The sequence below is a fragment of the Lupinus angustifolius genome, chromosome LG20 (assembly GCF_001865875.1).
Source record: "Lupinus angustifolius cultivar Tanjil chromosome LG20, LupAngTanjil_v1.0, whole genome shotgun sequence".
NCBI classification, from domain to species: domain Eukaryota; kingdom Viridiplantae; phylum Streptophyta; class Magnoliopsida; order Fabales; family Fabaceae; genus Lupinus; species Lupinus angustifolius.
The window spans coordinates 3520524-3588406 of record NC_032028.1 but is presented as its reverse complement, the minus strand read 5'-3'; the positions used below and the strand labels follow the sequence as shown (position 1 = coordinate 3588406).

Genomic DNA, 67883 nt, shown 5'->3' with positions numbered 1-67883 from the left:
TGACAATTGTTTATGAGAACAATTGATGAGTTTGGTTATATTACTCATGTAAATTGTATAGTTGTTTACGAGAACAACTAATGAGTTATAATGTAATATGTTATATATATATGAACTGTTTTTCATATCTGATTGTAATATTCTGAGTAAGTCCACGCCGTCAATGAATTTACGTTCATTAGATGTCTTACTCTCTCTATTTCTCTTCTTTTCTATTGCTTGCTTTTCGGACGTATGCTCGTCAGGTAGACAGCTTTGCTCGGATTTGGAGCTACCCGTCCGTGATGTTCCAGGAGGGGGCATGAGGAATTGAGGAAGAGGCAGTACCCTAGCTAGGAGTTGCTTATCATTTTGTGACTTTTGAAACGAGGACGGCTTCAGCTAGTTCATGTCTTTGTTTAATGTCTGTTGGCGATGATTAGTATTTCCGCCCTTTCTTCTTGGATTTTGTATACGTTAGTGGCGATGTAGTTTCCGCCTTTGTTGACCTTATATGTATGACTAATTATGACTTAACCATTTATATGAATTGTGTTATTCAGGAAATTGTGAATCAGGTTAAGTTATCATTCGATAACGATAAGTTGATTTTCCGCATTTGAGTTACTTAAAGTGATGTCCCGGAAAAGGAAGGTTTTAAAAGGAAACAATTTTATACATCCCCATTTCAAAAAAAAAAAAATTTCACTCATTTTTCCGCAATGTTTTTGAGAAGTATTTTTCGGGGCGTTACAGTACGTATCCAGACCCGCTATTCCTTTATATATATACATAGGAGTGGATCCACTTATTTCAAGAGTAAAGTTTAAACAATTTACTTCATATCTTAGACATCAATTCTAGAGAAATCTAGTGGTTTGAATTAGTGGGTATATCTATACCATCAGATTTCTCTAAAATTGATACTTAATATGTGAATTTCTCTCTATATATTGTTAATTCATAATGTTATATTGTTAATTTCAAATATAATTGATATGTTGTTGAACAATGATGTTGCATTTTTAAATAGTGATGTGATGCTAAGTTGTTAATTGTAAGGTGTAATATGATATTATGTTGATTGAACAATTCTTATTAAATCAATTATACGTCACAACAAATAATCAATTTAAAATGTGTTTAAAACTTTAACTAATTTTTTTATAATTTGTTCTCTTGTTAATTACCTAAATAACATATAAGAATGTAATAAACAAATACACAATTACATAAATTATTGGAAATTACTTTTAATATTTTTTAAATGTGGGTATTTGTAGATACACTAGGTACCCAAGGACCCGTGTGTAGCATACTCAATAAGTATTAACATGGATATGAGGTGAGTCTGCATCTAAAAATGAAGCAACAGGGTGGGTCTGGATAATGAACTACCTGTACCCAACCAGACCCTTTGTCATTCCTAATTGTCATCACTCTCTTCTCATTTTCTACCTAACCAAACAAAAGAGAAAGAGAAGGAAAAAATATTTTTTCTATTCATTTTCTCTCATTCTTCTCTTATACAAAACATCATAAAAACCTATTATATTTATTATCTTTCCTTTTCTCACTTTTTATTTTCTATTAACCAAATAAAGCATAAGGAAACCCTTTATTAGAGCAAACCATTAATTGTGCTTTTTGGAAAACCCATATGTACTATCATTAGTTATTGGGGGAGATATTGCATGAAAATTTTATTTATTAGTTCAAAATATTTGTTTTTTTCTTAGACGTTTTTAATGAATAAGGTGGACTAAGTAGGACATTTGATCTTAATCATTAAAGTGTTATATTTTAATTTTTCATTACACTCGAAGGATATGCAATGCTAAAATGTTTAAACCACTAGATTGTCGTATGTAATTTAAAAATGGAGTGACGTAAGATTATTTTTAAAATTTATTTAATTTTATTATTATTTTAATTTTTTATATTTTTCAATTATATAATGAGCAATCCACAAATTCCTCCTACCCAAAAATGATATTTCATGTCCATTTTACAATTACATATGTTTATCGTCCTAAATACTAATTTAGGTGTGCAATAGACATAAACATGCAAGTTGGTCCAAATTCCAAATATTATTGGGTATTGTAATATGCAACGTATAATATTGGAATCAAAACAAAGACTGGTTACTGATATTTGTCCAGCAATGCTACCTGTAAACAAATATTCAACATCATCACCCTTACACTTTTTTTATTAATTGAAAAATAAAATAGTGCCACGTATTCTCATATATTTTTATTTTTTATTTTCCAGAAAAAAGGTGCAAAAAGATGTTAGTATTGAACTTGATATATATATCTGTCATTGACAAATAATCTTAGACATTTTTATTGCATTTTGAGGTGGACTTAGAATAATAACTGTTATTGACTTATAATCTTGCACATTTTTCTTGTATTTTGAGATGGACTTAGATTGATAACAAAGATGTTTTTGTAGGTCACGTTATATTTTTATTTTAATATAAATTCATTATCATGTTTCCGACCATGTACGTGGAAAATTTATTTTAAATTATTTTTAATCTGTCCGTACAACCGTGCAATTATTTTAATTACTGTAGCTATAATAATACTAACAACATAATTTATTTTCAAATCCAAAGAAAGACTATTATGTCATTCATTTTGTGTGCAATTGTTTTTAACAGTGCTATAAATATTGTTTCTATTATTATATCAGTTAGAGTATTAATATAATTATATAATGATTCATTAATTAAATCCGATATGAATTGAGTTATATATATTTTTTAAATATAATGAATTTGTAAAAAAAAAATATGATTATTTGTATCATATAAAAAGCTGTATATTCTTTCAAGTTGCTTATGATTGTTGAAAATGTCATCGAACTGGGTTAGACGGGGATACTGGTTTTTAAACCCACTAGCCCAACTAACTTTAAAAAAAAAACATGAGGTAGAATGAAGTTGTAGAATGGAGAGATGACAAATTTTTTTTATCCATCAGCCTAGTAGAAATACTTATAATAATAGTTTACTAGTAAGAATGAGTTTTTTGATATCTAACATATGTACTCACAAATTTATAAATTAAATTTTTAATTAAATTTTTATATATATTATAGTTTTTTATTATTTTAATATTATATATCTTATATTTTTTATTTTATAATAAATTACACATATTTAATTATCATCATAAATTTATCATATAAGTATTACATTATTTATACAATAATTATTTTTACATATTAAATATTATAAAATATATAATTAAAATTAAAACTTATTTAATAACTACAAATAATGTGAGTTTGGAAGTAGAAAAGCAGTACGTCGGCGCTAATTGCCCGGAACTGACTTACACAAACACAGGAAAGTGTTTAGAAAACCACTGTCACCACTAGTGTCAAAATGGGGAGTATATCTGTTGTCCCATAAAGTGTGTCACTACATGTACTACTGTTTGTAATTTGTTGAAAAAATATATTTAAACTAAAATTTTAATAATTAATTATTTTTATGACCAATGATATACCATAACATATTGACTGGTATAAGCTGTTTTCTCACAAGTATATTGCCATTTACATGTCACTCACTTTCTCATCTCGTGGAGAAACATGGTGGTGGGTGACTTTTTTAATATATTTTGCCATATAGCATTAGGAACAGGAAATACAAGAGAGAAAAGAATTACCAAAAAAGTTGATATTCTCCTAGTTGATCACTATTTGTAAGTAATCAGGCGCATGAGTTAGTGGTCACTATTGGTAAAATGAACAAACGGAAATAATTGGAAAAGGGGAAATAAAATTAAAAAATAAAAGTAATTCATTTTTTCTCACACTACTTTATTCATTTCTTTGTTATTTTAATGTTGTTTTGGAAATTTCCTTTTATACTTATTGAGAGTGAAGTCTACCTATATTAATTCCATTTATTAAGCATTTATAAGTGTTTTATTACTTTTATAATATATTATATACTTGTATAATATTATGACATTGTTCGATCGAATGGTTTAATTGGTTATAAGCTATTTGTGATTTCTTCCAGATTAATTTTTGACTTATATATCATAACATTGTGAATAACTACAAGTTTTGAGATTAGTATCTTTGATATACAATTTTGAAAAAAATATGAAAATTCTCATATGCAAATTAAGTTTGAATTATACAATGTTGAATGATTTTGACTAAATTTTTTGCTTCCAACTTTAACCAATTTAATTTGTGTTTGATATAATTATTATATCACATGAGTATGATATTGATTGAATGATAAAATATAATATAATATTTATAATAATATTTTTTAATTATTATAATTATATAATAACACCAACAATATAATTTATTTTCAAATATAAATAATGACTCGATAACTTAGAGCGTCAGCAAACCAGATTTCCTATTAGACCAACATATAATTTTTAGAAAGTTTACATTTTTATTTTTATAATTGCAACCTTGCTACCATACATCATTGATGATAAGTATAATTGGTACAAACATCTCCTCTGTGAACTTGTTCTTGTAGAAATATATTATTTTCCTAAAAATGTTGATGGGTTGATGAACAAAATGAAATCAACTCTTCCATTCTAAGAACATATTTAAGAATAACTATTGTGGTTTTTCTTAAGATTGTATTTAGTGTTTTGTTCTATTGTCCAGGAGAAATAAAATGCAATATTGATGTTCAAATTGAGAACATTCACCACATAACAAAGTTACCTCTCATTTCATAAGTTTCATTCAAGTTTCATTCATGTGTAAGATTTTAATCAAGATAGCCCTTAAAAAGAAAACAAGCATGTATCACATTAATCAACAACTGCTAGTTGATGTGATCTTAGTTTGCTAATTGAATTTAGAGATATTAAAATTATAAAATACAAATGTTTTTTTTCTTCTTAAAGTGTGAAGTTATTAACTATTAGTTAATATATACAATTTCTGATTTATTTCATAAAAAGTGTAGGAGGATTATAGGTGGAAATGATTGTGATCCAAACCCACAAACTTGGTGGATTCAATCCAAATCACATTTGATGGTTTGATTCAACGGGTTGAATTATATTTTTTAAGAAAGTGTGTAGCTTTATGCCTTTATGACGATAAAACAATATTTATATATATTAACCGCTACAAATTCTTAAATAAAATAATAAATGTAGAATAATTTGTAATAAGTGTAATATCTATACATTGTCATTGTAAAGATTTATAGATAGTCAATGTATCATTCATTTTTTTTGGATTACTTTTTTTAAATCAATAATAATTAAAAATAAATAATAAATAATTCAATAATAATATAAAAATTTCTTAAACTGTATTTTTTTTTTCTCTTCACAATATTGTCTAATAATACAAAGATACTAAACTCCATCCACATTGTGGCAACAACTTCCAGGACCATGTCAAAAGAGTAATTATATATGCTTTTATTATGTTCTCAAACTCTCACAAGAGAATGATGTGTCACTTACTAATCATTAAGAAGTATAATATTAATTTATAATACACAATTCAATTTTATGAGTATTAAATCTATCTATCAACAGTGTAAAATATATATAATATTAGTGTATTATTCACCGTTAATTTAAATTATTTTTTTTAAATTCTACAGTAATTAAAAATGAATAATGAATAATATAATGACAATATAAAAAACTTATAGAGTATATATTTTTATCTCGTGATTATTAGGAGAATTAGTACAAGGAATTATTAGAAAATTTTATCATTTTTCATGTCAAAAACATTTGTCACCTCGTAAAGGCCGTGCGTTTTATGTAGCATGGTCCCACCCTGAGATGGCTGAAGGAGGAGTACCATAGAAGAAAACCAAACAAAAAGTGCTCCTTAAATTGTAGGTTTTCCTGCACAAGTGCCTTCACTGAAGTTTTGCTCGTTGGTTTCTTGGTTCATTTTGGATATAAGATCGAATTGCCACCTCATCTCCTCGTTAGGCAGTCTTTGTTCTAAAGTATCTCCCATGATAAATTATATTCTTCTACCAATAAAAGTATTATATGTGTCATACTTAATTATTTTTTATAAAAAAATATTTTTAAAATTAAACAAAATAGTATATATGTAACATTTTTACTGACAAAATGAAATAAATTATCTTATATGTGGAAACACTTTATTTTCTTTATAAAATGTGACAAAGTAGTCGATCCTTAACACTTACCAGCCCGTTCATGGAAACAAGCCAGTTTTTATTAAGATAGGCCCAATCCATTGTCTTGTCACAGCCCAAATAAATTTAGTGGGTGGGATAGTTTCAACTTTTATTTTCATATAACTAGAAAACATATGCACAATGCACCCAAAAAATCATATGCATTTATGTGAGCATCAATTAGAAAACATCACACCTTCTTAGCCCAACTAATTTCAAAATGTAAATAAAGAGTAAATATCAATTTCAATTTCTCATGTTTTCCGATCTTATTAGTTTAGTTCTTCAAAAATTGAAAAACTAAAATGATTTAAAAAAATTCAAAATGTGAATCAATTAATCATTTTTAGCATGTTTATAACATCTGATCATAACTAATTTGACTATAAAAATGAATAATTTGATACCATTTAAAAAATTTGGGGACAATTTTGAGTTTTTCAAATTCTAAGGACAAAACTAATAATGTAAAAAAGATAAGGGACAAATGTATATTTACTCATAAGTAAATAATAACCAAAACAGTGCATTTCATTAAAAGATAAAATACTTTAACAACTACAAAGTTTAAATTACTATAAAACAAATATAATTATATCAAAAATACAAAATAGCATATTAATGCAAAGTAACAATACATATGTAAAAGGAAAAACACATTCATTTAGAGTATTGTTTTCGTTTTTTCAAAAAGGCTTACACTATTTAACCATTGTCTATGTGGGTCTTGACACTTCAAGCCCTCTTCCCAAAATAGGCGGAAACTTAAAACATGTTAGGCAAAATTAATAATAACTAATTTAAAGTGCAAGTAAGTATCCATAATTTAATTTGAAGAAAATATAATACATATGTCTATTTTTATTCAAAGAAAAAACATAAAAAATAATGCACTTCATTTTAGCAATGAAACTGTACTAAGGATTTTGGAAGAATAAATAAATAGTACAAAAATTGTATCACGGACATGCATGCATTTAATTTTTATACAATATGGCGATATATAAGAATTTAAAAAGAGAAAAAGATGTATGTACTGACAATGTATGAGTTTTATACACTGTCATTGTATCATTATCATTGATTTTTTTATTATTGTTGACTTTTCAAAAAAGTTATTCAAATGAACGGTAGATAACGAAATGCATATGTATAAATTTGTACACTATCAGTATATATATTTTACACTAATTTAAAAAACTGAATAATGTATCATAAATACCTAATAAATACTTGTTTTAGGAGAGAAGGTTACTATCCCTAGTCACGTACTCTTGGGTTCCTCCTTTCACACAATAATGATCTTTACCTTCAAATATATATAATTAATCACTAAATGCATTTGTTTAACGGTGTAAGGTCTTACTAGATCCTCAAAATTAAGAATTTAATTTATAAGAACAACACATATTAGAAGGGGTAGTCACGAACCTCAAAAAAAGTTAATTCCTTATCTAAAAAATTGAGCATATATTATTAATAGTACCAAAAAAAATATATATAATCATTACATCTATATATGTATAAAACTTATTGATATAAATCTAGTTTTTTAATTCCTCGGATGATACGTTTTGTTGGTAATTCTTCAAGAACACAATTTATATAATTAAAAAACTAGAAATTGTTCATTTAGTACTATAAAAACTGAATTAACCTCCTTTAATATACATTTCGCTAATGAACATCAATTTAAGTAATTAAATATGATAAGAAGTTTTAATAAATCAGTAAATCAACATCATAACATAAGAAGATTATTATAGAAATATTACTATCTCATACTATGATGGAATTGTCAATTGTGTTGTGCTGATGGGTCGCATTAATTTTTGCTAGTAGTATATAATAAAATTTAAAATTAATGCAATGAAGATTTTCACCTGTGAGTTATTAATTTCTTCAAGCCACATAAAATATCTGTTGGCTTTTTGCTATCAGATTTTATATAGCATGCGACAAGTTACCTCATTTCCCTCCCGAAGTTCGAGAAAAACCAAAACTCACCGAAAGGAAAGATACAGTGTCATAATTACATCATCAATAACTAGATATGAAAATAAACTAAAATCCAGAGCAGCACCAGGTATTGAAATTAAAGCAGATGAATAAAACCAAAGAAGCATTATTTTCTTACTCGAGTCAGTTGAGTATGGAAGCTATGTTAATAATGGGGACAAAAGAGTTATAACAGGCTGATACTCTGCAACATCCATTTGTGACAAAGTGTCAATGTCATGAATGCACCATATCTGTACAGCGAAAGCAACTTCTCAAGACGCTACTCTAACATTTATATAGGTGTCTCCATTATATTATAATTATTACATCGGTGAATCACTACAACTTTTGTAAAAGTTTATATAATGTCCATTCAGTATCCACTGTCCATTTTATTTATTTAGAAGTGTGATTAATGTTTAAAAATGAATAATATATGATATAATAATAACATATAAAACTTATATACTATCCATCTATATTTTTCTTCTCATAATTACAATAATAACATTATTTATGTATTAATTATGGGGTGAAAAAATGGATATATACAGTTGGAAAAGTACTGATGGAAAAGGGTTTGACTACCGACTAGTTGTGCCCACATGAATATAAATGAATTAGGCTTTCTTTTTTCCTCACATAAATTTGATTCTTGATTTTTATGATTTTATTACCAACTTTAGAAGTAATATTTTGGATTATTGATGCTAAGGTACTTGAACTTTGGAAACTGTTACGTGATGTGAAATTTATAATAATTTTTTATTTTAAGTCATTAATTAATACTTTATTAGTGACGGAGACCATTGTCCTTTTTATAAAGTCACTTTACCTTTTTATACAAAAATTATTATTTTTTCAAATCACCTTACTAAAAGTTTTGACTATCTTTTATTTTTCGTTCTAGTCAACAAAACAAATTAATTAAGGATCAATATTAAATAAGGGCAAGATTATAATTTTCTGGCATTAAAAAAGTAAATTCTTTTATTTGAGGTACACAATTATTTAAAAAATGTCTTATAATAAAGACTATATGAAATAAAATATCATCACAAAAGTACAATATTTATTATAATGAGTTCAATTTTTGAAGACGATTGATTATATGATTTATATCCCAAGGGTTAATTTCTTTCCATGGCACGGGAGGATACTATGTAAACACTATATTGATTAAACATGAAAGAAACAAAAATATATTGATGAAATATGAAACAAACATAAATAAAATTGAAAAAAATGGATGTACTAATACTATAAGAGATTTTTACAATAATGTAAAACCAATATCGTACATGCCGGTTCGATCGGAAAATTGGTAAACCGGACCCCTAACTAGTATAATACAGATGTATGTTGAACCGAGCAAATATTAAAACCGGTCAAAACTGGTGAACCAGTCGGTATTTGACTAAACTGACCGGTTTATACACATATTTTGTTTAAAAAAACTTAAAAACTCATTACAAGGTGACTCATCTTTCCAATCCTTCTTAAATACTTTAAGACACATGCTTCCAATACATACTTAGATTACACATTTTGGTTTCTAACATTCGTGTAATCTCAGTGAAATTTGTGTAATCTTAAAGTACTGTCTGAAGATAGGATTTGATGCAAAAATATAATCTCGATATGAGACAATTTTGACTCATCGATATTAAATATTAAAACTCTAAATTTATTTGTTTTGTAGAGTGAGTTGTGAACTTGCGTCATTTATTTATATTTTACAATACAGTTGTTAAGGTGATACTTTTGGATTGATATATGTTTTATAATTTAGACTTTGAATTTGTCGAAGACTTAAAGTTAATTGTTTACGTGAATTTTGGATAAATTATGAATATGAATTATAAATTTGAGTATCTACCTATTTAATTTTTATAGGTTTATACATATTAATATAAGTAGATATGTGTGATTTAACCGACATATGGTTTAATTACTGAACCACCGATTCAACCATTGTACCATTATACCAATATTTTGATCAATTTAATAACTAATATGGTTTTAACAGCACTAAATATTTTACACTGATATTATATCATTTATTGTTCATTTTTAATAATGACTCACTGCATATAAATTTTACAAATTAGTATATTATTACCCAAAATAAAAAGTATATGGTATTTCCAAGAATCATTTATAGCGAGTTCACTTTTTCCTAAATTCATTGTTCCACCGCTTGTAGTGTCTCGCTCGGCCTCGACCTTGTTCCAATGCTATATTTGGTAAGTCCGAGTTACTAAAAATATTCATGATATTTATCGACACCAATGGCTGTAAAATGAGTTCAATTTAATTTAAGCGGATAAGTAAATATGTATTTACTAATAATCTGATAAATGAATGTATATAAATATCAAGTCATTAAATAATTTTCGAATTATTTTTTTACTTCCTCGTGTCCTTTTTAAGATCGTCACTCTTAACAAACAAACCTTTAAATACCTATAATATACTTTAAAATAGGTTTATAAGTCGGTCAGAATTTTTAAATAGATCATGACTGAACCTTACAATTTTTTTAAATAAGTAAATATTTAGAATATATATATATATATATATTAAGCTACTAAATCATTCAATAATTTTGAAACTATATATATAAATTTTAATATCTTAAGATATGAAACCAAGAAAGTATTATATGATAATACTAGTAACTAATAATGGTCAAAGTATGTACGTGCACTTTTTTAGTTGGAAGGGTCTGGCATATTATGAGCTGCTTGAATCTCTGTCAAGGTTCCGTTCGGTTTAGGTTTCAACTTTTGAAGTTTGGTATAATTTTTAGTTTTAGATTATATTTATATTCATTTATGATAGATGAAATGATAATCTGAAAAAATCAACTCAATATGTTGAAAAGGTTAAAATATACTTTTATTTTATTCTTGATTTATAAGTTCTTAAAAACTAAGCATTCATTTGTTTTTAACTTAATAAGAACATTCTTACTTTGCTTTCTACCGTGATCATTCTTATTTCCTGTTTTTTATTCTTAAATAAGAGTAATTATTAGTTGTTCTTAACCAAGAAAAAGTGAGGAGAAAAATAAATGTTGTGGAAAAAATAGATGTTGAGAATAAAAATGTATGTAAATTAAATAAGAAAGAAATTTCAGTTCAATATCGTAAAGCTTCTTATGGAATCAAACTTAATTTATTTGTAAAAAAAACTTATAAACAAAATAGCAATAAATGTCAATAATGAGACTACATATATGATCCTCTTCATTTATGAGACTCTTGACCTCACCATCCGTTTCTTTTGCGTTGCATATTGATCCGGGTTTCCTAAGCCCTTTTCACTTTGGATGAAAATCAAATGCTTTTATCCAATATCGTAAAAGTATGCATTTCACATGTTTAATTTCAATAAAATTTTAATATTTAATAAAAACAATATATATGTTTCTTATTATACAATTTTTTTTAAATAAATATCACAATTTCATTAGATTAAGACATAATTAAAGGAGAAACAACCGAATTACATCCTCCAATTTGAAGCTCTAAATATAATGCGTAATCATTTAATATAAAGTCATCTAATAAGATAATACAATAACTATTTTCATACACATTAATTGTTAAAACAGAATATATGACTTAGTGATAAATCATATTTCATTAGCTAATAATTATGTGTTAATTTTCCATAACAATATTTTAGTAAAAGTTAAGTTACTTTCCTTCAAAAAAAAACAGTTTTCATAACAATACTGAATAGTACAGTAAATAGTAAAGATTCGGAGACCAGATATTTTGAGGTTCCAGATTTTTATTATTTTTAATTAACTAATTTTAAAACTTGTAAATTTTTACTTCCCCTCACATTCACTTATTTAGTGAGAGGATATTTGAGGAACGGTTAAACATGATAATCCTCCTCTAATACATGGGTTGGAGTAACTTTACAACTATTCCTCTCCTTCTACTAAAGCCTCTGAGTGAGAAAGGAGAATCATTGCCAGTGTTACCCGACAAAAGCATCACACTTAGAATCAATCTATCTTATATATAAGACAGAAAACAATTACCTTTTACATAATTGAAATAAAAACAATAAAATGGCTTCTAATTATAGTGTTTGATTTGCTAATTAGGGAACCTTCTTGTAATACAATAAATATTATTTTATTTGCCAAATAAAAATGTTATATAAAATGGAATTAAAACTTTCCTATTTATAAAAGAATATAAAATTGAATTACACTTATGTAAACTTAAAATACATGATTTAATCCTCTTCACTTTGCAAAGAGTGTAAATACCAACGTTCTTTATGGTGAATGTACGTCAAGAGAGATGAATGCAGAACTTTCCACCCAAGTCTTCCTAGCAATGAGGCATAAATAACAACGAAGTTCTCAGATGGGAGAGGTGAATTGTTGTTTTTAATTTTGCTTCAAAGGATAAAAATATATACAAGTATCATATATTATAAAATAAAATCTAAAATTGACATTGTTTTTGTAATTTTTTTACATCATTTCTATTGGAGAATCCTTACTATGAAGTATCATACCCGTGAAATTTCCGTGCTTATAATTTGACAATGAGGCACCATACCAATATTAACATATATTGTACAAGATATTATAAGTTTAATTTAAGAATTTTTCTATAAAATATAAGTCTATGAGTACTGTTGTTAACATAGGAGAGTAATTAGAAAGTCAACATTAAATTTCTAATCAAAATTTTAAGATAATAATTATATAGAATATATGTTAACAATTCATCTCTTATACTCTAATGTGATGTGTGTTACACTAAAATATATTCAATTCATAGCCTTATATGATTATTAAATGTTTTAGTTGGAATGACCAAAATATAATTGTTTTATGTCTCACCTAAATATTTCTCCAACAAATAAAACATATCAAATATCAAACATCAAACCATGTCTTACATATAAGAGGAATCTTAATTAGACTCACTCTACTCAAACACACCAGTCACATATAATGTACTTTTATCATTATTAATTCTTTAACAATAGTATGTGTATTAAAAGTTTCCTAGAATGTGAAGTTCATCATTTATCATTCAATTTTAATAGTAGATAATATATTAACTATATATAAATATTTACATTAACAATGTATAAATAATAGATTTTTGTTTCTAATTAATGAGAAAAAATATCTACAAATAATATAAGAATTTATAACTATGTAACAAAGTATTTTTTATCATTTATATTTAATTATTATGTTTATAAAATATAAATAATAGATGAATAATTTATTGACTATATATATATTTTTTTAGCATAAGCAATAATATCCCATCATTTATGGGTAAATATATCATTTTTTTTGAGGTATGTGAATCCCAAATCTAAGATGATATTATTACACTTTTAATTAATTTGTTTTTGAAAGACCTGATATGGTAAGTGTTAATTGTACACATATAGTCATAATTAAAAATTCCCAAAAAAAATGTTCCAACTCATAGTATTCTATTTCCTAATTATCACTGAGTATAAAAAAATATATACTAATTTAATAGTCATATTTCAAATGAATTTAGTCACTGTATTAATTATTTGTATTCAAAGGAATGAATTCAAAGGAATGAAAGGATAATAAATTGTTCAATAATGTTTATGAAGCATATTAAAAAGTAAAAACTGTCCTCTTTTTACGATTTTTTTTTCCTATCTATGTGAATATACCATTATCCTTATTTTCCTTCTATTAGTAAACAAGGTGCAGCGTGAAGCTTTATAAAACCGCTATCTTTCTCACAACAAAAACCCACAAATAGATAGACTCATTCATCTTCCAAACTCCACAGCAATGGAGACACACACCTCATCATTCTCAAGCCTACGCGCCTACCTTAGTGCCCTTTCACACACTCCCACTCGCTTCGCTCGTCGAGCTATTTCCGTTTCCACCTCTTACGAGGAAATGGGTCGGGTTCGGTCAGGTTCAGATATGCGAAAAACACTAAGCTGGTACGATCTCGTTGGTTTTGGTATCGGCGGGATGGTCGGTGCCGGAGTTTTTGTCACCACCGGTCGCGCTACTCGGCTCTTAGCTGGACCAGCTGTTGTTCTATCATACGCCATTGCTGGCCTCTGCGCTCTTCTTTCTGCGTTTTGCTACACGGAGTTTGCCGTCGATATGCCCGTAGCCGGCGGCGCGTTTAGCTACCTCCGCGTAACTTTCGGTTTGTTACTTTACCACTTTGTTTTTAATTTTATTTTCTCTCTCATTTGGAGAACCTTCTGCTGACGTGGATTTTTCAGGTGAGTTTGCGGCGTTTTTGGCCGGCGCGAATCTCATAATGGACTACGTGATGTCGAATGCTGCCGTTGCAAGAGGCTTCACTGCATATTTCGGCACCGTAATCGGCGTCTCCTCCGCCAAATGGAGACTCACCGTGCCTCATCTTCCCAACGGCTTCAATCAAATAGACATCGTAGCCGTCGCTGTCGTTTTACTCGTCACAGTCGTCATTTGCTACAGGTTCCTTCATTTTCTCACCCTCACAATATAACTACACAGAATCTTCATTTTCATTTCTCAAATTTTAACAATTTCGTTTTTCTATTTCAGCACTCGAGAGAGTTCGGTTATGAATATGATTCTAACAGCATTACACATACTTTTCATAGCATTTATTATAGTGATTGGGTTTACGAGAGGGAGTTGGAAGAATTTTACAGAACCAGCTAATCCAGAAAATGCTTCTGGATTCTTTCCATACGGGGCTTCGGGCGTGTTCAACGGTGCTGCAATGGTGTATTTAAGCTATATCGGATACGATGCCGTTTCGACGTTAGCTGAAGAAGTTAGGAACCCTGTAAGAGATATTCCCATAGGAGTGTCCGGTTCCGTAATTATTGTTACAATTCTGTATTGCTTGATGGCAACTTCAATGTCCAAGCTTCTCCCTTACGACATGGTAAATTGAAATTGATTTATGAATTTATTACCTTTGTTAGCATAACTTGTTAGCATAAGTTCTACCAAAGAATGAAAATGATGTGGTTTTTTATTGGATGCACACAGATCGATACTGAAGCGCCGTTTTCAGCAGCGTTTAGTGGGAAATCAGATGGTTGGGGATGGGTGTCGCGAGTGATAGGGGTGGGGGCCAGTTTTGGGATATTGACTTCGCTGTTGGTGGCTATGCTGGGTCAGGCTCGTTATATGTGTGTCATCGGACGGTCCAGTGTGGTCCCACCTTGGTTTGCTAAGGTCCACCCTAAGACTAACACCCCTGTCAACGCTTCCGCTTTTCTTGGTACGGTTACTCTCCTCCTCGACCTTTTTTATTTATTAAATATATATATTAAACTTTTATATTATCATTATATAAACCATCACACTCTTAATTAATAATATATATCTGCCGGCTGTATCTCTTTTCATACATCTCTTATCTACTCTTTTCATACATCTCTTATCTATGTATCACTCTTTCTTCTTTTAATTCATTTGTTGATATGGATTGTTGGTTTTATGGGAAATTGAAGGGACCCACTTTTTTTCTACCATTTATTGATCTTTAGGTGAGGTGTGACTTAGGAAGTAAGGTTGTTAGCCATCTTTGTTGGTTTGTGATGGGATTAATCTTTCCTCATTAATGTGAATGGTTGTCACTTTGAGCTTATCCTATTTGCATTTGGTGGTCATGGTAAATGCATATATTTTCAAGATTTTGGAGTCTCTTGACTTGATGTGATCCTACTTGATGGTTACCACTGCTTGGATTTGGATCTATCTTATAGTTGTGGGAACCTACTTTCCCTACATTATAGTTTAGTTGGCTTGGTTGATATATAAGAAATAGTTTTACACGGAGGATCCTTAAGTCAATCAAACACTACCAAATAACATAAAAAAGTTACTTTAGCATTTTGTGATTTTTCTATTTAAGTAGATGACAATTTTTCATTAAATTATGACAAAATGGGATATACAAAAGTAGGACAGATGATCCCTGTTTTTTTTCAAACTAATCATCACTGCTTATGGGTATGATCAGTTTTGAATTGCTGAAACATAATTATATTGATTCTAACCTTTTGTTTTTTTCTAAAATATTTTGTTTTTAGAAATTCACGATTTAGTTATATATTATTTTTTATATTCTCCTTTTTACATTCTATTTCTCTTTCTCAACTAAAGAAAATAGATAAAGAATTAATATTATATAAAAATAGTGAAAATATATCAAACATTATGTAATCATTTAATTATCTTTTAACCTATGTACATAACATTAACATGAGTCTCTAATAAATGTAATAATATATTTAACATAAAAGAATTTAATCATCATAGAAAAATTATAAAGATAATATTATAATATAATAACATAAAAATGTCTAAATGTATATTTAATATAATTAAATTTATTTATTATAGAAATAAATGTTTTATTGAAAATATTATATTAATATTAACCATTTAACATAGACAAATATGTAAAAGGACAAAGATGAATCTTTTCACGATTAATCACAGCTATTTCTTATTGCATTATAGGCTCTGTTTTGTCCACACTTGGATTTTTTTCTTCTGAAAATGATAAATGAATGTTAGCCCAACAATATTACTTAGCACTCTCTCAAATTTGTATATATATATATATAATAAAGGAAGTAATAAAATAATAAAATTTGATAACTTCTCTTACCATAAATTAAATTATCTGCTTTTATATCATTCATTTACTTTTTATTTTCAAACATCTTTAAAATTTTTTACCATGATAACTTGTATCGTCATAGTTTAATTGTGAAAATATTTGTAAAGAAAGAAGGTTCTAGCATTTCTATTTTTCCTTTATTTTATATCATCCACAGCTTTTTACACAGGTGATTGTGACAATAGACTTGTTGAAGAAGTAGTAATATTTTTATATGTAAGTGAAACTGGCTTACGTATTCCAAAACAGTGCTTGGGTGAAAGGGTTATCTCATAGCACATGGGTGTCACATCTTTATCCCTAAACGTGTTTTTTGACTTTTTTCTAAAGTCTGGTCCTCCCTTTCCCTCCCCGTGTAAGGTATGTGCCTTTACCATCCCTTACCTGGATTAGCTTGAAACCACATTATTCATTCAGTATTGGCATCTTGACTAGATAATAAAGATAGAAAAACTATGATAACTTATTTGCGGGTAGCTGTGTGGCTTAGAATGGAAAAATGTGTATCACTCAACTGGTGGAAGATATTCAGTGGTTATTATTGATTCGACCCACTATTGTATTAGTTAATATATACCTCTTGATGGGAATTGGAATCAGAATCATTGACTCATCATGGTACCTATCTTTTATGCTTTGTGGTGCATTTTAATTACTCACAACTCTTGTCTTCAAATTCCTTTTCCTATCCTCTAGACTAATGAGTGGTAGATTGAATATATGATTTTGCATTTCTGGGGTCACAGTTTTTCTCACATCAGCATATAATCTATTTTTCAGGTATCTTCACTGCAGCACTTGCCCTTTTCACTGACCTTGAAGTTCTTCTAAATCTAGTGTCCATTGGAACCCTCTTTGTCTTTTACATGGTGGCAAATGCTGTGATTTATAGACGTTATGTTGCTATTGGGACAACCAAACCATGGCCTACATTATCCTTTCTCTGCTCATTTTCCTTCACCTCAATCATTTTCACGCTCATTTGGAAATTTGTACCCAATGGAAGTGCTAAAGCAGGGTTGCTAAGTGCTTGTGGTGTGATTGCCATTGCAATATTACAACTTTTTCATTGCATGGTCCCTCAAGCAAGAAAGCCAGAATTCTGGGGTGTCCCACTAATGCCTTGGATACCTTCTACATCTATTTTCTTGAATGTGTTTTTGTTGGGATCATTGGATGGGCCATCATATGTTCGATTTGGTTTCTTTTCGGCTGTGGCAGTGCTTGTCTATCTCTTGTACAGCGTTCATGCTAGCTATGATGCTGAAAGAGATGGTTCTATTGGTCAAAAGAATAGTGAAATTCATGTGGAATCAAAAGAAGAAAGTGTGGAGGACCGAAGTTTTAAAGTCTGATTGTCTTTATTTATGTTTTGAATTTTATTAGATTAGGATGGATTCAACCTTTTTGGATGGTTGATGGTCACTTAACAAGGTAGTGGGGAGGGACAATCATGTGGAATACATATTTAATTCTAATATGGAATATAAATAGGTTGCAACTTTTGTAGAAGTGGCGAATTGTATAGTTCAAAGGCGGCTTAAGTTGTAACCCATTTTGTGAATTTTATGGATTATGTTATCACCCTCCATTAGAAATATGCTGGTTTAATCTTTCTTTATCTATAAACTTTGACTTCCAAGCTAAACTTAAAGAAAGTGTATAAGATGAAAATGACTTGCCAAATGAACCCATTTGGAGCTTAAGCTTTATCTGAGGTGTAACTTTTCTGATAAGGTTAGTATACTAGTTTGACCCTTGAAGCTTTTTGTTATCTTGGTGAGAAGCATTAGATAGATATGTAAATTGCATCATTGTAAAAGAAACTGAGTTAAGTGGCATCTAACGTCATTTGGAATTTATATGAAAGGACTATTGTGCTATGGCCTAATGCTCAATAATAATTGCTCTTATTTGTTGGGGGAAAAAGGCAATAATTACTATTGTGCTATTATTCATCACTCATATGTGGTTGACTATTCTTTATTAAAAGTAATATACATTAATGCTGAATGTATTAACTCTTAACTTTGTACACATATTAAACCCTTTTTAGTGTTGATATTAACTTATCGTGTTTATAAAATATAATAATTATTGAAAGGTTATTTAACAAGAGAGAAATTGTCACGTGAAGCATGCCAAGTGCCAACAGGGATTCATTGCACAATACTTTGTTGTAAATAAGAGCGTATGAAATATTAATTTTATGAAAAAGGCCAAAAAATAAGATTATTAAGTTGGTGCTTTCAGGTTTTGGATATATTTGTATTTGAACTTTCCGCATCACTAATGATGTGACTCTTTCCACTATAGTGTTGACATTTTCAATAAACTCTGTTTGTGCTCTAAACCAGTATCCAGCAAAATCAACACAATAGACAAGAAAGTAAGTTGCATGATGAATACTTAATCAATTTCGGCCTATGAAATAAACTTATAAATATGAATTTCTCACCCCACTTGATATGAAAATCAACACGTGGTACAAAAATGATACTTTATTTATTAATGATTAATTTATATGTTATATTACTTTCGTATCATGTATGATGATTTTTAAGATAATTTTTTGGGAGAATATATCATTACTATCAGTAGTATGTTGCTTCTTCCATCTTGTGTTAAAAATAGTAAGTTCCAACTTGAAAGTAGCGATTAAGTAGTAAACTTATAATGAATGTTGAATTAAAAATAGAAAGGAAGAAAAGTGCAAACCAAATCATCAAGCTCATGCCGTATCTTACTTTGCTACTAGTTGGATGAGAGTAGTCTATAGTATACAAAGTAGACATAGGGACAAAAAAACTATGGGCCAATATGTTGGCACCATGTTATCTTTTGCATCCAAATGAACCCTCTTTGTCTGCTGCACTATCTTTTGTTTTCTTCTCAGGCCTTGTCCCATTTCGTGCTTTTTGTCCTAATTATTTTCAACTGAATATTTAAATTCGTGCCTAAAAAACTCTGTTTCTCATGTCTCAATTTAGTTTTGAAAATGAAGTAAAAGTCTTAATTTAGTCTTCAAAAATCTTAAATATTATGAACTTAATTTTTTTAGGATAAACTTTAGGAATACATTAGCTTTTTTGTCAAAAAACTATTTGGATCATCAAGGTTTTCAAGAAAAAACCTGAAATATTTCATTTCTAAAAGATTAAATTGGGAGGTGTATTTTTTCTTAAAGGACAACTTGGTATTTACTTTTATTATTTTAGTAAAGGGACACTTTTTTTCGAAGTATATATGACTCTTTTTTTATTCATAGAAAAATAAATTAATTATTTATCCTTTAAAAGTTAAAAACGTGGGAAATATTAGTCCTTTTGTCATCTTCCTACTGTTTTGTTTAGGGGTCAACGTGGGTCATCAATGATTTCGTCAAGTTGCTACACCATTTTTTTTTGAAGACTAATAATTTATTCGTTCAATTTTTAAAACATTCCTAGTATTTTTTCTCCATGATACAATTTGTGCTTTACTCTAATTTTTGTTTTCTTCCCCCATCCACCCTCAATTTCTCTATGGTTATGTATAATATTGGCGAGTGGAAATGTGGAATCTTTTAATTTGAAGCTGCATTTACGCTTGCTATTCCATTACAATCATAAAATGTAAAGGGACAAAGGAAAAGATTCCAAGTGAGGATTTACGTTAATTAAACTCTGCATAGAAAGATTAGATGACAAGATATCAAAAAGAGTAATCCACATCAATATTCCATTCATGTTGGAAGAGGGTTGATTTTATGCGCCAAAACTTCTAACGGGAAGTGTTAGCTTTGTGTGCATGCAAAGATTCATATCTTTGTTTTCTTGTTCGTTATCTTTTTTCAAATGGCATGTTAATGTTATTTTATTTTAAGTGATAACTTCATATATTAAATAACTTTTCTCCTAGTAAAGTTACAATTACGTGCATATTGGATTATACCCGAGTTTGGATCATTAGAAATATATAAACCCTTTTTCCTTTCTTCGCCAAAGTATATATGTAATAGTAAAAAGGTGTGGATGGGATGACAATAGTCCTCATTTAACTAGTAGATATGCTTGTTGAATTTTTTGGACCACTTCGGATGCGTAGTATTCAAAGCAACTGGAACAGTCAATGGATAAAATTATAAATAGATTCCTAATTCCCATTGCAATTGGTTGTTTCCACTACTTGGAATCTTAGTCAAAAGGCAAGGAATAATTTGAGAAGTTCAATGCCGAAAGACATTCCTTTTTTATAATTAGTAAAATGAAAGAAAGCAAAGATGGTATTGCATTTCCTTGTATGTGCTATTGTCCATGAGATGGAGCACTTATTTAAATGTCTTGATATTTTTATCCAACACCTTATGCTTAAGTAACTTATTTATTTCAAGTCCCTATTAATGATGTGATTTGGGTATATGTAAATTTAATGGAGAGAACTATATTAAATATCAAAGAAAAAACAACATTTATATCTTTTATGTAAAGTGAGATTACACTTTGATCCTTAAAACTAAAAGAAAAACGTATGTCCCTCTCAATTAATAGGGAGAAGTCTCCCTCGGTCTTCTTGTGTTCAATATCCTACATTCCTACTAGAAACTTCAATTGAACAAGATATCTTTTGTGCTCTCATGCAACATGTGAAGACACACTTTTCAAAAGATCTTATCAAGGAACCAAAGAAAATATTGAGTGAAGAGATATATTATTCATCCTAACCGCAACTTCGACCTTATTTGTCTTATTATTTACTTACTTATGGCATTTGTGTAAAGTGCATCCCAAAAAGAAAGGTATATGTGAGAAATAAAGATATTAAGGTTGAGATAAAGAGAAAGGGAAAGATATATCTTGTTATGGGTGAACATGGGTTATAGCATCTCATATCTGTTTCACTATTTTAGTTAAAATAAGGTTTATTGTATGAAGACTTTACAATAGGATTCAAAACAACTTGCGCATTACTATGAGAATTCAAACTATAATATTTATAGGTGGGAGTTGAAAACTTAATGGAAAAGAAGATTGGAGTAGCTCATTTGTTACTTCTATTTCTACTTTAAAGGGGTGTGAGGTCCACACACCACACACTTTACATTTGTATTTTTGTGTATAATGATGTGTTTGCAGATATCTTACCCTTGTTTTATTTGTCAGGTTAGCATGAAATCAAGTAACTATATATGCACTTTACCAAGAAAACAAAATGTAACTATCATGCCCTTTGTGGATCTAAGTGAGTGCATAAACTATGTTGCTCATTGGCTGACTTTATATTTTCCAATATATGAAGTAGAAGAGATGAATGTCAATAATGACTTATGAGGTGGTATAAAAGTTCTCTTGATACACCATTTTTTTCCGGATGAACAGTACATCATTATTTTATAATAATGTTTCATGATGAAAAAAAATTAAAAGATAGATATATGTGACTTTTTTAAGTGATGATATGACTAATTAACTATTCACTAAGTTTTAATGTTAATCATTAATATATGATTATATTATTTAGATTTATGGTACTCATAATTTTTATATTATAACTGTTATTTTTAACAGTTCCCCATATATTTATATAGCTACATTTAAATTCTATCCTATTCATAATTTTTTTGAATTAACCATTATGATTTGAGTGGGTCGCATCGTAATATCATATTGAAAATTATTCCAGCCAAAATATTTGCATACATGCCATTATCCATGCTTCTGTTGCATCCATTATTCATTATTTATTCTCAATCATTTAGAAAAAATAATACAAATGAATGGTGGATGATGTAGGAAATCTATATAAATTTTTACGATGTCAATATATAAGTCTTTACACCATCAGTTGTAAGAATTTTATACATTATCGTGATCCATTGTATTGATACCTTTTGATATTTTTAACATCTTGATTATACATCTTCTATCTCCATCTATTTTCATTTATTTACTTTCTACATCTATTTCATTTTTAATTTATTCACATGTGAGCTAACACAAATGCTTCCCAGTAATTCCAATGGAAAATGTGGGTTTGGCAGTAGAATTATGAAGACTAGTAATACTTGTGAATCCTTGTTGATGAAGCATGTTGGAAGGAGTCACCTACGAAGCCACGCTTTAATTCTTAATGAAGCTCTTCCAAAATCTGCCACAGTAAGCAACAGAACCAGTAATCCAATCATCATACAACATCAACTTGTTTCATACAGATAAAAAAAACTTGTTTCATAGGTTTGTATGGGCACTATTATGTAAAATTATGATGAGTGCAAAAGTATGGGCACCAGTAATACATGAGAAGTTTCATTATCAAGTAAACCTACCGTTCTGACAAATTTATAGGTTCTTCTTCTGGTGACATACTCTGTTGTCCCTCTTCAAAACAGGACTAGAAATTCCATTCATGCTCGACGCTTCTGCATCATCAAAATCAAGTTGCTTGGGCTAACACTGGTGAATGTAGACCCTAAACAAGAATGATCTCTTTCAATTGAATCAGCAACAACTTTGGGAACAGTGGTATCAGATCTGTCCTCAACATTATCAGCGGGATTGGTGCGAGATAGTACATTTTCTTGGGCATAAAAAAGACTTTCTCTGTCAGCTCTTTCAAAGTATAATGCTGTGCATTGTAAAGACCCACCCTCTAAATTGGAAGAACTCAATGGCTTCAATGATGCTTCAGGTCAGGTGGGCACTTAGTCACAGCTCTTGAGTCTAGAAACATCAATTGGTGCAACATTTTCCTGCTCTGGAGAATCCATGGCAATTTCTGCATCTAAATTGGAATCTTTTTACTAAACAGTTTGGGAGCAGGTAGCACCTTGCCCACAGATATTGGAGCTGAGAGACTTTGATATTACTTAACTGTGATTCAGTGACTTTGAGTCTCTGGTTATGTCTACCTCTCCATAACCCATTTTAATTGAAAAATATTTTGCTTTTGCGGAACAAAAGTCAGGATCCTGTGAATCTTAGAAAATAAATGATTGGGAGATTGCATTGATTTTCTGATGGATTTTATGGAACCATCAGATATTATTGGAGATCAAAAGCTACCATGATGCATTTTGCACATTTTACACATGTGATTAATATCTTAGTTAGTTTGTTAAGTTGTTACTTGTATCACAAGTTATCTTTGTATTGTGTATATAAGCACATGACTTGTAATCCTTTAAGCAATAAATGAAGATTCACAATATTCATTTTATGCTTCCGCGTTATTTTCGCATCAAAACATCATCACCCTGGAAACCCGCAGGAACTTCTAAGCAATCCTATTCTATCATGACTGTTACTTTCTTGATTTTTTGTTGCAGACATCACCACCTTTGATTGAATTCCTCATAGTTCCGTTGTTGTGATCAGAGGCATTGCTTAAACCTGTTAATTCAACCTGAGCAAGTGGTGTCGTAAAATCATGAACTTCAACTCCTTTTGCCTCTGCCGGAGGTGCTGTCAAGCTTCAACAATTCACTATCATATCTGTACTGGTTAGAACTTTTAGATTTTGTTGATCCCTTATGATAAGCACGGCTTCTAGCTTCCTTCCTTTGATACTCTCCTTTATTTGCTTCCTAAACTTCACAACTTCCATTTGTAAAACAAGGTCGATCAACTGGCTCCAATGGCTCATTCGAATCATTGAAGATTTGAAGGGGATCATCTTCCTTCACAACAAAAGAACTGGCAACATTCAAAAGGTTCAATTTTTGGGCTAAGGTTTTAGATCTTATTATGCGAGTAGAGTGATTAGACTTGTCAATATTTTGAGTCATACAGTCACCTCTTCTCATTTCACAACTTTGGATGTTGGAATTAAAATCTTACTCTCGTTTCTCAATATGACCTGCTTGTAAAGTTGAAGAACCAAGACCTGTAACTGTATCAGCGTGAGCACCAGCATTATTATCACCTCCTGGCATATTTTGTTGCGTTTTCACTATCACGTAGCTGCAGAGCCTTTTGCCTTGGCTTTGATCTTTGCAACTTTGCCAGTGAGAGGAGAGATGGATCAAGGTAACTGTGTGAGACTCTAGGTTGTAACTTATATTGCGGTTTATTTTCTAAGGGGCACAAGTGTAACGAGAACTAAGTACAATGATAACATGAACCTCTAACTAGATTAGATTGAACTAAATTTTGAAACAAAAGTCATGTCCAGTATAATTAAATCATACCTCGTCTCAAGAGATGTTGGTGTGATTTTCTCTATACCTTAACCCGACATGCGAGTAGGGGTTATAACATGATTAAGGTTTAAATAGTGGAAATGGAGAGTAAACCTAACATGTGAATCAATCTCCATTTCAATAATGGAAAATTAACTAACATTATGAAAGAACTCTACGTCAAATCGTGCATAGTATGAGAAAATGAGAGAGATTAGTGAGTGCCATTGGGCAGGGAGTGAAGTGGAGAGATACAGAGCCATGGAGGCGGGTGATTCCAATGAGAATGATGCCATTGTTGCCGACTATGATCCATCATTCGCTTCATCCCAACAAGATCCCACATTACACTCATGCATCCAAAACAAAATAAAATGAAGTATTTGTTTCTTTACAAATGAAAATCATACTTATTCCATAGATAACTAAACTTTTTTTTAACTATTAGTATTTGGCTCTAGTTGAATTTGAATCTCAACTCTTTATCTCTAATCTTTAAACCCCTTCACCCTACATACCTAAATGATATCCAATCAATTATGACTATTAGCAAAATTATATCTACATATCAAATGTCTATTTTCTATTCTTTTATGATGGGTAAAACCAAAAATAAAAATTATCCCAACATTTCATGAGAATTTGAATTCAAATATTTAAATAGTGTGAATTCAAATGAGATCATTCTTCCTCGTAAAAGAATGTAAATTCAAATTAGCATCTCTCTTTATGAACATGTTTTGAGACACATACAAATAAATTATTTATCTTCATCTCATAAGAGAAACTAAAAATAATATGGTTTACAATTGGAAGATCAAATAATCAATAACATGTATTTGGATAAATGATAAAAGACACATAAAGTTTATTCACCATATACTTATGAATATATTGAGATACACTCTTGGCCTTTATATTTGGTCTTGATAACATAAATAATAGTATATAATGATAATGTTTTTCATCATCTTTTGCTATCTAAAGTTAAAATTCGATCACCTATTTGAGGCTGAATGGAATGAACAATCATGGTTTTATAGTTTGTGCTTTTGTGGATTTACTTATTAGTATGGCAGCTCCTAATTCTTGTTCTGATTCAACTAATTATTCATCTACTGTATCTGCTTCTTCTTCTTCTCCTTAGTATTACAGTTATTTCAACCTTTTTTGTACATTATAGATCAAGATAAAATTTAGTGAGAATGAATGAAGACTCGATCATGTATGTTTAGTCTTTATTTTGCTAGTCTTTATTTTGCTACCGATTGTCTTGATCATACAGATCAATGTTGCCATGTATGTGCTGTGTGTATTACTTAGTAGAGTGATAGTTATTAAAGATATATGATAGGTTATTTTGGAAGATGATAGTTGGTTAGAAAGTTAGGAGTTAACAAGTTAGGTTTATGTTAGTTACTTGTTTTACAAGCTTTCATTTCTTCTTTTCTCTTGTATAAATAAGTCATATTGACTCGGTTCTTATTCAATTCATTCAATTTTGTAATGAGAATTCAATTTAATGACAATAATGAGAGATGTTACATTTCAATGAAGACTTTGATTCTCCTTTCTTTCATTTTCTTGCTTCTTCAAGCTTTTCTTTCTCTTTCATTAATTTATCACATTTCTTGTTTCATCAAGAAGATCTCTCTTATCTATGGCTCTTACCATATTTTAACATGGTATCAGAGCGTAATTATTCAATAACTTTCACTTTGAAGGCATCAGAGTTGTGAAATATTGTTCTATGGAGTCTCCTCAATTTGCCTTATCTATAGACACGATGAAAGTTTTCTTCTTCTTCTTGGTTCATCCAAGAACCAAAGAACCATTCAAACTCCATCAATTCACTCATCACCACTGCCAAAACTCCACAAAACCATCAAGAAAACTACCAAGGATGCTCATTATTCTTTCACAATTTCATCTCCAATAGAGAGATGCAGCTGCCGATGCTCAAGCTTCTGAATTTCAGTGACCACTATATATGGCTCGAAATTCTTCATCATCACCTTCTTCATCAACCTTCAAATTCAGGTCAAAGGAGTTTGTTTTTGGCCAAGAATTCTTTTCAAGTACGTAAGCTAGCTTCTTGATATCCTCAAGGTCTTCAAGAATGGAGTATAATGATCAATTTATCCTATACAAAATTACATTATTTTCTTATTCCTCATCATTTACCCCTCTTTCTTATTCATCATCGAAACATCTCATTAAGATCAAGATTCTAATATGTTTTTTCTCTTTCATCATCAATGGTTGGTTCGCTTCTGTCCATGATGGTTAAGCTCAGATATAAATTCTGTCAGGATGGTTAAGCATTGGATTAGTAGTTTCTGTCCATAGTGGTTAAGCAAAGATATGGATGGTTAAGCATTTGATGATATAGTTCCTATCATGGGTGGCTAAGCCTTATTATTACTTCAAATCAATTCCAAGCTGGAAAGTGAAATTTTTTGTTCACCAGCTTGATGAGATATTAAAGATATATGATATGTTATTTTGGAAGATGATAGTTGGTTACAAAGTTAGGAATTAACAAGTTAGGTTTATGTTACTTGCTTTACAAGCTTTCTTTTCTTCTTTTCTCTTGTATAAATAAGTCATATTGACTCACTTCTTATCTAATCAATTCAATTCATTCAATTTTGTAATGAGAATTCAATTCAATGACAATAATGAGAGATTACATTTCAATGAAGACTTTAATTCTCTTTTCTTTCTATTTCTTACTTCTTCAAGCTTTTCTTTCTCTTTTCATTAATTTCTCATCTTTCTTGTTTATTTCATCAAGAAAATCTCTCTTATTCACATTTGTTACCCTATTTTACTAGAGTGATACTAGTAATAGTTAATGGTGAGATAAATTAAACGATAATTGTGAAAACAAAACAAGAAAATATGAGAAGTGGCTATATTAGTAAACTGCAGTAAGTAATATAAATGCTTTTGTTCTAATAAACTGATAATCGGGAATACATGGAATTTTAAATTTCATAATTTTTTTCCTGGAAGTGTCACTAAATTTGTTAACTTCAAATGGGGCACTAGTGTCTAGTTTCATAATTCAAATAAATCTATTATTCTCCAACCATATTACCTACTCTTTCCCAAGATATTAAAAAAAATTAAAATAGACTAATACCCTGAGTTTCAGTACATTATATAAATTACTATCTCATTTTTACCTATACAAACCACTTTTATATATATAAATACATTATACTAACTACACATGCACGAAATAAGTTTGATATTTTAAACAAAAAAGGTGATAATTGTAATTAAGTTAAACAAAATATGATATATTGTGAACACAAATTTAGATAGTATAAGATTCAATATCTATTTATTATTTTTGGTTTCGTTAAAAATGCATTATATAATTAAGGAGATATTGTTTAATTCATTTTTATATTATATTGTACGTACAAAAAAATAATAAATAGATATGGACTTGTATACTATTTGAACTTATCTCCATAATATACCATATTTTATTTAAATTAATTAAGTTATCATTATTTTTGTTTAAAAGATTACATCCATCTCTCACACATGAGTAGTTGGTGTAATATATATGTATATAAATTAATGGGTTTTGTAGGTGTAAAAATGAAGGAATAATTTATATAATTTTACTAAAATTCAGAATATATGTATGTAGTTTACTCTAAAAAAATAAAGAAAAAATCAAGTTTGGGAATGTTAATACATACTATAAGCTTTAAAAAAGAGAGTAAAAATATCTTGCATGAAAATTGATATTTTCACTTTTTGAAAAATATTGGACTTAGCTTTTCAATACCAATTTTGCATTTTTTTATATTGCGTAGAGAATTAACACAACGGTACACAATTCACCATTAATTACAAATGAATAATACTAAATAGATTTTTATAATTTTTTTCCAGTCGTTGTGGTGATAGACTGATAGATCATGTATTCTTTTTTTAATACTTTAATATGTGTATTTTTAATTACTCAATGACAGACAAATACAGAATCTTAAAGTTTTTTTTTCTTCAAGATTTTGGGAAAGAGGAGGTGCATTTCATTAGTGTGATTGTTGTCATTATGATTTATGATTAGAAGTTTAATACGCGTTCTCCTCTCTTCATTCACAGTGATCAAGTTCTTTACTCTCCTCCTTTATAAGGAAAAAAAGAAGAAGAGATTTTTACCTAAATTCAGTTTGCATAAAAAAAATAAAACGACCCGAAAAAACAAAAAACTTAGGCGTTTCCAACTATAATTTTCTTCAAAAAAGCATGCATTCTGCCACCAGATATAGTATATTAGTAGTGGTGAAACGGAATTCATTTTTGTGTGATAAATTCATACAAGTGACTCGATGTGCATGTGTTGTGTATAGGCTGTTTTAAAAGTATCCAACTCATGGCTAAAAGTCACAAATATGAAAAGAATCATGATCTTATTATATACGCATCACATTCACATCCACGTGCACATATTATGACTTTTTCCATTTTGGATTTTTTATTTAGGGTTATTGGGTTAAAGATGTTTTTGTGCCCTTCCCTTTATTCATTTTTATTCTAAAAGAGAGTAAACTACCGGTTTTCTTTTAAAGTAAATAACTTTTTATCTTGTGAAAGAAACTCATACAACTTTTAATTTTAGAAAGAGTGTAATTCTTCTGTATTATTAATATAAAGATTTGAATATAGTTATTATATTATCATTACATTTGTATTATTTTTTTTAAAAATTGATAATGATTAAAAATTAAATAATGAACTGATAATCTATAAAACTTTTATATAGAAAATACATACATTTTTTCCTCTTTCCACAAAGAAGCACTTTAACCTCTAACACAAAATGTCTAACCTTTTTTAGTTGATTAAAAATGTTATGCAGGAATTCACATCTTCCCCAGTAATTTGACACATTATAAAAATTTATGGGAAAAATATATATACACCGACAGTGTAAAGGTTTTTTACATTGTCACTATATCATCCACCATTGATTTTTAGTTATTATTAAATTTTTATTTGTATTGCAAATGAATGGTGGATGATGCTAACTGTGTATAAATCTTTACACTTTCAGTGCATACATTTTAAAGTCAAAATTTATATAGATTGATCACAAATAATAAATGCATCAGGAAACATATAAAATCATAAAACTATATGTAAATGAATATCAGTCAGTAGTTGAAAAACTATATATATTGCGGTGATCACTGATCAGTCAGTAGTTTCATTAACTGTTATTAAACCCGGACCGGTTAATGATTCGGTCCGGGTACTGGGTCAATGAGTCACTGGTTCAATCACTGGGTCAATGGTTGGACCGGTTAATTCGGTTTACATTAAAATTTTAAAAATTAATGATATTGTATAACAATATTTAATAATTATATACTCAAAATTTAAAAATAGTGTATCTAATTAAAAAACAAATAAAGAAAATTTTAATACTATAAAATGACACAAGCAAGTTGAAAACATTATCAAATAATATATAAATTATACTTTAACTACAACAAAAATGTAAAATAAATTTAAAATTTAATTAAACAACAAAGATTTGGTTATAACGTAAGATAACAAGTGACAAACATAATTACATATAAATTAAAAATATTTGACTTTTTCACCTCATCAATTTGGTTATTTTTTTTTTAATTTTGATTGACTTGGCCGGTCTAACCGGTTTGATCATCCAAATCATCAATTTTACGCTTAAACTAACTGAGTCAAACCAATTTTGATACAAAATCGGTTAAATGAGAGACTCGAACCAGTTAGATGATCGATTCATGGTTGAACCGGTCTAACCGGCAAGTTCGAGCCGAGTTTTATAACACTGGTTTCATACATGATATAGAATGCATAATGCATTATTCCAACTTTCAAGATTATGACATTCAAAATTTTAAAGATAATGACAATATTTAAATAAAAAATGATTTCTTTAAACTATGAAAACTATACATAAATCTTTATCTCATCTTAAAATCAATAAAGAAATAATATAGAATAACAAATAATATAAGGGGAGTTAATTTACTAATGAATAAAGCTAAGGGATTTACTCCTCTACATTTTTTGCTACAACCAATCAGAATCCTTAAAAAACAAAATTATAATTCGGTCTACCAACTACAATCAAATAACCCATGTAGACATTATTATAAGACAATGTGATACCTTAATATATTTTTTTAAGGAGAATAAAATATTTACGAGATAACTTATCTTCTCTCACAAGTAAAAATATGACATATGTACTATTTTGTTTTGTTTTAAAAATATTCTTATAAAAAATGATTAAATAAGACACATGTCATAATTTTAATTATTGTAAAGATATATTTATCTCCCTATACCAAAATATATTTTATTCTTTTTTCTTAGGACAAATTAGTCCTAAACATTTAAATTAAGTTTGATGTGCAGGAAATAGTTAATAACTAATTTGTTTCACACTTAAAGGAAAATTCAATTACTTTATATTTGTCACAAACTTGAATTTTAAATATTTTTTATGGGACAAATTTGATTGAGCAAAAATTCCTGGGATTCAAGGTTTTAGTCTAAAAGTTAAAGGCAACAACTATTTTACTCTACATTTTTTGTATAATATTGCAAACTTCTTTTACTATTTGTGTTCCGAATGAAAAGCTAGCGCTGAATTACACATTGAGACCCAGCAATACTTGTTTTCCCCCTTTTATAACTGGCTACTTTTCTTCCTCATGAAATATAAGGAAAATAAAGTTTAAAATGTATTTCATAAAGATTTATAATTACATTATCTATCGTTGATTTGTATTATGAAAAATTAATGATAATTGAATATGAATAATAAATAATATAACAACATTATATAAAAATCTTATATTATGAATGTATAAACATTTAGATGCGGATACATTCTCACCTATGGAGAAAGAAATTGAACAGAAGATGCAATCTTGTTCATTAGTATCTAACCCCAGATCTTTTTAACAATCATAAAGTTATACGTATAACTGATAAAAAGGCTTTTTCTAAAAGCGAAAGTGTGGGATTCGTGGGAATAAGAACATACAATGTTCCGGCAAAGAATCTTAATGAAATCCACAAGATAAGGAAAAACGAAAGAAAATAAAATAAAAAAGCTAATTTTATTGCTGAAGAAAATTAAAGGAGATAACTTGACACAAGAATTTTGGTTAAGGAAGAAGAGTAGCAATGCTTTTTCTTTGTCAACAATTTTCCATTAAGATTGAATTGAAATTTTAGCTGCAATGCCAAGAGGACTAGGAAGCAAGAAAGGCAAGGAATGTGAGTGATAGAGAGAGTCTGCAATCCAAGCTAGAATTTATGTCATCCATTCCTCTGTTCTAATTCACAATCTCTTTCTTCCACTTGAAATAAACGTTTTTCTTCTCTCTCCGGAATAATTATTACAGTGGTCATTAAATTATAGTTATGAAACCCAAGCACAACTTAGAGTTTGTATTAGGTTTAATCAGTTTAAATAATTAAATTATCCGATTTGACCGGATGATTTCATATATAATTAATAATTTTTTCTATAGATATATATAGTTATACATAAATGTAAAACTTTCTATAATTAATAATTATGTATAATTATATTCAAGTAATATTTCTTCATCTTTTTTTGTACTTTTAAGTGAACAGTCCAGTTTACTTCCCGGGTTAATTCGATTATATAGTTATATATAAATGTAAAACTTCCTGTAATTAATAATTATGTATAATTATATTAAAGTAATATCTCTTCATCTTTTTTGTACCATAGTAAAATAAAATATTAGAGCAGTGTTCTATTTTTTATTTTATTTTTAAGTGAACCGTCTAGTTTACTTCTCAGGTTAATCCGGTTTAACACGGTCAGACCGAGATTTCCCCGGTTCAAAACGATCTAACTCTCATTCAGTTAAGACTGCAAATAAGAGTCGTTGTCAAGTTCGGTCAGTGGTCAGACCGGTCGGACGGCCTGGTCCAATCCGGTTCTCATAACACTGCTAATAATATTATAAAAAACTAGGTTTGATAGTCGATAATGATTACAAATGAATGATCGATGATTACTGATTAATGTAAAAAATTCTTATACTACCAGTATATACATATTAAATCCTTATATAAATCCGTGCTAATTTTTAAGCAAATTTGAGGGAGCAAGAATTATAGTACTAGTTAAGTGAGAATTGAATATTGAATGATTTATTTTATTCCTTATAGTTGTAAGCTTATTTTAACTTGTCTATGCTTATTTGGAATTTAGAAAGTAATTTAATTGTGTTGATTACAAAATTCTTGATACCAAATTATGCGTTCATCTAATTGAAATAAATCCTGCTTTCATTTATCTATCATTATTGAGATCTAATAATAAAGTAGAAGAGATTATAACATAATAAATGTTGAGTTGTGAAATATAATATTGACATTTGTAAAATCCGGGGATGATAAGGAATTTATAAGAATAATATTATGCTGGTGTATGGGAAAAAAACTCAAGCCAATACATGTCAGTTAGGGGCGAGCAAGAGCATACCCTACTTAGTAACTTAGTTTAACTTAACCTAGTTTTAATTGGATTTGTATGTGATCAAGTTTAAGATCAAATTTAAAGACTAGACTTTATCAATATTTAAGGTTGGATAAGAGATTATCCCTTACAAGCCCGAACCAAACTTTTGTTCACCTTTAACTTCTTTTTATACATGTTTGTTCGTTTTTGCACAAAATAATAACATTTTTTAGTCACACTAGATAGTATAATTGATTTAAGCAATCTATAATATCCTTTGTAACAATGTTTTTTTAATTATTTTTGCTAATATTTTATGTCATTTCATATGTTATTGATTTTCTAATTTTTCACTATATGCAAATATTAAAATGTTTTGTGAAACATTTAAAATATAAAAAAGCAGGTAATATTGAAAAGAATTTGTCTAAAGAGAAAAACATATTATATTTAATTGAATTTATGGTTGGAATGTTAAATATTTAGCTGGATTGACATTTAAGGTAAAATAAGTCTTTGAGTCTAAGACCAAGTATGAGGTAAAAAGTGAGCATAATATCTATGCATTTTAGTGTAAAATTTTATACATAATTAATATACCATTAATAATTTATTTATATTATTTTTATGCAAAAATATTAATAATTAAACATAAATGAAATATGATATAATAATATTGTATAAAATTGTTAGACTACATGTATATACAAGTTTCTCTCTTAAAAAAGTAGCACCATTGATATTTAATGTCACATAATAGAGAAACCTTATTCTAATGAAACAGAACCATGCTCATGTTTGGATATGTAGAAATAAAACCCTACCACCAAAGTAATTTTGTCTCTTTCTGGAATAATTATTATCGTCATCATTATACTATTATTATATAAAACCCGTTCCGTTTTCCAAAATTGAAGAGGAAGAGCATCAGAAAAGAAAGCATTGTACAGAGAATAAAACAGCAAACATTTACATAATCATAAACCCTCTCTCACCCTTCATTATTATCGCTCCTTCAAAGGATGCTGCTTCTTCCTATAAGCTGCATGCTTTTAATGTGCCTCCTCCTCAATTCTTCTTTCTCTTTCCAAATCAAAGCTTCTCTCAACCTCTCTTTGCCCCACCAACACCCTCACCCTCAAGCTGTCGTTAATGAACTTCAACGGTAAAGCCCCAAACTACATTCAAAATCAAATCCCATTATTTTGGTCTCATTAAAAACAATATCCCAATCTGTATACTCTGTTTTTCCCTGTATTAAAAGCACTTAAGCAAAGTGCTAATTTCCTTAAGCGTTCATCCTTCTTCAGCATTTTTCTTCTTCACAAAACCCCAATTGAACACCTTTCCAAAATCTCACATTTATTGCACACAATTACACTTTTTCAGCATCTTAATAACTTGTTTAACTTGGGTTGCATTGTTAAGGGATTTTGTCCATTCTTCACTATTTTTCATCAAACCAACACAATTCCTTAAAATATCTAACTTCTTTTTTGCATCCAATTTCTCTTTCCCAACATTTTCTTTCTAAAAATTCTACCTCTAATTTTATCTCTTACAGGAAAGTCAATGTATCACTATCCAGAAGAGAACTCCTCTCAAAAGACCAATCATGCCTAACCGGAAACCCAATCGACGACTGCTGGCGGTGCGACCCAAACTGGGCTGCAAACCGCCAGCGTCTCGCCGATTGCGGTATCGGGTTCGGCCGAGACGCATTAGGTGGAAAAGGCGGCCAGATCTACCTAGTAACAGACTCATCAGACTCCAACCCATCAAACCCAATCCCAGGCACACTCCGCCACGCAGTAATCCAAGACGACCCCTTATGGATCATTTTCTCATCCGACATGACAATCAATCTTAAACACGAACTCATTTTCAACAGCTTCAAAACCATAGACGGTCGTGGCACCAACGTGCACGTGACAGGCCACGGTTGCATAACACTCCAATACATCTCCAACGTAATTATCCACAACATCCACGTGCACCATTGCAAACCCTCGGGTAACGCTATCGTACGTTCAAGCCCAACCCATGTTGGGTTCCGTGGCTTATCAGACGGTGACGGAATTTCAATCTTCAGCGCTCATAAAATCTGGATCGACCATTGCTCGTTATCTTATTGTACGGACGGTTTGATCGATGCAATAATGGGGTCCACAGGGATAACAATTTCGAATAACCACTTTGCGCATCACGATGAAGTGATGTTGCTGGGGCATGATGATAGGTATGTGGCTGATAAGGGTATGCAGGTTACAATTGTTTTCAATCATTTCGGAGTGGGTTTGGTGCAGAGAATGCCAAGGTGTAGACATGGATATATACACGTTGCGAATAATGATTTCACACAGTGGGAGATGTATGCTATTGGTGGCAGTGCTTCTCCAACTATTAACAGCCAGGGTAACCGTTACACTGCTCCCTCCGATCCTAATTCAAAAGAGGTTATTTTTTATATTATGTTTTTTTAACTGTTGGGAATGTGGAGTGAGATAATAATTTGTTATCCTAAACCATATTTGGAATAAAAATATATTATATTAATTAAAAAATATAAATAATTATTTTATTTTAATATTTTTGATTCGAGATATTTTTTAATAATTAGTTTGATGTTACTTTTTTTTTGGGGTGGGGTTCTTTGTTTGTTTGACTATTGTTACTAACGAATATATGCTTGTGTGTGGCTGATTGGAAATATCCTACTACATGGGTGGCGCGTTTCCCATGTCATTCTTGCCTTTTACATTTTCTGAAGTATTATTTTGGTAAAATCGTTACACTTTGTTCTACATATTTTCTATTTTTAACTTGATTATCTAACTTTAAAATAAAAGTTTGACACTGGTGTAAGAATTTCTGACACTTATTACATGAACAATGATTGTTAATATTGATTTATTTTTAATTAAAAATAGATAATAACTTGGAGACCATCCTAGATTTGCCGTCCATTTTTTGTGATGTTTCTTTTTTGGAATGTTATGATTATGATAATGTATGAGTTATGAGTTTTAAACTTTTAATCACTGGTTAGAGTAGTGATAAATGTGATAAGCAATATCTTGGTTTAACATAAAGTTTATGATTGGTTTTTGGCAGGTGACGAAGCGCGTGGACACAAACGAGAATGAGTGGAGTGATTGGAATTGGAAGACAGAAGGGGACATAATGGTAAATGGAGCATTCTTTGTCCCTTCAGGCGCTGGGGCCAGTGCTCAGTACGCCGAGGCCACCAGTCTACAACCCAAATCCGCCGTGCAAATTGACCAGCTCACCATGTATTCCGGCGTCTTCGGTGATCCCAGGTATAACTACCCTCACTATTAGTAGTGTGTTTTAGATCATGTTTATGTAAGATTATAAATTGAAATTAACCCACGCATCAAAAAGAAAAGGTGATATTTTTATTTATAAGTTTCTTTTCTAAAGTTAGCTTAATATATATTATATACTGTATTTTTCATATATATATATTTGATTGCAACAGTAGATAACAGAACTAAGCAAACATTACCTGTCATATTAACTGTCTTTAGAAAGGTTAATCTCGTCTTTTCATTTGATATCTTATTATGTGAAAAGGCTGCTCTAGTCTTATCACTATAATTATTATTATAATTATTAACTATAAGTTTGACTGAAATTACGGAAATGGACCGCAATACTGGTCACATGGTCCTACAACTTTATTTGCAAAAATTATTATTAGTCTGTGTCATGAAAAACCAAATAAAAAGCAAAAAACAGTACTTCATGTCCAGTACTATTCTGATTCTGGTGATCGTGTCAAGGACGCGGTACTATATATAAATTGTTGCGATTCTGATTGGTAGAAAATGGGTGGAATATTGTTATTTTAATGTATTTTTCCCACTTTCACCTTTTGCTGTTTCCTAGACATAGTTTTATGCTAAATCGATTCTATTTTTATTAAATGTTCATTTTATTTTCTTAAAAATTATAAAAAAATAATTATTTAATTTATGATGTAAAAAGATGAAAGTATAATTATTTAATGAAGGAAAAACTCGAAAATATTTTTTGACCAACTCTTAAAATGTAAAATTAAAAAAAGTTTTAAAACAAATCAAAATATTTAAAACTACGAAAGATAAGTAACTAAGGAGTATTAAAAACTAAGATCAGGTTTAGTACCAGTTTTTTAGTAATTAAAAAACTTAGCAATTAGCACTAGCAATTTAGAAAATAGAGCAAAAAAGTTGAGCTTTTTGGCTAATGCACATGATTTGTTATGGTCAATGGGATGGGGATCAAAGCTTATGGAGCAACATGCAACAGCTTTATTTACAGTTCATTTGTCTGAATCCATCTTTTTTCTTATAAAGTTCAGCATGCATAAGATGGTAGGCTTGATATAAAAAAGTCATGCTCTATTCTTATCCGATAAGTCAATTAGTTAGGAAAAAAAGTGGGAAGAAAAATGAGGAAAATTATAAAGGATTGCTATGTGTGGATCAGGACACATGAAAGAAGGGATGCATGTGTGAAAACAGGTTGGAGTATATAAGGTTGAAAATAAGGGTTGGAGTATATAAGGTTGAAAATAAGGGTTGGAGCGTCGAATAGAAAGAGAGATGCTCCGTACTGAATGAGGATTACAATATATATCATAGATCAAACTTTAATAAATATAATTTTAACTTAACTTTTAATAAAAAAATTAAGTAAATAATTTTTTTTGGAGAGGAGTTGAACTAGTTTTGAAGGGTAATTATCAGAATTGGCTATCTAAATAGTATATAACAATAATGTTTTGTTTATTGTTGTTTAGTCCTTAGACTTTCCTTAGGAACTCCATGCTCCAGCCTAGGGATGACAAAAAAACCCGTATCCGCAGGTAAAACCCGTACAGGCACGGGTACGTGTCACAAACGGGTACCCGCGGGTTTTAAAAACGGGTTTTTAAAAATACCCGTAGTACATACGGGTGGGTATGGGTATTATGGTACCTTATGTATATGATTACTATATTATTTTTAATTAAAATAAAAAATATACTATCATAACCTTCATTACACTATGTACATATTTTCCTTTTACTTTGTTTACATCTTTTTACATTGTTTACATCTTTTTAATTTGGTGTTGAAATACACTACAAATATTATTTCATGTGTAAAAACACACATGTTTTACAAAGAAAAATATATGTTTTTTGTTAAGTAAATGAGAATTGCAAACCACCAAAACAGAAAATTTCATTAGATTTAGCATTTTTGCCAACTATTCATTCAAAATACACAAAATAATTAAATTTCATCTCATTTAAAACATAATAGAAATAGGAAATTAGAAATTCAATGAAAATATAGAAAACTCGCGGGTACCCGTTTTACTCGCGGGTACACAGAAATACCCGCAAAAAACCCACAACGGGTACACGTACGGGTATGGGCGGGTACGAGTATTGCTCCCCTATTTTGAAACGGGTAGCGGGTAGCTACTACCCGTGCCCGCCCGTGTTCGTTGCCATCCCTACTCCAGCCCTACTTGTGTGTCTATTGATTATAATTTAGGTGTACCAAGCATTAGCCATAAAAGAGAACGTTTTATTAAATTTTCATTACTTTCTTAGAAAAATATGTATATATTTATATTGTAAGAATTTTTTATACTGTCACTACATTATCCATCATTTATTGTTAATAATTATTGATTTTTAAATAAAAGTAACACAAACGAATGATAAATAATATATTGACTATGTATAAATCTTGATGCTGTTAGTACATAGATATTACACTCTTACTTTATTGGATTACAATAACCCTATATTTAAGTTCAATTTGCTGAACTCAAGGCGCTTGTTTTGCATTATTAACCACTACAAAGTCTGCAATCATTGTTGTCTTTTTTAAGCTAAAAACATATTATATCATTATATTATATGGTCATGATTTTAGTTAGGAAATGTGTTTCTTCAATCACACTCTATCAATTTTCAAATTGCTAACTAACTTAATTTATTTCATAATTGACTTGCTTGCCTGGATTTGATGTATGATTCTGATGACGTTTACTTTTTAAACACTAGTGCATCTTATCTTCTTTTCTTTTCCAGTAATGTTTTTTCTCTCACCCTCAGATCCCACAGGTTGCATGCTAAAAGTCCCAGTTTCTTACGTATGAGATCCACTCATTTTTTCCTACTTTCTTCTTTACACACCCTTTTCATTGAAAGTATTTTAAGGCCCCAAGAAGTGAACATTGACACTCTTCATAGGCTATCTGTACATATAATCCTCGCATTAATATGGATATGTTTTTTTTACAAAGGGATAAGTTATGAGTTAAAATCTTGGAAATAATCTTTTTTTATAAATGGATAAGGTTGTGTATATTTATTTTTTTAAAATTTTCAAGCATGAAGTTATCATATTTTGTTAGTAGTCAAATTACCTAATATAGCCAACAATATGTGGTAAGTCAATTTTGATCTCGGATGGATGTCACGAGTTTAAATCTCGGAATCATTATTTTGAAGAAGACATTAGCTAATGATCATCTTGTTCCAAGATTAGTTTCACAATTATGCACCTTAGATATCCCTAAGAGGGAAAAAAGGTTGTCAATTGCTCTTACTTCAAATTGAAGCTACAATGAAGGATGGTGATTTTCTACAGAAGATATGCCTAATGGATAATGTAATTTAAGCATGATATTTGTCATTATCTTCAAGTTGGCGCCGAAAGTTTTAATATACATATATTTTTTTCACACTGTGAGACCAATTTTTTTAATTATTATTGGTGTTTATTCATTAGTTTTTCTTTGTCTACCTAACAAAATAAGTAGTTATTTGCATTGAGTGTGGTCATGACTAAATTATTGATCAGGGATAATGGAGATTTATATCCCGGCTTCAACGGAGGTGGGACCGTGACGGAAAGCAGCAAGGGCAACAATGTGGCGGGGTCCGGCAGCGACAGCGGTGACAATGGTAACTTCTTCGGGATGATATTCGGAGGTGGTAGCAGCCAAGCAGCATCACCATCACCTTCCTCATCCATTGTATTTGTTTCAACTTTTTTGTCTTTTTTAATTATTTTCATTTTGGATACTACGACCAACCATGTTATTCTATTATCATTACTATGACCATACAAATAGGACTTGGGAGTTGGGGGAAAAGAATTCCGACAAGAAAATTTATCAAAAGGAAAATAATAGATTGAAATCTCTATTATTTATTTTTAAGTTTGAAAATGGGAAACGATATTTAGTTAATGTAAATATTTAGTTAATGTAAATGCAGCTCCTAAAAACACAACCATAGTTGCATAGTTCCATTATAAACTATTATAACTATTCGTATAATGTATTGAAGTTGTGTAAATGTCGCTCAATTTCGTTTCTATTTTTGTATTTCCCATACCGTCATATTAGTTTATTTCATATTAGTAATTAAAAGTGATAAACACATGGAAATACTAATAGCTCCACCATTACTTCAAAGCTATAATATACATTTTATTTTGTTATAGCTTGGGTTGATATTATTATGACTTGTTTGTAAACAACTATTTAAAATATTTATGGGCACAAGGTCATTTTCTTGAATGTTTGAAGTTTGAACGATTGAATAGAAAAAGCACCGGGAAGATAGGATTCGAGAGGACGAAGTGGAATTTTGATGCCATGTCAACTTCAGATACCTCTAATTTTAGTGTTATTTTCTTAAGGGTATTATTTCGTAAGTAATAATGAAGGGCTTGCTTAACATGGTTTGTCTCCGTAGTCAATATCACTAGGACTTTGTCAAACTGTCCAAATTTTTTTCCTCTCTCTGCACATGCATATCTTTGGGGAAGTAATATGCTTAACTTAATAAGTTGGTTTGTTTGCCCTTTCTTCAGGAGTCATTCCATTTATTTATTTATTATAAAAAAAATATGTCAAATAGTATAAGTAATGTACCTAGTGAAAGAAAATAAAGCAAAATATGAGTGTATTTACACATAGAGATAAGTAAATGAGTGAGCCTATTCTATTGACTCGTCTGTTTAAACCGTGCTTCACAAAGGGCGGAGCTTGGCGGTGGATGCAGGATTATGCAAGTTGATCCATGTCTATGCAATTGTTACACAAGAGTTTTATTATCGAAAGAAAAAAATGAGTACTGAATTACATGCAACAATTTTATAGTCAAGCAATAACAGAGAAAATGGTCCCCACAATTCATTTATATATGTCTTGACTTCAAGAGTTCATTAATGATTTTATAACTGAACCTCTAAATTAATTATTTTTTATACATGTTTGTCATACTTTTAAGAGTTTCATAGGTTGAACTAATAGTTCTTGAGTGACATAAAAAAAGTTGAAAAAGAAAGGTGTATATATGGAATAAAACTCATTGTTGTGTGTACAGCTCGAATCCGTCCTGGTCAAAGCATGGAAAACTCACGCTAACCTGGTTTGGGTTCTCCAACACGATATTTAGCTGGCGGATACAAGTATAGAAATGTTGATACCTACCTCGAACCCACCGGCTACTGATTGTTGTTTAAAAATATATGTATATATGCATTACATGTACCATACACATCTTTCATGTACCTATTTTGGTATTATTGACATTATTGTACCAATCCTTGTTGAAATATAATTTGTTCTATCATTATAAGATAGAATATGATTCTATATTAGCTGTAAGTTTGTACAGTTATCATAAATCCTATTAGTAGGAATGAGACTTCTCTGGAGAGGTAAGTGAAGCCAAAAAACATAAAAAATATGATATGCTATTACATTTATATCCTTATGTTTATTATGATAAACAAGTTTACCCTTAAAACTAAAGGGAAAAACTGTACTTCCCTAATGGAGAGGAGTATGACCCTATTAGCAAAGGTAAATGCAGATCATTCCTGAGACTACTACCTCACTCTATTCTTTACAAAGTGTATATTCACACACTATTATACCATAAGGTTTATTTTGAATACTGCTGCTGATAAAAGAAGCTTGTTTGTGGATCATTGTAAGCATATTTGTAATTACTTGTAATATGTATATTTGTAGATCATGATCTTGGAGGGCATTCCAGACCTAACTCACTTAATTGTTTTCCAATAAATAAAACAAGTTCACGATAAAATGCTGGACATGTATAGTCGTGGATGTAATTAACAATGACTGTTTATATAGATTCCAAGCTTTCATTTATTTGTTTCGGAAGTTCTCTTAGGATTTCCGTGTAAAAATCCAACAATGCTGTCAACTCAAAGGGTTTACAAGGAATTTTATATGTAAGATAATCTAATTTGCCTATACTCCTTTGTGTTTATAATCATTTATATAATATTATCTTTCTATTAAATACCGTTTGATTTTGTTATTTAATGCATTAAGTAGGGAAATAGGTATACAAGAATGACAAGAAAATTATGACACCACTGTTACTATTTATTTGTTGCAAAAAACATTAGTAATTATGTTGCACAAACTAGATTTATCATGTTTTCCAATATGTTCTTTATCTCTCTATAATTATATTTTTTCTACTGTTTAGGCAAATCAAAAGTGTATTGAATAAGGGTAAAGTTAGAAAACAGCAATTAATACTCTTTTGAACTTCTAAATGGAAGAGATAAAAAAATAAAAGAATCTACAAATGGAAAAGATATATAGGAACGGAAAGAGAATAAAAATTTAAACCAAACAGAATTTACGGTCATGACTCATGAGAATGATTCATGTGAAATCTTATGGCATGTTCTTACTTTAAAGTAAGACATATCTTCTCTACCAAAAAAACGACGATCCAACTGAACCATTTGCCAGTTCATTATACAAATACAAAACGTTAAATGACAAATGGATTGAAGAAAAATTGAAAGTTGTATTTACAATTAAAACAAGATATTGGATATAAAAGAATGAACCAAGAACAAGAAGGGATAGATATAAACCAAGATCGTACCTCTTGTTCGGTGAGAGACAGGACTTGAAAGCTTGATAATTTGCACATGTTGTTCACCACTACCTGTAACAATTTGTTTATATTATAATTTCACCCTTTCCAACTAAGCTATGCAGTTATGCAGCAGTGACATAACTTCAAAATTGGAAGAAATTCCAGCACAATAACCAGTGTGAAGAGAAGAGTTGAAGCCCCAATACATTAATTAACCAAAACCATATCATCCCTCACAGCTTGTGCAGCCACTGCTTCCAATCTCTTCCACGTTAACTCCCGCCTCTCTTCTGATTCTCTATCCCTGGCTTCCTTCTCTAAGTACTGGTTTTCACACTCTTCGAACAGTTCAGCATCCATCTCCTGAAGCATCTTCCTCACATTGGCTGTAAGTCCATGCACTGATTTGTTCCAATGGCTTTTCATGTTCTTTTCCAAAGCTTCAAAGATTACTGGCAATATAACACTTCGATTCTGAGCTACTAAACTTATAATGTGTTCATTGTTCCACAAGTAAAGTGCTTTTTCAGCAACCTGCAATAGATTAAAAAAATCAGTCTCAAAGAGAGTAGTCAAATGAGAAATAAAGTTTTGCCTTACCAATGTCAAAGGATGGGATTCATCATTTATCAAAAATAGGTATTATGCAATAAAATCATCCCACCACACTTCCTAACCAATCAAACTAGGCCCAAGATCAAAAGGCCTTAAACTTAATAAATTTCATCAGCACTTGCTTATCACAAGTGGGCATCCAATCAATCTTTACGATAATGAAAACATAGATAATACTATCTAGACTAGCATTCCCAAGAATGAGAAATATGGCACCATATCTCAGTGGAATTAAATCAAGAAAAACCAGCCAAGTAAACCAAACTAAGCCAGTTTATAGCAATGTATTTCCTCACAGACAAAGGAATGCAAGATCAAAGTTGCAGCCATAAAACACAAAACTGTGACGGACAATTGCTTTACAACAAAAACAACAAAAGTCTTTTTCCACTACATGGATTGGCTAGATAGATCAACCGACACCATTGTATTCTGATATACACTAAGTCTACTGGACAGTTTATATATTTTAGTAGACATAACAGCTAACTGCAGGTTAAGGAACTCGCATCATGAATAAATAAATAAAGAACAAAGAGAGACATTGCTTGAACTTTTTCCTAATATACTCATAAATCGATAGTAACCATGTTTCAAGTGCTTTCTCCCAATCTCTCCACCCTAGACTATGCATATACAATATCCTTCACCTGCCTCTCCACTCTCAGACACTATGCATATCCAATATCCTTCACCAGGCCCTTTCTCCCGCACTCTGAGTGCCACAAATGTGTGACTATTTCCATCTGTTTCTGCCATTTCCTTTACATATATAAATCTAATTACTTTACCAAAAAATATAAACCCAACTGGCTGCAGTAGCCATGTTGAGGTAACTAGACCAAATGCATAATAAGTTGCAGATCAAGCTTCCTTAAAGAAAAGACAGTAGACAATGCTATTTGTTCCAACATCCAAGCAACCATATAAAACACTCAGGTTTATTGTCCGATAAAAGTAGAAAACACTCAGTTTTCTGAAGCTAAGAATATCCGATCTACAAAGGAAACATATATAAAACATGAATGTAGATGGAACCAGCTGAACGTGTAAAGTTGAGATAGGTAAAAATAGGAGAATGTATGTTGTCAACAGACCTGAAAGTGAGGGCTGTTAATGCACCGCCCAATCTGCCTGAAAAGAGAGACCATGCGCCGTTGAAATTCAGCAGCTTGAGTTACCTCCAGAACCTCTTCTAGTTCTCCAAGAAAAAGAACCTCCTTCTGGCAATTTGTGACTGGCCAGTACTTCAACAACCCCCGGATCACAGGATCTGCTAACCTGTTATCTTTCTCAACAAACTGAATTACACAATAAGACAACTGCTGGTGATACGAGGAAATCGACTTTGGCTTGTGAAGCGGTACAAGCGCCCGGATAAGGAATAGCTTATGCTCCTCCTTCATCGGCAATGCAAACCCATTTATGATACTACCAAGAATCTCCAGCAGCTCAGCTATACCATTATGCCTCTGTGTTTCAAATATAAACCTATAGAATATATTATTGATAGCTTTTCTTATAAAAGGCCTGTGCACCATAAACTTGCCATATATGCGGTGCAGAATGGTCTTCAAATACTCACGCTCGCGCTGATCCTCTGACTCAAACAAGTCAAGGAGCTTCAAAACAAATATATGATCAATGTAACGCTTTGAAGTCTTTATATCAGTCTCAGTTGATACAATGTACCTCAATAGAATTTCATACACAATTTGCAAATGTGGCCAAGACGGATCCAAATATCTGTCATCATCTTCAGGATCCACAGTTTCAGTGGCTGAACTTTCATGTAATGCTGGAGGCAAACATCGGAAGATGTTAACCGCTATCATCCGAACGAGTTCTTCTTGATGTTTGCTGAATTTGAAGGAATCAGATTGTATGATATCGAAAAGCTCATAGAGTGTTTGGCGTTTGATTTCTTTTTCATAGGCGCACTTGAAAGTATCCGAAAAATCACATAAGAAGCAACAAAGTTGGATTTTTTTCAGGAACAAATTTGGGCGTTCTGAGACAGCAACATCACGCAGTGGTGGCAGTAACTCAATAACATTTGGATCGGGAGGAGGCGGTTCCACCCTCGGAGACAGGATTTGCGGCTCCGAATTATTGGTGGCGGCACGTGACGCATGTTTCACAACTACTTCAAAAAATTGATAACCGTTTCCAGAATTTTCATTGAATCCTAATTTGGCTGATGTCTTTTGAGCACGCTTTATGATCTTATTGAACATTTTGGAGGGAAATTAGAAGCCTATGAAATTCCACCAATAAACGAAACCCTAGAAAGTTGAAAAATTATTTGAAAGTGGATGAGAGAAAAAGAAATAATATATATATGGCTGGGGAATGATAATGGAAGCTGGAATTAACATACCTACTAAAGCGTTAATGGAGAGGGTGGAGAATTGGAAGAGGTAAAAACGGCAGCGTAAGACGAATCATGTAGAGCACGTAAACGAGGAAGCGAAAAATGACTGAGTCGCATACAATGCGTTCTTCACTCACATATAATAAAATGAGGCAAAAAGTGGAAATAAGAATGCTTGGTTGTTGGGAAGCCAGAAAATTTGAGGGGTAGTGATGGAAATAAAGAGAAACATGATGGCTAAAATGGGTAGGGGATCAAAATTTGATCACACATATGTTGATATGATTGTATGCATGGAATCATCTCAGGGTGAGACATTGTGTCTAATTTAGGTATGCTTTAAAAAAATTAATGTAAGTTTCACACTTTTATCACTACTATGGTATAAGGTATTTAATATGTCTATGGTAATAGAAACAAACTACCAAAACAGATATTCATAATTTAATAGGAACAAACTTTGAAAGATTATATACTCTTAATAGACTTAGAATATATGTGATGGAGAGTAGTCCCCTTACTTTGTTGGCAAGAATACTCTTACAAAAAAAGTTATGAGTAAAAAGTTGTAGTTTAAGAATACGGGTTAGCTATTTTTAGTAGGATATTTTTTCACACAATAAATGGTATTAAAGTTATATTCAATCCTATTCAACTTATATATTATATAAGAGGAAAGATTAAGATTCAATTCCTAAACTAATACAACAACATGTTGGTTCAAGTGGTACATGCTTGATTCCTCTTAAGCAAAGTCTTAGGTTCGAGTCTTATGTATGAAAAAATGTCCGCTCGGAGAGTTAGCCCCACGTACTTGTGAATGTTCTCAATTCAAATATGATAGTATCCAGTGCGAAGATTCATGTGAAAAACAAAAAAATTCCTAAACTAATACACACATACTATCTCAAAAAGATTAATTCCATAGTGATAAAATAGACATGGTTAACACCAAAAATATCATAAATTAATTAAAATCACGTAGGTATTAGTGCCCTTAATTATTTATTAAATAAATATTCATTTTAGTCTCTCATGTTTTTTAAACTTATTAGTTTGGTCCTTAAAAAAGTAAAAAAACTTAAAATGAATTCCAAAAGATTCAAATGTGGATCAAATCATTTTGTAGTCAAATTAATTCTTATTAAGTATTGTAAAATATTCTAAAAAAAACTAATTTGACCCACATTAAAAAATTTATGAACCATTTTAGATTTTTCAATTTTTAAGGATTGAAACTAGTAAGATAAAAAATCATGAAAGACTAAAATATATATTTATCTTATTTATTTATTTATTAATTCGTCCTTTGCTTTTTGGTTAACTGCCGCAAGTTAGTTCAGGGGAAGAATCATTTTTTTATAGTGCATCAGTGATTTGTTTGGACATGCCAGACAAACTCGATGATATATTTGATAATTGTGTCGTAGAGAGACATGCAGAAATAATATACAGTTTCAAAACTCTGAACAGTATAAAAAAATAAGCTTGTAAAAAGAAAAAAGTGATTGAGTTTCGGGTGCCATAAAACTTTACAGTTCAAATTATATATTGGATAATGGACATTATTGATGCACAACTTAATTGTCAATTCTATCTTGTGCTGAGCGAAGCTGCAGCCAGCTAGCTATGTTGTCCAGGTATAAAGAACTACCATGGGCTGAGTCTTTCCATTTTTCTATGACAATTTCACAACATAAACCAAATAGAATATATTATGAGCATCCATCAACAAATTAAATACAAACAGAACAAACATTTTAAGCACATTACCTCAATGTAAATCATACAAAATAATAGAAAATTGTTGGGAATCGATGTGCAAGTAAGACCAATGAATCTTGGTAGATGAACCATTAAATAATTCAATGATGACTATTCCAAGGACTTGAAATTATTCTCTAAGTCTTGAAAATTATAAAGTCTAACTTAAAAAGTTGGAGTAGCACTTTTCAAGGTGTCTTGAAAAGTAAGACAACAATTTATCCTCCACTATATCTTTATGATGGAGTCTTCCTCCCCCTCACTATATATAAGGGACTTGTGAGGAAGAAAAACATCAAACAAGTGAGAAAGAACAACATAGAGAGAAAGTGAGAGAGTTTATATCCATTCGGTGTCATCGGTCAAGAAATTTAACTCAGTTAAACAAGGGCTTACCCAAAACACACAAGATCATACAATTCAAAACCATTTACCACACCAGAACCTGATGAACTCTCTCCTTTCTCACCTCCCTTATCATCTCTTATGGCCTGTTTTTTCTTCGAGTCGCCATAAAGCTGAGAGAGCCACTCCAAATCTTTTGATTCATGGTTTTCAGAAGGCACAAACTTCAATAACTCCCCTTCTGTTGGCTCAACACCCCATAAATTTAATGAATCAGGAGATACCTTCTTGTATATATATCCATCCTTAAGCAGCATACCATCAAGAACCTCAAAAACCTTGCCAGTGTCTCGGTCACGTCTGATTTGTATGAGAGGTCGAAACTCCCTGCAGAGATATGGGAAATAAATCACATCAAACAACCTATCCAACAAATAAGGAGGAAGATTCAAGGATATGCTTTATTACTGAAGTTCACTCGAGCTGATTATTCTTGGTGCTGGTACAGCAGCAGTTTTCTGGCGGCTGTATCCACCACCCTGTAACAATGAGTTAAAAAATCTATCAGTAGTCATCCCGTGGAGGAAAAATAAAGTCAAAGGAGCAGCACACAAAAGTAGGGCTTTAATCACTTCAAAAGCACTACACGCTTCACTCCATAACTAATATCAACCAGTAATCAAAGTCCACCATCATTTGATGGTGACTTCATATGGATTACCACCACAACTTTAGCGTTTTCTCCCTCATCTTATGGTCTTATCTTATTAAAGAGAAGAAAAAACAATCTAGTTACAATTTGATCAAAATTGTGGCAATCTCATGAATATTGAAGAGTAGACAATGTAAATTAACTTCCTTAGTATATCATATTGTAAAGTCATAATAAAAAACATTTACCCAGGAAGACTAAATATATCACAGTTTTCAGACTGTTGAATACATGTCAATTTGGCACAGCACATTGCATGCTAAATGCATGATGCAACATATATCCTATTGTATTAATGATACACACAAAAAAAAGTTTATGACTAGTTTTCCACAAATGGAAACTAAAATACTGAGCCCTTTCTTGTTCAACTGTACATATTTGTCCACTACACTTATCCCTATCACATGACTGAATAAATATACTATTAGCACATATCAAGCATAGACTACAGGAAACCAGCAACATCATAGCTAACAGAAAAAGTGAAGGCAACTAGAATTAAAAAAGACAAAATCATGTGAATGCAGATTCATTACAAATTTAGCAGCCATTGCTTCTAGATCAATTCTTGGAATAAGCTTCACTGTAACTTTTTTGGTCGTATTATTCACAGCCACAACCTAGAAAAATATAGTAGATAAAAAGAATGATCATTTCACAAGTTATATAGTAAGGCATGACTCCATGAGACCAAGACATTAATTGTACACTACCTGTGCTATGTCCCCTTGTAATGACCACTTTTTACACGAGCCCACGTACCCACAACAATTTCATTGCTTCTAGGTTGAACAGAGGACAGATGGAAAACTTCATTTCTTGGAACAGGTTGCACACGAGTAGCATAGATACCAGTAATCCCATTACATTCCTAGAGTTGTAAATCAGTGGCAATGATAAAGGGTTGACCCATTCGCAAAAACATATCAACAGTAATAGATATCATCATATCAATTTACTGGAGAGAGTCCCCCAAGATTGGAGTTACCTGATTAATATCACATTGCCTTTCAACTTCAATGTACACAAATCCTTTCATATGATCTACAGCAAATGCAGATATTATCTCCAATTTAGTACCAAGCAATTTTATGTCAGCAAACTTCTGCATTAGACAGAAAGCTGAAATCCTCTCGCGACCAACCTGCAGCAGCAAACAAAGCTTACCAAATGGTGAAAAAACACGTGGCAAATCTGGAGATAACGCTTGGAATTTTTATAAGGAAATAACAAAACACAAGCATGAGATGTAATACCGTGCATTTAACTTTCCAGATGGTTGGAACAAACTCCTTAACACCAAACGAGTTCAGATCAATTCCATTGTCATCTAAATCATCTCCAGCAAACTAATAAATGGAGAAGCTTCTCCATAGTGTGCTTCCATCATTCTGTCAAATTCTTCTTCATCTATCTCTTCCTCTTTGAGGATAAATGGGAAGCTGCTACTTTGGCTCTTAGCTGGTTCCTTGTTCATTGTTGACAATGTCTTAAACTCTTAATCTCCAAAATAATCTATTCAAAACAATTTCATAAAAGTTACATGTGAGCATCATAAAATTTAAATTTACCGTTGGAAATCTCATGATGAAAAATGAACTCCAAAGCAATAAAATTAGAAAAACTCCAACACTTCTCAAATAACAAAGCAAAGCACAGAAAAATGTTGTACAACAAGATAGGACTATAATTGAAGGAAACACGAAAAAAGAGGCGGAAAACCTAACATTTTTCTAACGAATGATGAAAATATACGAGCAGAAAAAAAGCATTTAGGGATTATTATTCTATACCGTCGCTGAAATCACTGTCTTCGCTGCTGTCATCGAAGTCATCTACATCGGCAGTTTCTTCGAAAAACTGGATGACACCTCGGTTCCTCCTTTTGCCGCCGCCGGTCTTGTCATCGTCAACGGCGATCTTGCGCTTGCCGGTAGATCCTTTTCCGGCAACGTCCTTGGCTTTGGCTTTGCCCTTTCCACTGTTCGTCATTTCCGGCGACAATGCACGAAGACCAACGCCAATTGCATGTGCTTGAGAGAGAGAAGAAGCGAGAGTGGGTGAGGGGTGAAAATGAAATGTCTCAAGTCAAGAATCAGCGGTGATTTTGTGACATTTTTCTGCCACGTGGCAGTTATCACACTTTTAGTGTGAACCTTTAGATTTTTGAACGAGTGGGGCCAAGCCCGTAAAATAGAAACCAGAATGGACTGCATAACACACTGCTCCTTGTATTTCAACGTGGAAAAATGGTAAGTCTCGGTTTGTTACCTCGCCAATAATAAATTATGTCGGGCTATTTTCAGAAATAGATCACTATTTTTTTTAATAAGTATTTTTAGTTTAATTGATTATCATATATAAGTATATTAATCATTGTATTAATAGCCATATATTTATGCCTTCTATGTCTAAACCGACAATAATTGCCCATATATATAATTATAGGTCAAACAATTTATCATACTCTCTCGGAAAGGGAATACCCATTAGTCATTACACACACCTTACGTCCATTTCAGTCAAAGCTTGTGTTAAACATCCTTAATTTATCTCAATGCATGTGTAATACACCTTGTCAGTGTTTGTGTGCAATTGTAGATATGTCATTCACAAGTATTATTTTACATGACACGACCAAAATGTCATAAGAAATTAAGAATACATTAATTCTCATCTTAGAGAAAATAATCCTATATAATATCGTGAGAGACATTGATAACACTTGTCTCAATTCTTAATGTTTCATAATTCATCGTCAAACAACATCTTTATATTAGTGAGTTGATTCACATATCCTTAAAAATTGTTCAAGTGTTCATAAATATTTTGATTTTCTCTATACCCAGTATCACTAATTATCGAAATAATAAAGACTTTGTTTTAGGTTGTTTTTCTCTTGTAAAAGGTGTATACTTTTGCCCATAATGTGTAAGCAACTTCTCTTATATCCATTGTCCAATTTTTCCAACATGTTTCCCATTCATCAATTTTCAATCATCACCACACTTGTCTCGCTTCATTTCCTTTTTTTTTCCAAAGATCAATACAAATATTTGCAGTAGTGAATAGGATGGTGATTTGCTATCCCGAAACCAATGATAATAAAATAAAAGTTATAAAGTCATAAATATTTAAATTTTTTAACTAACATAACATAATATAATTAATTTGGGATAGACTTTATGATATGCTTTGGGACAATAGGTCATTGTCAGTAGTGGATGTACCCCAATTATAGGCTTCAAAAAGGAGTAGTTTTAAAAGCTAACTTAATCATTATTGTGGATGACATGGGAGTTGATTTGTTCATTTTTTAAAAACAAAGTTAAAATGTGTAATAAATTTAAGCTCTTGATACGACTTGTAAAGAAAAACATCAAATATGAACAAATTATACAAGGTCATTCAATAATTAAATTATCATATGAGCAAACTTTTCCATACATTGTGTAATCAAAAGAGGCAACATAAAACATATTGGATTAAAAGTAATAACAATCTCACCAAAACATATTGGTGATTAAAAGTTCTCTATTTTTTTTCTCAAAAAGAATTTGTCTCAATGAGACTCCCTCTCAAAAATCTCGTAGTTATGTTTTTTTATCGTGAATGAATAAAAATGAAAAACTTATAAGCCTTTTATAACCAACTTAGGCAAGAAAATTGATGGTCATAATTTAAGGAGAGTTTTTCCTTTCTCCTGTCATCCATTTCTTCAACTTCTTTGTACTTTCATTTAAATTAAAATTTTCCACTAAAAAAGGGACCATTTGAATTTCATCATCGAATTACACTAACCCATAAAATACATGTGCATATAACATGAGATTTCGGTATAAATTCAGGGACAAAAGAATACCTATCCCATAATTTTTTTATTTTCATGTCTCGAATCTATCAAATTTTATAAAATAATATTAAAATAAATAAAAAATTATAATTATTATTTTTTAAATAAATCGAGCTTCCCTGTTGACGATAATCATCCTAAATTCAGGAAAAATGAGCCAAATTATACAATAGATTAGTTAAATAAATAATATCATATAATTATAATTTATATCTGGCCCACATATATTTTCATCCAAGGACAATCATGCATGTCCAAGTCATAAATATTAACAATTTTATATATATTGCAATGAAATCACATCCTCCCCATTACTACTAAATGTTAATATTCTTCCACATCATAACAATTTCTCTAAATTTTTCCAACTATTGGTTCTTGTCCTCTCTCTCCGCCGTTTCGGACCACCCCCATCTCCGCCGTATCTCCTTCAGGCTTCTCCATACATCTCTTGTATATGTCACCTTTGTAAAACTTTGTAGTCCTAGCCACCAAAATAAGAGATACAATAGCACCAAATAAAGTTGCACCTGTGATAATAATGAATGATAGCTTGAAGCAACTGACCCCAACACAATTCAATTCCTGCCCTTGTTTTCTCTGTAGCCCCAATGCTACCATTTGCTTCATAGCTTCTTTATCATACAAATGCCCGGTGACTCTCACATTAAGCATATATACTCCAATTGGACTAGCTACGCTTCCAAAGTTGTACAAAGTTGCATAGTATTTAAGTCCAAAGAGTTCAGATATTATGGCAAAAAGTAAAGGCCATTGTGCACCAAAACAAAACCCAATAATTATTGAAGCCACATAAAGACCATCTTTGACATCAAACGCTATCAAAAGGTTACCAACACATGATAAGAGGAGAGTCAAAGTGAGCATAAGAGGACGAGGGAACTTGTATTTTGTTAGAAAATGTTCAGAAACAAACCCAGAAAAGACACGTCCTAGGTAATTCCAAATACTCACTAGGGATACAAAAGTGCTTATACTGGTTTTTGGGTATCCAAGTGAGGTTCCAATCTGACCCAAGTTGTCAATTGCAGTTAATGTGCCACCAACTCCAAAAATAGTAGCAATGAATAGTAATAACAAGTCTATGCTGAAAAGGGCTTGAAGTATTGTATAGTCCTCACCTCTCTCCGGTGGACTAAAAATATTTTGCCACCATCTTGTTTCATCAATGGCAATTCTTGCATCATTCAATGTTGGTGCTAGTGAAAGAGAGTTAGATATACCATTCTCACCTCCTGTTGTTACTATATTCACCGGTGAGGGATCAACAAATACAAGCTTTTGACTCCGTTGGATCTTGTATTGTTCACCAAAAACAACAGCAAGTGGGAGGAAGAGCAAGATAAGCACCACAGCAGCACTTACACCATATTCACTTTGTGTGAAAAGGACCTTCTTTTGTACTATAATCATAACAAGAAGAAACCCAGCAAGGCCAAGTGAAATATACAAAAACCTGTAGAAAACACTGAGTTCATTAGGCTGGTTAACCGGCTTCATGTATCGAATGGTTGGAAGGAAAACAAAGGATATAGCAGCTGGGAGCCAACCAATGAACAAAATCAAAGCCTTAGTGTCATTGTAGTAAAAAGCAAAGTATAGTTGCGAAATTATAGCTCCACTAAGACCAATATACCCTTTGAGGATCCCTAACACAACCCCACGGCTTTGTGGGAAGTTCTTGACACAAGTGACAAGAGCACCAGTGTTGGCAAAGGTTTGAGAGTTAGCACCTATGCAGGTGTAAAAGCACATGTGCCACACTTGAGGTTTTTTTATTTTTTCGGTCACGGCTAGCCATGTCATAAAGTAGCCAAAGAAGTTGAGGACTGAACCCATGGCTAAAATCATCCAAGGTGGTGAAACCTCGTTGATAAGACCTGTGAGGACACCAATGTTTGCACCCAAGTCCTTGAAGAAACTGAGGAGGTTGAGGGTAGTTTGGTCATAGCCAAGGGTGGTTTTGATATCACTAGAGTAGAGGCCAAACATGAGGGTGGCTCCGGCGGCTGACATGATTAGGAAGGAGGCAAACACCATGAACCACCGTCCGGTGATTACTTGGATGGTGAGGCTTTTTATGTCAGCTGTAGATCCATGAGGAACACATCCTGCAGCTACCAACAACATAATTATGAGTAGCAGTTGCACTAGGAGTTTCGTTCTAGAGAGTAGAGAGAATAGGTGGGGAAGTGGTACTCATATATAGCAGCAGGAGTAGGATCATATGTTACATTTTTGTATCTTACTATAAAACAAAATTAAACTGGAATGTAATGTACTGCATTATCTTATTGCATAAGTACTAGTTCTACAATCTGAGTTTCTATATGCATATAGTTGTAACAAGGATACTCTATTCAATGGAGTAACACAGTATAAAAATATTACTTTATATTTTTATAATTGTTTCTCTAAATAAAATAATACATTTTGATTGGTATGAGATATCAATAGAGACAAAGGATCTCCATCAGTTGGGTCTTTTTAGGAGAATAGAGATTATCTGTCCTAAATGATATCATTCTATGTCTCAAGCTAATTAAAGTAATTCATTTTATTATTTTTTGCTTTTAAATTTTTTTATTTTATCCACATGTTAATATATGATTAATTTAAGACTGGGAATGAAACACCGTTGAGAACATGTGGTATTATCTTTTCATCAAAGGCATAAGTGTTTCCTCTTTAGTTAAGAATTTTTTTAAGGATTGAGATTTTTTATTTTATTGAATTAAATAACTTAAAATATAATATATTTATCTATCTCCCCACATTCTCGAGATTATAATACAGCTACTTACATGTTTAATGCTATTATATTTTTCAAGTACTTATCACTTATTGTTATTGTTTATTATTAAAAACTTATAAACAGATATTTCAATCTAAAAGATGCTTCAGCCCAAAATTACAAAATGCAAATATTAAAATATAGATGCCAGCCAATTTCATGGTTTCTTCAAATCTATGAATTCTCACTTGTAGTTAGTTTCAAACGATGATCATAGCCAAAGTTTTAATATTCCTTGATTAGTTGAAACACAAACTTTAATGGAACTCTTAAATATTCAAATGGAATATTTAGGCAAACTACCTACCACCTCCAAGAATGTAACTCATCAATTTTTTTAAAAGAACAAGCATCAGTAGATAATAGTGTCTCTCATTCATGAAAAAGAATCATCTCCAACAAGTTTTATTACTTTTTTACATTTCCAATATTGTAATTAATCTCCTATTATTTTAGATATATTTGTCTCTAAAGTTCCAAACCTCTTCATGGGAAGATAATTATGCTTTAAAAATAAATATTTGAACCTTAAGCCGTTCTCATCTCATCCAAGAATAAAAGAGGTCTAAGATTTATTGGATTCCTAGATTAAGAATAAAACAAAAAAAAACTGAAGTCTTCTAACCAGACAAGGCACAATTTCCCTTCTTATCTTCTCCATTAAAAAAATATGCTTTTTAAATTAGATTTATTTAAAAGTAATACTAAAAACTCATATGTACATTTCCATCCCAAGTTTTATTCTCACGCCACACAACATGTCAACGGATAATTAAATATTGAAAAAAGGTGGTTCAGTATGAACTTAGTTAGTAATTTTTTTAATAAAAAAGATCAAAGACAACATATATTTAAATGTAACAACAAACAACCATAAATTATTATTATTTTGGAAGTACTTATAAAAAATATAATATAATTTTTATTTTAAAAACTGTGTTAAATGAGACGCCTCGGCCAGGGTTCAGAGGTTGAGGAGCACAGAATGGCTCTAGCATCGGAGACGCTGAAGTTTGTGGCTTGGAATTGGACATATTCATCACTCATCAGTAATGTTATTTATTCAAAATTAAAATATATTCTGAACTTTTAAAATTTTATTTTTGCTAATATAGAGGAAATGAAGATTATTTATCCAATTTTAAGTGTCTTATTCCAATTAAAATATGTCACTTAATTAAAAAATAAAAATTATAAAAATATAAATTAATATTTTTATATTATTTAGTGGAATATAATTGGTTTGGAACATTAAAATAAAAAAAATTAGGACATATAATCATTATTTATGTAAACTAAATAAAGATCCTTTGTTCCATTTTTATATCACATTGTATTTCATTCCAATTAAAAAATGATCACTTAATTAAAAAATAATAATTTTTTATATTAGCTCTTGAATTAGTGTTTGTCTTTTCAGTCTAGTTGTAAACATATTATGTCTCTGGTCAACCCAGTGACTGCTTTCATTTCTAGTATTTTTTTAATAAATTAATTTGTGAAGTTTGTTTTATCTCAGAATTTAAATAAGGACCTGAATCTGAAACCCTTCTCATCTTCCTACAAACATTAAACTCATAAATATTCATAAATATAAGTAAGAGACGATCATGGACTGTGTGAAGTGTGGCCTCACTGAATTTTTTTCTTTGCTCTGTGTGTTTGTTTTTTCCCTGTGAAGTTGTAAGCATCATATTTTTCTTCGCCTTATTTGCTGAGAGGACAAAAGTATAACAGAGAAAAAATTCATGGTGGGCCATGCAATTTTTATTTTATGATTTTGTCGTCTCTTCCTAACAAAGAGGAGAAAGTACTTGTTTTTCTTCAAACTCTCTTCAGCTCTTTTCTTTATTGACTAACTCTGTTACACCGAGTGGAGGATAAATCTTAAACTAAGGCTGAGCCATGAGCCCCTTCCCCTATTCCCACTACTTGTTTTAATGTTATTTTTTGGGATGATTTTGTGATTTCAAGATTTGCATGTGTTATGAGTACCATGACTACTATATCAATCTCATATTGTTTATAAGTTCTAATAATTGGTGTGTTCTGGATTATTAGACCATAGAAGGGGATATTCATAGATCGGGTTAGAAAAACAGATAAACGAATAGAGGCACAAAAAGATGAAATCACCGCATAAACAACAGAATAAAACTCATCATGAACGTTAACTATTTAAGGATTAGTTTTTTGAGATAAATATTATTGATGAAATATTAAGTCCAAAGAGCATGTAGCTAACTAGCTATGCATGCGTTCTTTTACTATTCCTTTTAAATAAAAGCATATTTTGATAGTAGCAAGAATAAACTCTGTTTCTCTCTTTTTTGTTAAGTGCTTAAATTGACTTTTAACTAATGTTAGTTCATATTTCTTGTTCACGGGTTACATCAAATGAACAATACTCATCAGGGTCATTTTTTATTTGAGGATAGGCTGCTCTGTTAATTCATTAACAACTTGATTTAAAACCTTAGTATATAACATGCATATAATGATTGAGGGCTAGGATTTAAAATCTTGGTGATGAAAACAATGGTGGTACAGTTAAGCGATTAAGAACTTGATAATATTAAATATAAGGTTTTAATTGGTATCAGTAATAAAAATAACGTTGAATAATAAAAATAAAGCATGTAAAAAATACTTCTAAACTTTAAAAATAACTTCAAATACAACAACAAGTTGCCAAATTAAGAAAGTGTCGCACACATAATGTTACATTATTGTATTATAATATGTATTAACCACATTGACTTCTTTGTCCTAATCCTAAGTTGGCACCACTTGCTGAATAACTTTGGCATCTTCCCATGTCTTGCTTCAGTTCTCCACCACTGCCATTTCAGCTTCTGCCACTTTAACATCTTCCCTGAACCTCTTGTATATGTCACCTTTGTAAAACTTTCTTGTCCTAGCAACCAAAATGAGTGAAACAATGGCACCAAATAATGTTGCAGCTGTGATGATAATGAAGGATAATTTGAAACAACTTTCCCCAACACAATTCAATTCTTGCCCTTCTTTTCTTTGTATTCCCAATGCTTCCAATTGTTTCCTAGCTTCTTTGTCATACAAATGACCGGTGATCTTGACATTAAGCACATATAACCCAAGTGGACTCGCTACACTTCCAAAGTTGTACAAAGTTGCATAGTATTTAAGTCCAAATAGTTCAGATATTATGGCAAAAAGTAATGGCCATTGTGCACCAAAACCAAAACCTATAATCACTGAAGCCACATAGAGACCATCTTTCACATCAAAAGCTATGAGAAGGTGACCAACACATGATAAGAGGAGAGTGAAAGTGAGCATAAGAGGACGAGGAAATCTGTACTTTGTTAGAAAATATTCAGAAACAAACCCAGAAAAAACACGTCCTAGGTAATTCCAAATGCTCACTAGTGACACAAAAGTGCTTATGCTTCTCTTTGGGTATTTAAGTGAGGCTCCAATCTGACCAAGATTGTCAATTGCAGTTAAAGTTCCTCCAACACCACAAATACAAGCTATGAATAACATTAACATGTCTATGCTAAATAGTGCTTGAAGAATTGTATAGTCCTCACCTCTATCTGGTGGACTAAACACATTTTCCGACCATCTTGTGTCTTTGGTGGAAACTGTTTCATTCACCTTTGGTTCTGAAACAGACCTAGATTTAAAACCTTGATTAACACCCTCATCTGGGTTGACCTTTTCAGTAACTATTTTCACTGGTGAGGGATCAACCAATGCAAACTTTTTACTCTGCCAGGTTTTATATTCTTCAATAAAAACAACAGCAACTGGGAGGAAGAGTAAGAAAACCACAATAGCAGCACTTACACCAAACTCACTCTGACTGAAGTGAACTTCTTTCTGTATTATAATCATAACAAGTAGAAACCCAGCAAGACCAAGCGAAATATACAAAAAATTGTAGAAAACTTTCACCTCATTAGGTTGCCGAACCGGCTTCATGTACCGAATGGTTCGAAGGAAAACAAAGGATATAGCAGCAGGAAGCCAACCAATGAACAAAATCAAACCTTTGGAGTCATTATAGTAAATAGCTGAATATAGTTGTGTGATGATTGCACCACTAAGACCAACATAGCCTTTAAGAATTCCTAACACAGCGCCACGGCTTTCAGGGAAGTTCTTGACACAAGTAACAAGTGAACCAGTATTGGCAAAAGATTGAGAATTTGCACCTATGCAGATATAGAGACACATGAGCCACACTTGAGGTTTTGCTACTTTTTCAGTCACTGAAAGCCATATCATGAAGTAACCAACAAAGTTCATTACAGCACCAATTGCTAACACTACCCAAGGTGGTGTTATCTCATTGATTAGGCCAGAGAGAACTCCAACATTGCTTCCAAAGTCTTTGAAGAAACTAAGGAGATTGAGGGTACTTTGATCATAGCCAAGAGTTTGTTTTATATCTTGGGAGTATAGGCCAAACATATAGGTGGCTCCGGCAGCTGCCATGATGAAGAAGGAGGCGAACACCACAAACCACCGGCCGGTGATGGCATGGACGGAGAGACTCTTCATGTCTCCCCATCCATGAACACCAATGGAACCTGGGCCTTTAGTAATCGCCATGGTTATGAATAAAGTTGTTACAGTGTTTTGTAGTACTAGCTAGGTATATATAGAAGTGAGGAAGTTTGTAAGAGTTAACTTAAAAAGAATGACATATGATAGTTTCTAACATGTTGATAGTTTGATACTCATGTAGTGATATTATTATACAGAATTTTGGACAACTTTGATAAATGTATATAACCATTCATTAAATTCATTAATTTGTTATATGTATATCAAAATAAAATTTCACATCTACTATATATATAACTAGGAATTGGGTTGTCTTAATAACTATTGACGATGTTGTTTAAGGAATACAAGAAGGTAAAATAAATTTTCATATAAAATATTATTTTGTTATAATGGTGTTTCTTTATTATTTTCCTTAAATAGTACTTTAAAGTGTACCGATTACTTTTTTCTAAACTAATTCATTATTAATCGTTAAATTATTTATTAAGTATTATTTTGAAAGTAAAAATATTTTTGCTTAATTGTTATAAGATGATAGTCAAGATGCTCTATGTTTTCTTAGTAATTGAAAAGCATGAATAATTTATGTTTATGATGAAATATTAAATTGAATTTTGATTAAAAACTTATTATATGAAAGAAATGAATATAAAATGAACATAACGACATGAGGCTGATTTCCATAAATGAAGTGTGTTAGATGACGTGAGAACAAATAGGAGTATTTTTTGTATTGAGTCAAAATTGGCAATATAAAATATTTTTAATAGTCATTGCATATGCTATTTATTTATATTAATTTTTAAAGAGTGAATGATAGTTAAAATGAATAGTAAATAATATAGTATCAATATATAAAACTTATATATTATTAATATATACGTTTTTTTCTCTTTTTTATTTCTATTGTAATGCAACTCTCCCATATTGTTTAAGAAATTTTTCATAAACTTATTTTTTAAGAAATATTTGTATTTAATCTTTCCTCGTTTTCAATACCGTCAACTTGTTATGGATTTGCCAACCGTTCACATTTAAGGATATATTATTAAATGTGTAGTTGACAATTCGAAAAGGACTGGGAGTAATACTGAAAAAAAGAGAGACTGATTTTAGTAATAAAAAACATAAACCAATATTTTTATATTATTTAATTGGAATTTGATTGATTAAGGATATAATGATATGATTTTTTTGGAAATGTGATTTTCTATCTTTTTTGGACTATCAAGAATATTTTCTCATCCTTCTAGTAAGAAATTGATTCTTTTTGACATATATGATTGTCTCTCCAACAAATGACACTCGTAGAAATCGAATCATTAACATTTTAGTGATTATAGTATTTAACACAGGCTTACACTCTTAGATCAATACATTGTTCGTGGTCTTTTTTCTTTTCAAAGGTGGAAGCAAATATTTTTATTTTTCTTATTCCAAATGTTATGTCTGTTATTATTAAAAATACAATTGACTTTTTATTTGAATATTAAATTTGGGAATATATAATAAAATTGAATCATCTACACATCACTATTCAATCTAGGATTCGATACGTTTTTAATAAAGTATTTGAAATTATTTTACTATTCTACATTTACTAAAATACAACCTTCCCCTTAGGAAAAAGAATAATAAATCAAGTATAACCTAGTATAAGAAGATAAAGTATCTTCTCCATGCACTAAAATTATGATGTGTGTCAATATTTAATTATTTTCTGTAAAAATATTTCTAAAACTAAACTAAACTAAACAGTATACATGTCATACTTTTATTAGCTAGAGAAGATAAAAAAAATTTCCATCAATTAACTTTAATAAAATAAGAAGTACAAGTTATGAGAACAAGTGATATTCCTATGCACACTACAAAAAATTAACAAGAAGAAATACACTTATAGGAGTTCAACTCTCATTCCAAATAAGAGAAATTAAAGGTACTACAACGAGCACTTAGAATGTTCTAAAAATGTAAAAAAATAAGATATATCACCTTGTTATAATGAAATTGTGAATTCTCAAAAGTAATCTTGTTCCTGGAATGTCAAATATTCCAAATTACAATGAATCAAAGGAACATCCATCTTCTTAATTTTTTTTGTCTCCAAACATAAGAATGACATATGAGAAGAGAAGTTTACCTTAACATCATTAGAAAGAATTAATGTAAAACCAAAACGAGAGTAAACTTGTTGCTAAACATGATAAGACTTCGAGCATGTGAAGAAAATATGGTTTATCACTTCCTCCTCTTCCACACAAAGAGCATAATTTGGCACAATATTTGCACTTAGGACACCCCTGAGCCAGACAATACTTTGTTGGAACTCTCCCCAAGAAAATTTTCCACACTCAGTATTTTATCTTTGGTGGCACATTACCTTCTCACATCTTTTTATAAATCACGTTGTCGTCCCTACTATCTTCAAGAGAAAGAACCATATATGCATTTCGAATCGAGAATTTGCCTCTTTGTCATGAATCCAAATCTATTCATCTGTGTCGTCATACTTAGATACTGAATTTCCAAGCATTTTAGTGAGGACCTCATACTCTTGTTGCTCCCAAAGAAACAACTTTCCCCTCCATGAAAGAGACCAAGTCCAAACTCCATTCATCCATTCCCATATGGAGCTAACTAATGCCTCTTTATGAAGAGTCACCTCAAACAATTTAAGAAATAAGTTTTTAAGATGGTCCCTTCCCACCCATAACTAACCAAAATCTCACATCTCTATTTAAAGAAGATAAGTTATCTTTTGATATGAGAAAATACTTTGTTTTCTAAGAATATAATATCTGTTATTTAAAAATAAGTCCAAACACGACCATCATACTGGTAAAGTTTCTAAAAATGATATGATCTATTAAAACATTTTATCATCAAGTCCAACGTAATCCTAAATAGGTGAGTTGCTTAAATATGATATCAAATTTCAATCACTGTTAAGTTTATTGATAAAACATACATCTTACTCATAAATAAGTTAACTCGAGTTATGTTTATAAATAAAGAGAAGTTAACTCAAATTATCTAATGGTAGGAATTAAAAGAAGGATAGGCTATCACTTGAGAGTTGAGACCTATAAGATTATTTTACCCTGCCAATTTTGCAAGTAACTTCTCGTGTAATTTCGAAGTGACATTGTAGACCAGGTTTAGCTAGCTTCATATTTCATTTTATATATCAATCATGGCTAATTGAAGTTTTTAACTTTATAGGTATAATAGATCTAACTTTCTATAATCGTATAATTATAGATGATTTATTATTATAGATTTAATATTTATAATTGTATACAATGATAGTATATCTGCTTTTTACAATACCTAACATATCATATATTATTTAAATGTTAGCTATTATTAAATCTTAGATAAAAGTAATTAAGTAATACAAATCAATTGTTGATAGTATGATGTGAGTGTAAAAAAAATTTACACAGACAATGCATAGAATTAAACTATATTATTATTTATAATTTTATATTTATACATGAATACGTTTCTGGCTTTTCTGCCAATAAAAAGGGTACATCCTAGACTGTAACCTAATTATCTTATATTTTGAAATCCTTAAAGGCTTAACTGACTCCATCCAAGCAAAATCCAAGTTCACATTCGCGTATATAGAATGTTGGATAAGATCAGAGTATATCATAAGTTATCAACTAATTTGTTTAATAAACAGATAAATTATCTATTTATAAATTTTTAACAGAATAAGCTTTTTAATAAACTATTAGCTTATAACTTATCTTATTATCTATTACTTAATTTTCATTCAACCAACTACTTAATATTATTGTTCAAAGAATTTATAAAAGAGGGACCAATCACAAAAAGTTTACAAAAATAATATTTGTTGTCGTTTTTTATATATACAAAAAAATTGTTAATGATATTAGTGGTGGAGCTTAACAAAAACCATCCGGAGAACCCAAATAAAATTTTAATACATAGATTAAACAATGTATATTTTAATAATTGATGGGAAGAATGATGTTATTTATAATGAATGACGATAAACTCTTCTATCAGGATAGAATATTGTCAAATATTTTAATAGAGACATTTCTCATTAATATTCTCTACATGTTCATAAATCTACAGAATTTTACTCATTTTAACTTACTTTTAATAAAATAAATTTTAAATTTGATAAAATCATATTTCCTTTTATAATTTAATATTAAACTCTTCAATATTAGAAATGAGCTAGACTCAAATCTACTGGCCAAAAAATAAAATTACATTTTAATTGATCTAATCTTCTTTCACTTGAATTTACACTAATTGATTTAAATAGAAAAATATTTGATACTATGAAACTGAAAGGGAACAATTTAAATATTAAAAACTGAACTATCCTTATATTTGAGATGAACAAGTTAAAAGAAAAATGTTATGAAATATGTGTGAGAAATCAAAGAGGAAGAAACCTCTTATTAGGTTTAACCAATTAAATTGTTTGATTCGACTTGATATCATTATATATAATTAATAGTTATATATAATTAAGATACTTTTAATTTTTTTGGACTAGAATATATCAAAATAATATTGGAGCAATGCTTTCTACATTTTTTTTAAATTTTAAGTGAATTATTTTATTTGTTTCTAAGTTAGTCTAATGGTTTAACAAAATTTAATTGTATCAGACTAGAATATTCACGATTCAAAAAAAAGTATAATTCCTCAATCCATTAAGACCATAAACTAGAACATTTCCAAGTCCCATGAGCAATGACAGGATGTCCTCGTATCATTGCTTAAAAGTAATAGGAAACAAATATACAATAGAAGAACAAGACATTATATATTTGTGGACAATACACCAGATAGTTGTAAGCTAACACATCAATAAGCCAATTCATTTGTTATCCTATACATCTTCCTTTTCCCATTTAAAGATAAGCCTTTTTTATTTACGTGTTTTCACATATGGAATAAAGTTTGAATTTCCTCTATTGACTACATTAACTAATCCAAGTATATATGGTTTGACTTGTCAAATATTAAGTTCACATCTAAATAATTGGCTCAAACTGGCACAGTAGCACTTAATTGAGATAACTTCAGTCCAGAGTTGTGTGTAGAAATTAAAGCATGTGTAAGTCAGCCATAATAACTCAAGAATTTCCATGCAAGAACTGTAGTATTTTTTGTGATAAGGAAGTATGTAGTAGGAACTAAGAACTAAGGGGTATTACTAAAAAGTCAATACTTGCTGAATATCCTCAGCATATCCTTCACCTTAGAAACTAAATCAGTAAGAAGAAAATGCTAATACATCAAAATTGCTAAAATCAGATTAAAGTTAAATAATCACTTATATAATCATTTCAACACCACAACCCATAACAATATAAACAATTGATTAATATCATCTGTTTTAAATAGTATCTCATTCCTTATATTGGATCAATCAAATTTTAATAAATAGTATAAATAATTTATTTTTTGTTTTGAAATTTTTTCTTTGTATGTGATAATATCCGATTAATTAAGGACAAGAAATGAGACACAATTTGAGAATATCATCTTTCTCTATGAACAATTAGAAAAATCGTTACACATAAGACAAAAACATACCTATTTTAATATATAATTTCTATGGATAACCTATATATGTCGGACATAATTTCAAAACACGCCTAGTCCATTTTTATATATATATTTCCAAATTTACCTAGCTATTTTAATTATCCGTTAACTATGTAACATCTGAGGATTAATTGCTATTTCATATGCATAATATATTAATCATAGGTTTATACAGTTGGAGAAAATTTATTAGAACCAATTGCCAACTAAGACAAACAATATCATCCCTTGTCCCCATTGAAAAGTAATAAGTATAGATGAGATTTTCTTCATTACTAGATAGTTATTGTAACATGTCACAAAATAACTTTTAAAGACCATGATTTGAAGTTTTTTTCAATAAAAAATTCAAAATATTATCATTCTCCTTATATTCCACTATTTAATAGTTGAATATTAAAGCTGTGTTGTATTAAATAAATATATATAAGCCAATAAATGGTTTGTTTGTATAAGCAGAAAAATCTTATTGTAAGAGTATGAGTGATTACTCAAATATAAACATTGGACTTTAATCATAATCTAATGAAATGATATAAGATGAAGAATCACTACATAATTCACTTTCTTATCTTGTATGCACTAAATCATCATCAAGATTTGACATAAATTAAATAGCACCATTTACGAATTACAATAACCCGAGCAATAAATTATCTTAGTCACTTAAATGGTGAGTACTTTAACTTATTTAATGCATTTTAAATTTTATAGGTTAAAAATAGCAACTCAAAATTAGCCAACATTAAACTACATGCAGACTCAGGAGAAGTAGCTTTTTTTTATGACAAGTTTGTAGTAGCTGATGTTACGTTATGACCTCATAAGTAAGGTGGTGACTGGTGAGAATTCTTCTCCATGCTTGCTGCGTTGTGAGCTTAAGAGTCAACTCCCCAATTTGGCTTTTGTAGATTCAAAGCGACGCTGTCTGCTTAAACAATTCATTATTCATAATTAAGCTCTAATAAAGTTCCACGCTTCATGGACCTAGTTTATTTTCAGAAGAAATGGAGGACTTAATTGTCATGCGTCCAAACTGACAAACACTAGAAATGTTTTTTTATTTTATTTTAATTGATGACATAAATAATTTTATTTTTTGCCGACATGCATTAACAAAACAAGTTTTTAGTCTTCTCTAATTAATTTTTTTTGTACTACTAAAGTTTTCCGTCACTTTTTTGGTAAGAAATTATTATTCTCAGAGTATGTAACTATTCACCTTAATAAGTATCGCTATTAGAAATTGAACATTTAATCTTATTGTCATCTTAAAGATCTCACAAGGTTTTATATCATTATATCAACACTTTGATTTACTTTACTATAATTGAGTTTGATTTTCTAGGTTGAATGTTTCATTATTTTGTACCATAATTTCTCCTAATTAAAACTCTGCTCATGAGATAAATTAGAATAATTTATATTTTTTTTTTGGGTAGACAAAGAATCTCTATGTTCTAAGTTCCAACAATAAATTTCATACAAAAATTGTAATATCTAATTTATGATGTATAAATTCATCATTAATTGTTTATACTGAATGATTAACTTGTTAGCTACTAACTACAAATGTGCCTGCTGAACAACTCATGAATCACCAAATATGTACATCGTCATTAATCAGAAATGGTATAAAAAAGTAACGTGATACAATGGGAATCAATTAATAAGTAATAATCTCAATTTACCCATAAAGTATCATTGGAATAAATTGTTC

The 67883-nt window shown here is 30.4% G+C and overlaps 6 protein-coding genes across 6 annotated transcripts; 2 read left to right on the top strand and 4 right to left on the bottom strand.

Moving 5' to 3' along the window:
- On the top strand, positions 13906-18496 carry LOC109336704 (cationic amino acid transporter 7, chloroplastic-like). Its single transcript, XM_019573459.1, has 5 exons — positions 13906-14382; positions 14462-14681; positions 14772-15120; positions 15228-15462; positions 17653-18496. The coding sequence occupies exons 1-5, from the start codon at positions 14007-14009 to the stop codon at positions 18225-18227; spliced, it is 1755 nt and encodes a 584-aa protein (XP_019429004.1). The 5' UTR covers positions 13906-14006; the 3' UTR covers positions 18228-18496.
- LOC109335091 (probable pectate lyase 18) lies at positions 34466-41071 on the top strand. The gene is made up of 4 exons (XM_019571160.1): positions 34466-34722; positions 35122-36013; positions 36672-36877; positions 40430-41071. Exons 1-4 carry the CDS (start codon positions 34580-34582, stop codon positions 40689-40691), a joined length of 1503 nt encoding a protein of 500 aa, XP_019426705.1. The 5' UTR covers positions 34466-34579; the 3' UTR covers positions 40692-41071.
- Positions 43286-46742, bottom strand: LOC109336751 (serine/threonine protein phosphatase 2A 57 kDa regulatory subunit B' beta isoform-like). The gene is made up of 3 exons (XM_019573548.1): positions 46508-46742; positions 45225-46412; positions 43286-44046 (listed from the first exon to the last, which is right to left on the bottom strand). Exons 2-3 carry the CDS (start codon positions 46362-46364, stop codon positions 43720-43722), a joined length of 1467 nt encoding a protein of 488 aa, XP_019429093.1. The 5' UTR covers positions 46365-46412; positions 46508-46742; the 3' UTR covers positions 43286-43719.
- Positions 48560-51400, bottom strand: LOC109335273 (protein RNA-directed DNA methylation 3-like). Its single transcript, XM_019571403.1, has 7 exons — positions 51119-51400; positions 50582-50840; positions 50314-50469; positions 50039-50196; positions 49862-49945; positions 49079-49149; positions 48560-48997 (listed from the first exon to the last, which is right to left on the bottom strand). The coding sequence occupies exons 5-7, from the start codon at positions 49874-49876 to the stop codon at positions 48658-48660; spliced, it is 426 nt and encodes a 141-aa protein (XP_019426948.1). The 5' UTR covers positions 49877-49945; positions 50039-50196; positions 50314-50469; positions 50582-50840; positions 51119-51400; the 3' UTR covers positions 48560-48657.
- LOC109335408 (protein NUCLEAR FUSION DEFECTIVE 4-like) lies at positions 53533-55348 on the bottom strand. Its single transcript, XM_019571543.1, has one exon. The coding sequence runs from the start codon at positions 55327-55329 to the stop codon at positions 53533-53535; it is 1797 nt and encodes a 598-aa protein (XP_019427088.1). The 5' UTR covers positions 55330-55348.
- LOC109336657 lies at positions 58611-60688 on the bottom strand. The gene has a single exon (XM_019573388.1). It carries the CDS (start codon positions 60593-60595, stop codon positions 58820-58822), a length of 1776 nt encoding a protein of 591 aa, XP_019428933.1. The 5' UTR covers positions 60596-60688; the 3' UTR covers positions 58611-58819.

Excerpts from the sequence above, each read along its gene's own strand:
- LOC109336751 (XM_019573548.1), bottom strand. The coding sequence starts at position 46,364 with ATGTTCAATAAGATCATAAAGCGTGCTCAAAAGACATCAGCCAAATTA. Across the intron at positions 44,047-45,224 it reads TTAACAGCCCTCACTTTCAG|GTTGCTGAAAAAGCACTTTA; the intron begins GTCTGTTGACAA and ends AATCTATTGCAG.
- LOC109336657 (XM_019573388.1), bottom strand. The coding sequence starts at position 60,595 with ATGGCGATTACTAAAGGCCCAGGTTCCATTGGTGTTCATGGATGGGGA.
- LOC109335408 (XM_019571543.1), bottom strand. The coding sequence starts at position 55,329 with ATGTTGTTGGTAGCTGCAGGATGTGTTCCTCATGGATCTACAGCTGAC.
- LOC109335091 (XM_019571160.1), top strand. The coding sequence starts at position 34,580 with ATGCTGCTTCTTCCTATAAGCTGCATGCTTTTAATGTGCCTCCTCCTC. Across the intron at positions 34,723-35,121 it reads GTCGTTAATGAACTTCAACG|GAAAGTCAATGTATCACTAT; the intron begins GTAAAGCCCCAA and ends TATCTCTTACAG. Across the intron at positions 36,014-36,671 it reads CCGATCCTAATTCAAAAGAG|GTGACGAAGCGCGTGGACAC; the intron begins GTTATTTTTTAT and ends GGTTTTTGGCAG.
- LOC109336704 (XM_019573459.1), top strand. The coding sequence starts at position 14,007 with ATGGAGACACACACCTCATCATTCTCAAGCCTACGCGCCTACCTTAGT. Across the intron at positions 14,383-14,461 it reads CTACCTCCGCGTAACTTTCG|GTGAGTTTGCGGCGTTTTTG; the intron begins GTTTGTTACTTT and ends TGGATTTTTCAG. Across the intron at positions 15,463-17,652 it reads CAACGCTTCCGCTTTTCTTG|GTATCTTCACTGCAGCACTT; the intron begins GTACGGTTACTC and ends TCTATTTTTCAG.
- LOC109335273 (XM_019571403.1), bottom strand. Across the intron at positions 48,998-49,078 it reads ATCAGCTCGAGTGAACTTCA|GGAGTTTCGACCTCTCATAC; the intron begins GTAATAAAGCAT and ends ATATCTCTGCAG.